Source organism: Musca vetustissima, unplaced genomic scaffold, assembly GCF_032173495.1.
Source record: "Musca vetustissima isolate MV318-11 ecotype Yass unplaced genomic scaffold, APGP_CSIRO_Mvet_v1 utg25787, whole genome shotgun sequence".
Classification (NCBI taxonomy): domain Eukaryota; kingdom Metazoa; phylum Arthropoda; class Insecta; order Diptera; family Muscidae; genus Musca; species Musca vetustissima.
In genome coordinates, this window is record NW_026873112.1 from 1 (window position 1) to 71,909 (window position 71,909).

General features: G+C 34.9%; 7 protein-coding genes across 7 annotated transcripts; 3 read left to right on the forward strand and 4 right to left on the reverse strand.

The window, feature by feature from the left end:
* Nucleotides 1–3,626: 3,626 nt before the first annotated feature.
* On the reverse strand, nt 3,627–19,586 carry LOC133322929 (nucleoplasmin-like protein). Its single transcript, XM_061531883.1, has 3 exons — nt 19,507–19,586; nt 19,169–19,311; nt 3,627–3,951 (listed from the first exon to the last, which is right to left on the reverse strand). Exons 1-3 carry the CDS (start codon nt 19,526–19,528, stop codon nt 3,643–3,645), a joined length of 474 nt encoding a protein of 157 aa, XP_061387867.1. The 5' UTR covers nt 19,529–19,586; the 3' UTR covers nt 3,627–3,642.
* LOC133322950 (sodium-independent sulfate anion transporter) lies at nt 10,121–18,514 on the forward strand. Its single transcript, XM_061531905.1, has 10 exons — nt 10,121–10,139; nt 12,404–12,703; nt 12,767–12,991; nt 13,054–13,169; nt 13,454–13,757; nt 13,964–14,266; nt 14,329–14,648; nt 14,713–14,919; nt 17,935–17,982; nt 18,494–18,514. The coding sequence occupies exons 1-10, from the start codon at nt 10,121–10,123 to the stop codon at nt 18,512–18,514; spliced, it is 1,863 nt and encodes a 620-aa protein (XP_061387889.1).
* A 1,811-nt stretch (nt 19,587–21,397) lies between the features above and the next one.
* Nucleotides 21,398–22,245, forward strand: LOC133322940 (nucleoplasmin-like protein). The gene is made up of 3 exons (XM_061531894.1): nt 21,398–21,460; nt 21,717–21,853; nt 21,950–22,245. The coding sequence occupies exons 1-3, from the start codon at nt 21,439–21,441 to the stop codon at nt 22,232–22,234; spliced, it is 444 nt and encodes a 147-aa protein (XP_061387878.1). The 5' UTR covers nt 21,398–21,438; the 3' UTR covers nt 22,235–22,245.
* Nucleotides 22,246–23,432: 1,187 nt separating this feature from the next.
* Nucleotides 23,433–27,557, reverse strand: LOC133322876 (ADAM 17-like protease). The gene is made up of 14 exons (XM_061531833.1): nt 27,545–27,557; nt 27,235–27,474; nt 27,043–27,164; nt 26,638–26,782; nt 26,153–26,370; nt 25,889–26,083; nt 25,651–25,789; nt 24,890–25,125; nt 24,343–24,742; nt 24,202–24,268; nt 23,948–24,044; nt 23,781–23,886; nt 23,554–23,713; nt 23,433–23,490 (listed from the first exon to the last, which is right to left on the reverse strand). Exons 1-14 carry the CDS (start codon nt 27,555–27,557, stop codon nt 23,454–23,456), a joined length of 2,175 nt encoding a protein of 724 aa, XP_061387817.1. The 3' UTR covers nt 23,433–23,453.
* A 2,493-nt stretch (nt 27,558–30,050) lies between these two features.
* LOC133322887 (ubiquitin carboxyl-terminal hydrolase puf) lies at nt 30,051–56,983 on the forward strand. Its single transcript, XM_061531844.1, has 27 exons — nt 30,051–30,101; nt 32,851–34,056; nt 34,130–34,841; nt 34,906–35,845; nt 36,215–36,654; nt 36,720–37,181; nt 37,246–37,518; nt 37,579–37,738; nt 37,867–38,431; nt 38,501–40,750; nt 40,812–40,881; nt 40,944–41,127; nt 42,592–43,130; nt 43,185–43,308; nt 43,374–43,561; nt 46,531–46,801; nt 48,757–48,939; nt 48,996–49,395; nt 49,470–49,578; nt 49,646–49,817; nt 49,898–50,088; nt 50,176–50,528; nt 50,721–51,720; nt 51,787–51,910; nt 52,589–52,802; nt 52,872–53,884; nt 56,909–56,983. Exons 1-27 carry the CDS (start codon nt 30,059–30,061, stop codon nt 56,981–56,983), a joined length of 12,261 nt encoding a protein of 4,086 aa, XP_061387828.1. The 5' UTR covers nt 30,051–30,058.
* Nucleotides 56,984–60,275: 3,292 nt separating this feature from the next.
* Nucleotides 60,276–61,082, reverse strand: LOC133322898 (merozoite surface protein 2-like). The gene is made up of 2 exons (XM_061531855.1): nt 60,526–61,082; nt 60,276–60,306 (listed from the first exon to the last, which is right to left on the reverse strand). The coding sequence occupies exons 1-2, from the start codon at nt 61,080–61,082 to the stop codon at nt 60,276–60,278; spliced, it is 588 nt and encodes a 195-aa protein (XP_061387839.1).
* On the reverse strand, nt 60,947–64,501 carry LOC133322960 (atlastin). The gene is made up of 5 exons (XM_061531915.1): nt 64,306–64,501; nt 63,311–64,243; nt 62,623–62,903; nt 61,306–61,372; nt 60,947–61,226 (listed from the first exon to the last, which is right to left on the reverse strand). Exons 1-5 carry the CDS (start codon nt 64,498–64,500, stop codon nt 61,101–61,103), a joined length of 1,602 nt encoding a protein of 533 aa, XP_061387899.1. The 5' UTR covers nt 64,501; the 3' UTR covers nt 60,947–61,100.
* Between the last annotated feature and the right edge of the window lie 7,408 nt (nt 64,502–71,909).

Here is a 71,909-nt window from a genome sequence, read left to right on the forward strand (position 1 = left end):
GGAAGACATCACTCTAGGCTTAATTCAGTACGATATGCCAAATTTCGTGCAAATCGAAAGATATATAGGGACTTTGGGGCACCATTTACATCAAATCGGAGGAAACTATATATGGCAGGTATATATAAATCTGAACCGATTTTCTCAAAACTCGGCAGACATCACTCTAGGAACAATTCAGTACGTTATGCAAAATTTCGTGCAAATCGAAAGATATATAGGTACATTGGGGCACCATTTACATGAAATCGGACGAAACTATATATGGGAGGTATATCTAAATCTGAACCGATTTTCTTAAAACTTGGCAGACATAATTCTAGGCTCAATTCAGTACGTTATGCCAAAATTGGTGCAAATCGAAAGATATATAGGGACTTTGGTGCACCATTTACATGAAATCGGACGAAACTATATATGGGAGCTATATCTAAATCTGAACCGATTTTCACGAAACTTGGCAGACATAATTCTAGGCTCAATTCAGTACGTTATGCCAAATTTCGTGCAAATCGAAAGATATATAGGAACTTTGGGGCACCATTTACATGAAATCGGACGAACATCAGACAGACAGAGAGACATCACTCTAGGCTCAATTCAGTACGTTATGCCAAATTTCGTGCAAATCGAAAGATATATAGGGACTTTGGGGCACCATTTACATGAAATCGGACGAAACTATATATGGGAGCTATATCTAAATCAGGACCGATTTTCACGAAACTTGGAAGACATCACTCTAGGCTTAATTCAGTACGATATGCCAAATTTCGTGCAAATCGAAAGATATATAGGGACTTTGGGGCACCATTTACATCAAATCGGAGGAAACTATATATGGCAGGTATATATAAATCTGAACCGATTTTCTCAAAACTCGGCAGACATCACTCTAGGAACAATTCAGTACGTTATGCTAAATTTCGTGCAAATCGAAAGATATATAGGTACATTGGGGCACCATTTACATGAAATCGGACGAAACTATATATGGGAGGTATATCTAAATCTGAACCGATTTTCTTAAAACTTGGCAGACATAATTCTAGGCTCAATTCAGTACGTTATGCCAAAATTGGTGCAAATCGAAAGATATATAGGGACTTTGGTGCACCATTTACATGAAATCGGACGAAACTATATATGGGAGCTATATCTAAATCTGAACCGATTTTCACGAAACTTGGCAGACATAATTCTAGGCTCAATTCAGTACGTTATGCCAAATTTCGTGCAAATCGAAAGATATATAGGAACTTTGGGGCACCATTTACATGAAATCGGACGAACATCAGACAGACAGAGAGACATCACTCTAGGCTCAATTCAGTACGTTATGCCAAATTTCGTGCAAATCGAAAGATATATAGGGACTTTGGGGCACCATTTACATGAAATCGGACGAAACTATATATGGGAGCTATATCTAAATCAGGACCGATTTTCACGAAACTTGGCAGACATCACTCTAGGCTTAATTCAGTACGATATGTCAAATTTCGTGCAAATCGAAAGATATATAGGGACTTTGGGGCACCATTTACATCAAATCGGAGGAAACTATATATGGCAGGTATATATAAATCTGAACCGATTTTCTCAAAACTCGGCAGACATCACTCTAGGAACAATTCAGTACGTTAAGCCAAATTTCGTACAAATCGAAAGATATATAGGTACTTTGGGGCACCATTTACATGAAATCGGACGAAACTATATATGGGAGGTATATCTAAATCTGAACCGATTTTCTTAAAACTTGGCAGACATAATTCTAGGCTTAATTCAGTACGTTATGCCAAAATTGGTGCAAATCGAAAGATATATAGGGATTTTGGTGCACCATTTACATGAAATCGGACGAAACTATATATGGGAGCTATATCTAAATCTGAACCGATTTTCACGAAACTTGGCAGACATAATTCTAGGCTCAATTCAGTACGTTATGCCAAAATTGGTGCAAATCGAAAGATATATAGGGACTTTGGTGCACCATTTACTTGAAATCGGACGAAACTATATATGGGAGCTATATCTAAATCAGGACCGATTTTCACGAAACATGGCAGACATAATTCTAGGCTCAATTCAGTACGTTATGCCAAAATTGGTGCAAATCGAAAGATATATAGGGACTTTTGATGCACCATTTACATGAAATCGGACGAAACTATATATGCGAGCTATATCTAAATCTGAACCGATTTTCACGAAACTTGGCAGACATCATTCTAGACCTAAATGATTAGGCTGTACCAAATTTCGTGCAAATCGAAAGATATATGTGGACTTTGGTGCACCATTTACATGAAATCGGACGAAACTATATATGGGAGCTATATCTAAATCTGGACCGATTTTCATGAAACTTGGCAGACATCATTCTAGACCTAAATGATTAGGCTGTACCAAATTTCGTGCAAATCGAAAGACATATGTGGACTTTGGTGCACCATTTACATGAAATCGGACGAAACTATATATGGGAGCTATATCTAAATCTGGACCGATTTTCATGAAACTTGGCAGACATTATTCTAGACGTAAATGATTAGGCTGTACCAAATTTCGTGCAAATCGAAAGATATATAGGGACCGTTTACATTAAATCGGTTAAATATATATATGGGAGCTATATCTAAATCTGAACCGATTTTTCCCAATTTCAATAGGGTTCGTCCTTAGGCCGAATAAGTGACCTATGCCAAATTTCATCCAATTCGGATCATAAATGCGACCTGTACTTTGTTTACAATTTAACATGGACAGACAGACGGACAGACGGACAGACGGACAGACGGACGGACGGACGGACGGACATGCATAAATCGACTTAAAAAGTGGTTCTATGCATATCAAAAGGAACCATGTGTCTATCTCGTTTCCTTTTGCCTGTTACAAACATATGCACAAAGACATAATACCCTGTCTGAAGGGTATAAATATTCCTTAAAAAATCCACGCCTTGTATAGAGCAATTAAAAAATATATAGAGCCATTAAAAAATATTCCTTAAAAAATCCACGCCTTGTATAGAGCCATTAAAAAATATTCCTTAAAAAATCCACGCCTTGTATAGAGCCATTAAAAAATATTCCTTAAAAAATCCACGCCTTGTATAGAGCCATTAAAAAATATTCCTTAAAAAATCCACGCCTTGTATAGAGCCATTAAAAAATATTCCTTAAAAAATCCACGCCTTGTATAGAGCCATTAAAAAATAGAGTTTTTCTTTTAAAAACCAGGAACCAAGAAACTGGAATCCAAAAAAGTCAAACTTCACCACCCACCATGTTCACATGTTGAATTTTTAAATTTAATTTTAATGGTCTTTTGGGTTTTGATATGAAATCCATGAATAGTGGGGGGAACAAGTGGGTGGTCAGGTCAGTTTTGAGCTGGCTTTGGATCCACATTCTACTTAAAATTAGTGTTACTTAATTTGTGGTGTGTTACTAAAGGAGGGATAGGATATTGTCCCCACCCTCATTTTGTTTTCTGGGGAAGAGGAGTGTGTTGGTTCTATATATATATTTATCATCTTTTTTATATAAATCGGTTATCTATATGTTTGTTGTTACGTTATATATAAAAAAGAACAAAGTGGGAGGTAGTTTAGGGTATTCCAATCAGAATTTATTTCTTCTTGTTTTTGGCATTTTTGCCATCGGCATTATTCTCTACTTTTTGCTTCTTCTTTTGGGGTTGTGCCTCATCCTCTTCCTCCTCACCGTCATCTTCTTCGTCCGACTCATCGTCGTCCATGTCGACAACCTCCACCTCGTCTTTAATGTTTTGGCCATGAATGTAGACGGGACCGTTGCCCTTGATCAATGTGAAGGTGGCAGATGTTTCATAGAATTCAATATCCGGATTGACGGCACGAGTTTCACCAGCTTTCAAAACGGCAATGGGAATTTTCAAATTGTCTTTAACAGTGTGTACCTGTAATGGAATGGAAAAAGAAAATCAATATAACTAATAAAAAATTCAGCAATCGATCTCGAATACAAATTATTTATTAGTGGCAGATAACAATCAGCAAAAAAAGTACCGCATATAAATCAAAATGAATTGGATGCAATAAAAGAGCAAACAAATCCTCAGACAAAAATTATAAAACAATTTGCCATTTATTGGCTTTTCAAGTGAACAACCAGCAACCACCACCAACAAAAACAAAAATATATGGAACAGCAACATTTTTTTGTTTGTGTACTCCAGAGATAAGGTATCCACATAGGCGCTGTGTCGTCGTCGACATCAAGTGTTTTCTGCACTGTCACCCCAAAACACAATTTTTAGGGGGTGAGAAGACGACCGACTTCTCAGCTCGATGTATAATATACCCATTGGTTCGGGTGTGTGATAGTTTTTTTTCTTTTGATGTGTAAATAGTGTTTGGAAGGGGCTGTGTGTGGGGGGAGGGGTAATAACTAATCCAAACATTTTCATATGTCTCTGGAGGGGGTTTATGATGTTTTATGGTGGAAATCTCTTTTTAAAGTGGAAGAGTCCAATCACCTTAGACGTGTTTTATGGCCCAGTGATAAGCATAGAGAATACCCCCAATTTTGAAAAAAATGAAAGGAAAAAAATGTTTTGTTTTGAAGAAAACAAAAAATGTTATTAATTGTTTAGAAGGTGAGTTATAAGAAATAATTAGCATGACTAAGTGGATTTTTTTTAAGATTTCTGATTTGAGGGGTTATTCTGAAAAAAATATATATCTCTTATACGATATAAATTTATGATTATGGCTGGTAGGTGGGGCCCAAACAGCGATGTGTTTTGGAAAAACAATTTCGAAAACAAAAATGTTGACGTCGAATTCACAGGAGATTGCCCCATTTTATATATCTATATGACATTTTAGTCTTCTATGTAGGGAAACCTTTTGAAATTCTGTGAGAAGACCTTTGGGTATTCTGTATGACGAATTTTTTGTCTTTCATAAGAAATCCTTTTTTGTTTTATATAAAAAGCCACGCCTTGTATAGATCTGAAAAAATATTCTTAAAAAAATACCACGCCTTGTATAGGCCCTGAAAAATTATTCTTTTAAAAACCACGGCTTGTATAGGCCCTGAAAAAATATTCTTTAAAAAGCCACAACTTGTATAGACCCTGAAAAATATTCTTTAAAAAGCCACAACTTGTATAGACCCTGAAAAAATATTCTTTAAAAAAAACCACGCCTGAAAAAAAACATTCTTTAAAAAAACACGAATAAAAAAGAGAGTTTGAAAAAATCTAGGCTTTACTAGTCAATATAAAAATATTCTAATAAGATTTGGGGTAAACGTTCACGATTGCCTATAACAAATTATATTGCATACTTTTAGGAGTATGTAAGTATTGCTCATCAATGATTAAGTCATGCTTAAATTAAAACAAATATTATTTCTAAATGAAAAAAATCAATTCACGGCCAATTAAAATAAATATATAGGGGAAATGTTAAAGAAACATTAACATATAATTTTGGCAACAAATATCGATTAATCTTTATTATTTTCGAGGAATTCAAACACTACATAGAAATGTATCAATTTTCTTGGAGACAGTAAAAATGAATAAAATAATAAATTGAATTAGAAAAAAATCCAAAAAATATAATTCTTGGAAGTAAATATTGTTATATATCCCAACCCAACTCAGTTCCATGAATTTTGAGATATAAAAAATAAGAATATCTTAAAAAAAAAGAACACAAATTGTAAAATGTGATTTCAGAAATTAGCACAAATAAAAAATCGAACTTTGGTGATTTTTATTTTCTATTGCTTATAATTGCCAATCTATTGGTTGTTGTTTTTTTTATAATAAATAAAATCCCACCGTTTGGAAAAATTCCATTGCAAATCATTTTTAAGAAATCAGTACAATTCAAAATTCCACAATAAAATGAATTGAAAAAAAAATCTAGCTCTTTATATATGTATCACTAATAAAAAAAGCTGAAATAAATAAAAAAAAATCCCAAAAAATAATTCTTGGAACAAAAGAAAATATTTTTATATATTTAATTTTTCTACTGAATTTCAATTTTCAAATTTTCCATACAAGATTTTGAAGGTTATTTTTTAGTCCCTTTAAGCAATATTTTTTCTCCCATTTTATTCACTGATTTAAATAGAAATCCTTTGTGAATAATAATATTTACATCATTTAAATATCCAAAAAAATTCCATTCACCGAAATGGAAAATTTCCATTTCATCTGAAAATATTCGCCAAAAAATGGTAATTTTCCATTCCGTGAAATAACCGTTTTTTCGAGTTCTAAAACATTGATAATGACTTGTTGCTTTTGTTTGGTGGTTTATAGAACTTCAAAAAAAAAAAAAAAAACGACGACGGCAACGTCGTACATTGACAATTAAACAACAAATCCGTTTGTTTTATTCTTTTTTTTCATTCACCCCTATTGATGACATAAAAATATCTGGTATTCCAGTAACAACAAAAACCCCGAAAATATTTTATTATCATCAAAAAACAACATTTTAAACCAATTGAACAATGAACCACAAACGGCGGATGGTGTTGTGTTGTACGATGCCAAGAAATAGATAAGCCTTCCCCCCTTCACGTGTAGAAAAAAGTTAAACCTGTGATCGCTATTTGGGCTTTACGGGTATAAACTTCCCAAAAACAAAAAACATGTCACAGAAAATGGAACGCGGCGTAAATGCACATTCAATTCTTGTTGGCTTGAAGAATTGTGTACAGTGAAAGGTAAATAAGTAAAACTGGATGGGAAGCAAAGAAATGATAAAATGACAAATCTACAAATCCATAGATCCTGAAAATAGCTTCATTAGGAAACATATGTCTCCACAGACTCTGAAAAAAAGAATTGGATAATAATAATTGATAATATATTAAAAAAATGCATCTTGAAAATATAATCTTTTTGGAAAGGCCAAAAGTTGGGCCACAGAAGAATGACTTTTATTTTACCATTTATTGCGTCTTGAAATAGTATTTAATAAAAAGAGGGTTGATATATTTTCAAAAACTCCAAGCTTTGAGACCCAAAAAACAAAATTCTTTTAGAAAATCCAGGATTTGTGGTGGTATTGAAAGAAAATATTTGTTGAGCGTCTGAAATATTATTCATTAAAAAATATTTGTTGAACGTCTGAAATATTATTCACTCTTGGAACCTTACAAATTTCATGCTTTTTGGACTTTAACAAGCAAAAAAGTGTCAGTCGGTGTTGTCGACAGATATGACTCTTTGTGGGCGAGGTATTAGGAGGAGTGGACCGATTGGTCCCATGTTCCAATATTATATATACATGGTTAAAATATTGGCTTGTACAAAGTTTAGTTCAAATCAAAAAATTCGCGTTCATATGATATAAATAAATTTACAAGCAAAATATTGACCATTTAGTGGAGGAGGTATAAGAAGGAGCTTGAAGAGTACTTAAGTTTTTAAGAAATATTACGATGTGCAATGTTTGAAAGAAGAAATCGCTTATACTCTTCTAGAGTTATTGGGCGCACAATCCGGCCAGACAGTCGGAGAGTTTGGAAAGCGTGTACTCATGTGTACGGAAGGTACTATATTTGGTACAAATTTGATTTAAAGGTACAAATCGAGCTGGAATCCTCAAAATTGAAAATAACATTACCATCGAATTGGGATATGCACGTAGTTTTGAAGCATTTTTACTTATGTGTACGAAAAGTACTAAATCGTACTATAATTGGTACAATTTGGATTTGGGTGAACCGATAGAGCTGGAACAATGAAATTTAGAGTTAGAATCGTTGTAGGAATATAGGATTAGAGTCGGGATTCAGTTTAACAAATTAATACTTTTGGGTACTACTAAATGGTACTAAATTTGGTACAATTTGAATTTTAGGCGAACCAATATAGCTAGAATTAAAATTGGAGTCAGGATCACTGCGGAGGTATAAGATTGAAATATGTAGGAAGTTTCAGAATTTGGTACAATTTAAATTTTGGGTAAAGCGATAGAGTTGAAATCATGAAATGTTGATTTAGGATCACTGTGGATGTGTAGAATTGAGGTATGTATGAAGTTTTGGAAATTCGTACTACTGTGTACTAAATTTGGTACAATTTGAATTGTGGGTGAGCCGATAGTGTTGGAATCCTCAAACTTGGATTAAGGATCACAGTGGGGGTGTAGGATTGAGGTAGGAAGGAGGTTTTAGAAATAAGTACTACTGTGTACTAAATTTGGTACAATTTGAATTGTGGGTGAACCGATAGAGTTAGAATCCTGAAACTAGGGTGGTGTAGGATTGGGGTATATAGGAAGTTTTGTAATTGGTACTACTGTGTACAAGATTTGGTACAATTTGAATTGTGGGTGAACCTATGGAGTTAGAATCCTAAAACTTGAATTTAGAATCACTATCGGGGTGTAGGATTGGGGTATGTAGAACATTTTGAAAAGTCGTTCTACTGTGTACTAAATTTGGTACAATTTAATTTGTGGGTGAACCAATAGAGTTGGAATCTTGAAATTTGAATTTGGAATCATTGTGGGGGTGTAGGATCGGGATATGCATTAAGTTTTGTTGGATAGTTGAAGAGGGTACCTTAGGGAAATAATATATGCTAAATGGAAAATTTGGATTTGGGTGAACCTTTAGAGCTCGAATCATGACATTTGGTACTAAATGGTACTCAAATTTAATTTGATTTTTCTGACATATGCAGTTTGCTGTGAAAATAAAATAATATGTTAATACATGTTTAATTATTTCCTACATTCGCTAACGAAGTTGCAGGCATATGCTAGTATTCTATAAAAATCCACACGTTAGGGCCTTGGCAAAATTAAAATATTAAAAAAAAACTTTAAAAAATATGAAAAACAAATCTTTAGTAAATATTGTTTAAGAAAACATGTTCATTGTTCTTTAAATAAATATTTTTAAAAATCTTATAAATTTATAAAAAAAATATTTAAAAAATACACTTAAAAAAATTATTTAAAAAAATATTAAAAAAAACTTAAAAAAAATTGAAATAAAAACCTTTAAAAAATATTGTTTAGCAAAACATGTTTTTTACGAGGACTGACAGAGTCTTTAACAACTCAAGCTATATAGTAGGCCTTGAAAAATCGACTCTGTAATAGTTTATCTAAATATCATTAAAACATCCTTCCAAAATATATCCTTAAAAAATACCCTATTTGAAAGTCCTTCCAAATTCTGTAACACAATCGACGCTCTAAGTTCCTAATAAAAATATTCCTAAAAAATCGAGAAATCGATATTTATAACCTCAAAAAATTAAAGAAATCTTCGCATCATTCAAAAACATTTTTTGCCTTCAAAAATATCATTTATAAATCCACGATCTCTTGGTGCTTATTTATATCATAAATTATTTTATTTTTCCCACGAGGATAGATTTTGGTCTTTCAAAAATTTTCCACTTGCCGAAATTCACTTAACACAGACCTGCCTGTTGGCGCCGACTAATCATCATATAAACTGTGAATATAAAAATTCGTACCAATAATCAATTCTTATCATTCATTACTAAGAAACAAAAAAAATAAGACAGCAATTATTGATCAATTGCAGAAGTCAAAAAATTATAACACCACAACAATAATAACAAACAAATGTTGCTATCAAAAAAAAATAAAGTGACGTTTCCTACAGAGCTTGATGAACATTGTGATAATGGAGGATCGAGAGAGCCAAGACTATATAGGTGATTTGACGACTTGTGGGCTTGTCGAAAAGATATCAGTGATTGCTCTTAAGAAAATGAATTGTTTTGTTGTGTTGTGTTGTGGTAATCTATATATTCTCCAGCTAGGCCAGGCAGGCAATCAAATGTCCGGTGGCACACGTTAACTCTAAACACAAAAAAAGTAACAACATAAGCAGCAACATTACTTCCCCCAACCAATCAACCAGTCACAGAGATAGCCACCAGACCGAAAGTGACAACGGATCACCAGAAAATTTATTCATTCATTCGTTTTTTTAAAGCGTTACAGAACGCAACGCAGAAGTTTACGGTCGGTCTGGACTGCTCTGAGAGTTTTCACACAGTTTTCAAACTGGACGAAAAAGATTGTTTTCTATATCAAAATAATAAAATGGCAGATGATATTGAAGGTGTGCAAAAAAATTAAATAATTTTTAATAAGTTGTTATATTTAAAATTAAAAAAAAAATAATTGTGTTTTAATTTCGCGTACAAATTAAATCTAAATCTTTTTGTAATAATCATGTGAAATATTAAAACAAACCCACACAACAACAAGTGGTTGGAGCTTACATAGAGGGGTCGGCGGCATAAAAATGCGATTTGAATTGTAAATAGTGTGCTGCATGTTAGTTTTAATTATTGAAATAATTTGTAAAATATTTTCAAATAGTAGTTCTCAGGGCCACAATGTCATGCCGCCTTTTAATGGATAGCCGGAAGGAAGACTAATCATGAATTTAATAAAAAAAATATTTGTGTGATTTTAATTTTGTTTTGATTTCAAAGTGATAACCTTTGACAGACCGCAAGTGAGAAGAAATTTCGTTGTTAGCATTTTTGTTTTCCATATTCCAAGTGAAATGTAAAAAAAAATTAAAACTGAAACCTGTTGTCAACTCTGACGACAACATCGCATCAGCACAATCAGCACTCTTTTTTGAATAAGAAATGCCACAAGTCTGCCGGTAGTGATAATAAGCGTAACGTGTGCGTGTATTATTTTGAGTGCATCTCATTATTTGACAAAACAATTAACGCGCTTTACAACAACAACAATGTGACAAAACCAAATTTAAAAGCTTAAAATAAGAAAAGTAAAACAAAAATACACTTCAGGAGAAAAATTTAAATTTAATTGAAAATTATTTAAATGGATAAAAATTTAAAAAATCTATTAAAAATCTACCCTTTTGGTAGACACCTAGAAAAAATATTTCTTAAACAAATCTACACTCGATAAACCTAGAAGAAATAATTTAAAAAAAATTAATTTTAATGATCGATTTTAGTCCACTTTTTAGGAAAGCCCCCATATAAAGGTACCTCCTGAATTTCGTAATTTTGCGAAGGACAGGAACTTTTTTAACCACATTTTGGGTTCTCGGTGGTTAGTAAATTTTTCTACCAAAAATAATCGATATTGGTTCACTTTTTATGGTAATCCCCATATAAAGGTACTTCCCGAATTTCGTTATTTCGGGGAGGACAGACACTTTTTTCAACCAAATTGGTTATAATTTGGTATTTTCGGTTCTGATTGCATAGGAAATCTTCATACCAAAATTCATCGATATTGGTTAATTTTTTAGAGTAGTCCCCATATAAAGTTGCATTCCGAATTTCGTTATTTTGGGGAGGATGACACGGGTTTCAACCGAATTTTCTCTAATTTGGTATTCTGAGTTCTCGTTATTTAGTAAATCTTCCTACCAAATTTTATCACAAAATTGGTTCACTTTTTAGGGGTACCTTCCGAATTTCGTTATTTCGGGGAGTTTGGCAACGATTATTAATCGAATTGCCTATAATTTGGTATTTTGTACTCTCGTTGGTTAGTAAATCTTTCTACCCAATATTATCAAAATTGGTCCACTTTTTAGGATAGTCTCCATATAAGAATACCTTCCGAATTTCGTTATTTTGGGGAGGACGGGCATGTTTTTTACCAAATTGGTTGGTACTTAAAATATCATCAAAATGACCCGCTTTCCATAACTGACTGTTTCTTTTAAAATATCCCACTGCCCCTTATCTATCACAAAAATAAAAGATGTAATACCTCACTCCTAAAACCCAAATCATCAAGTATTTAATATGCCATAGCTACTTCCTATTATTAGTTTATAACAAATATTTACCAAAAACAGTATGTATGTATTTTGTATTATCAAAAACAAACAAAACAAGAAGTGAGGTTATGCGGTCATACACATGTTGTAGCAGGGGAAAAACTCAATGAACCTTCTGTTATATATGGGAATTTGTGGGGTGAAGAAAAAAACAGCGCAATATACAAATATGTATGAATATGTAAAAAAGGGGACAATGACTTGAACCAAAAAATAATAAGAATAAGAGGTTAAAAATAAAGAAAAACTAAATTTCTAAAAACCTACACCAAAGAATGGAGTTATTTGAAATTAAGGCAGCTTACATTATATGGTGATAAGAAAATTCAGATCAATCATCGTTGCGGGGATATGTAAATATTTATTTTTAATCATCGTCATTTGATAGGCAAAAAAAAATGAAATAAAATAATTATTAATAAAAAAAAAACAAAAATATTCAACTCATGTGTAAATTCTATAATTAATTTTTAATTAATACCCTAATTTTTCCTATTATTAATAATCTTATTTCGTTTGTATTCATTCATTCACACTCGCAGCAAAACTATATCATGAAAACCTTCCAAACATTGGACGTATTGCAAAAAATCGCAGCAAACAATGTTGCTCAACAGCGACGGTGAAAAAGTTCCTACCAATTTTAGATTGGTTGCCAAAATATACATTTAATTTTTTGATAGCGGATTTTGTGGCGGGTTTGACCGTGGGTCTTACAACCATACCACAGGCGATAGCTTATGCCTCGGTGGCGGGATTACCAACACAATATGGTTTATATTCGGCATTTATGGGATGTTTTGTTTATATTGTCTTTGGTACCTGTAAGGATATTACAGTGGGTGAGTAGAAAAAAAAATCTATTAAAAAAACAAATATTTAAGAATAAAAAATGCTTCCCACAGGCCCCACAGCCATTATGGCCTTGATGGTGCAAACCCATGTCACCGGCAGTGCTGATTATGCTGTCCTGCTTTGCTTCATTTCTGGTTGTATTATTTTACTATTGGGTATTTTAAATCTTGGTGTTTTGGTGAGATTTATTTCGGTACCGGTTACGACGGGTTTTACAACAGCAGCTGCCATTACGATAGCCAGTGGTCAAATTAATAATTTATTTGGCATTAAAAGTAAGTCAAGCGATATTTTTTTAATTAATTTAAAATTTATTTGTTACGGAAAAAATTTGCAGGTCCCTCAAATGAATTTTTGGAATCATGGGAAAATTTCTTTACCCACATTGGTGAGGCAAAACTAAATGATTCTCTATTGGGTGTGATTACTTTGGTGGTGCTGTTGCTGATGAGGGTAAGTGTGTGTGTGAAATATTATCAAAAATTATCAATATTGGTCCAATGTTTGGGATAGTGCCCACCCGCCAAATTTGGGAATTTGGCGGTTGGGGGAACCTTTTCTGTCTACCAAAAATTATCGATCTTGGAGCACTTTTAAGGGTAGCCCCAAAATATAATGGTACCTCCGGAATTTCGTATTTTGGGGGGTTTCGCAACGATTATCAACCGATAATTAATTGATAATTTTTTATTAAATGATAAATATTATTTATTTATAATTTGTTACCCTCCTTCCAGAAAGTCAAAGATCTGCCATGTTCCATGAAAACCCTCTCAAAATATATTTCTCTATCGCGTAACGCCTTCGCTGTCATTATTGGCATTGTGCTGTGTTTTTGTTTAAAAAAAGATGGTAAACTGCCATTTGCGGCCAGTGGTGAGATAACCCAAGGTATTCCCGAATTTAAATTACCCCCCTTCAGTGTGACAACGAATGGTACAACAGTGGGATTTGGTGAAATGATTGGCGAGTTGGGTGCATCATTGGCATCGATACCACTGATATCGATATTGGAAAGTATCGCCATTGCCAAGGCGTTTTGTAAGTATAAATATAAAGAGAAATTATTAAATTATGTAAGAACTAGAACTGAAATAGACTTACGAAATATAAACTAATGTCAAGGGAGTTTGGTAGTTAGACCCCCGAATTAGTACGATTCGAAGGACATTTTCCTTATCATCGGCGGACTGGAACTTTCTATGTCTAAACTTCAACTATTTCTTTCTTTAAATTTTTTCTTACAGCCAAAGGAAAAATTGTTGATGCCTCCCAGGAAATGATTGCCTTGGGCCTGTCTAATATTTTGAGTAGCTTCTTTTCATCTATGCCCATTACGGGTTCCTTCACCCGTACTTCCATCAATCATTCAAGTGGTGTAAAGACCACAATGGGTGGTGCCTTCACCGGTGCCTTGGTCCTATTGGCTTTGGCCTTTTTGACAACAACATTTTCATATATTCCCAAGGCCACACTATCTGCCATTATTATATCGGCCATGATATTTATGGTGGAATATGAACGCATTATTGAGATTTGGAAATCTAAAAGTAAGAAGCTTGAAGAAAAGAAATATTTAAAAATGAAAATTAACATATCATTTTTATTCTAGAAATCGATGTAATCCCACTGGCGGTTACCTCCGCTGTATGTCTCTTCTGGAGTTTGGAATATGGTATGGTTTGTGGTATTGCTGTCAATGCCGTGTTTATTTTGTACAAAAGTGCAAGGCCACAAATTCAAATTGATTTGGAGAAGATCAATGGTTTGGCAGTGGGCATTGTACAGGTTAAGGAAAATCTATGCTATTCATCGGCCGAATATTTGAAATCGAAATTGATTAAATTTGTTGCCACACAAGGAGATGGTGTTGTTAAAATGGTTATTGTCAAGGGTGATGAAATTACTAATATTGATTCCACAGTGGCCATGGTAAGTCATAGACATCATGATGCATTAATTATTTAAATTTTATCCTCTCTTTCCCTCTTCCTAGAACATTATCTCTCTCAAAGAAGATCTGGGAATGTTGGGCTGCCAGTTAATTTGCTGGAATTGGAATTATGAGGCTGCCGGTGTGGTTTGCCGTCTACACCCGAAAGAACGTACAATGTTTAAATTTAGTAAATCACTAGAGGATGTTGTGGCGGACGTTAAGCAACAAGAAGAACAACAAACAACGATGTTACAATTGGAAAATAATGCCAATGAAGATTTATAAATTTAAATTTTATAAATTTAAGTGTATTGTTGTAGTTGTTGACCAACTAGCACACACACATTGTTACAGTTTTGTTTTTCCTCCTACCCCATTTTCTTCTATCCTTTTTTTAGTTTTCATGTAATGTTAATATGTTGTATTTTGTGTATATATATTTATGTATGTAAGTAGCACACATTGTTTAAAATGTTCCTTCAATCATGTTGTTATTGTTATGTAAAAAAAACGACAAAAAGAAAAAGACTGTTAACAACAAAGTATGTTATAATAACAAATAAATAAATTAAAAATAAAACGATTTTAAATTATTAAATATTTTTATAAGTTTCATTAATTAAAAAAAAAATAAATGTAATTAAGAGGACCTTAAAATAATAAAAAGTTTTATTAATTGAAATAAAAATTAAGTGTAATGGAGGACCTTCAAAAATATAAAATACACGTGTGTAGACAGACCTTGAAAATATATGTTATGAAAAAAATGAAGGGATAATGAAAGGAATATTTAAACATAAACTATAACAAATATCAAAAAACTCGTTGGAAAAACCTGCCCAAAGTATAGAATATAATAACGTCACAGTTTCAATACCAATCATCCTAGGAGAAGTAGCAATGTATGTGAACATTTCCAAAGCTCTATACCTCTACGCTCTATGAGCTACCATTCAAGAACCATAAAAATATATATTTTTTAATTCCGCGCTCATAGATAGGTTTCAAAATTCCAATACTCTAGAAAAATGCTTTTAAAATATATATAGATAGACCGAGAAATTTTTCTCATACCATAATCAAATCAGCATGAAAAACAAATTGCCTGTAAACAAGGATTTTTATAATCGTTAAAAACACAATAGAATAATTTAACTAAAAAACTAATGAACATTTAAAATAAACTTTTATTAGAAAATTCAAGGTAGTGAGATAAAGAAGCTTTTAAAATATATATTATTTTTTTTAATAAATTATATTAATAAAACCAGAATTATTTTAATTAAAATATAAATATAATATAAAAACAATATTAAGCAACAACGACAATAAATTTAAATTGAAAAATAACAAGACATAATTTAAATAATACAAATTATAAAAAATGAACCAATAAAATAAAAAATATGATTTTGTATATTGTTTATAAATATCTAATCTTTAAATATATATCATCAACAAACTATAGAACATTATTTATCACAGCCACTTGTCAATTAAAAGTGTAATATGTGTGTTTTTTGTTCGATTTCCATTATGATTTGTAATCACATAGACAATTGTTTTAATGTTTTTAGATAGTCCTTTATTTGTTGTTATTCTTAATTTATTTGGTTACAAAAAAATCACAGCTGTCATGACGTAATAACGCCACATTTTTGAGAAACATGTGACAACAAGTAGTAATGTTCAAATTTAATGATGTACTTCAAAACACACGTTAGTGGCAATGACAACAAAAATGTACTTTTCTGATTATCTTCACAATTGCCTATTATCAAGTACAAAAATTAGTTTAAATAGAAACGTCTATTTTTGCAATTGATAGACAGTATTTGAAACACACACAAAAAAACAGTAAACAATATTTTTCGTGGAAATTGATACCTATGTTTCAGTAATTTGGCGCCACCATTATTTTAACTGTATATTAATAAAGCTAGTAAAAACGTCGTCAAGTTAGGCCGAACTTATTATACCCTTCACCGTTAGACAGGTAACAATTCAATACACCACAAATCTTTTGGGACATCTATAAGGTGGCTATGTCATGGTTAATTGCTGACAGGAGAAAAGACAATACCAAACTACATTCAGGCTGGAATATAGATCTTTACAGAAATTTCTTTCCTTAAACATGAGCCAATATATAAAAAATATAGGGATTTCTACCCAATGATTACAGTCAATTTAGTTGAAAAATGTTCACTCTCGATACGAATTGAGAACATTGTTGTAATCGATAAGTAGTTGACGTTCGAAGGAATGACGTCTTGGATACCATCACGATAGCGCCTTTAGTCCTGATGGATGTGTCGCGGAGGTGAATCTGCCATCGCTGTGTAATGGTTGGGATGACACGGCAGATAACATGCTAGCGGGAACTATCTAGTCAACAACACATGTTACTTGACTGACAGCATCATGGTCTCCTCATGTAGGTGAACGACGCTCATCATCTGGACACAGTCGGTTGCAATTCGCAGTGCATTATTTTGTGTTGTTTGCAAGGATCTCCATTGTGTGTGCCGCTAAGAAAAGAAGTCCAGACTGGGGCAGCATAATTAAAGATGGAACAACCTATGGTCTAACAAGTTTTTACCAACGTTTTTTTATCTTTTCCCCCGGAAGGTGTCAGCCAAAGCTTTCAGAACTTTATTTATATTTTTCACCTTCTGATTGATGTAGGTAGAATGGGAGAATTGAAGGAGGTTATCGAAGACCACCTCAAGTATTTTCCGATTATGGAAGGTGGGGATGCGCCTACCTTCAATGGAAATGTCAAGCTATAAAGTGACTTCTCGCGTCCAGAAAGTGAAAAGACACACGGTATACTTGGCAGTGCATAATTTTACATTGCGCTCCAGAAGAAGTTGGTGATAGTGGCAAAATAGTTGAAAATTTTACACTTACGTCGTCAATGTTAACGCCGGACAAAATAATCGTACAGTCAACGGCGTACGACACCACTGAAACTTCTGGAGGAGAAATGAGGAGTTTCGCAAGATACATGTTGAACAAAATGGGAGATTGGACACCGCCTTGCAGTACTTCCATTTTGATTTTGCGATATTTGGATTTTTGGCCACGGAAATCAACGAAGGCTTGCCGCCCACTTAAAAAAACACGAAAAACACATTGACACATTCCACCTATTCGTCGACTATAAAGCCGCATTCGACAGCCCTATCCGTTCAGAGGCGTTTAAAGCCATGCCTGCGTTTGGCATTCCTGCAAAATTAAGGATAACTTTAACGGGTACAATGTCAGCAGTTAAAGTTGGAAAGGACCTCTCGGAGCCCTTCAATATCGAACGAGGATTCTGACAAGGTGACAGTTTGTCGTGTGACCTGTTCAACACCCTGCTGGAAAAGGTCATACGAGATGCAAATGTGAACAGAAATGGCACTCTGTACACCAAACAGCATATGTTACTCGCCTACGCCGACGACATCGACATAATGGGTCGAACATTGAGAGCTGTAACAGCCACCTTTGAACAAATTGGGAAGGAGTCTGCCAAAGTGGGTCTGGCAGTAAACGGCGTACAAGACGTCCAATATACTGGGACCAACTGTGGAACTTGAGAACTTGAGGTAGTCAAAGATTTTATATATCTTGGTACTGCCATAAATAAAACTAATGACATCAGTTTTTAAATTCGGAGAAGGTTAGTGTTGGCCAACGAATAAGATGGAAAAATCAAGTGGAAGACAACATTGCCGAATATGGTCTTTCAAATTGCGAAAAAGTCCGACGCGCCTGAAAATCTAAGTCTATAGCTATAAATTGTTTTACTTTCATTCTTTATTTTGCTTTCCCTATTGTCCTTAAATCCAAGAACATAGCGGATGGCTCTTGAGAATTAAAATTCGTTTAATTAGGTTATGGGAATGCTGCGGTGGTTCGTTGACATGTAAATCAGTCATATCACGTAATAATTTGTATACAAATAATTTTTAAACACTGTAATCTAAGCGGCGACCTTGAACTATGCACATGTATAATTGATGGACCCCTCCAATCATTGTTATATATATATATATATATATATATGAATAAACTATATTGTGATTTTTAATCCTATATATATATTACTAATATTCCTAATTTTTATTTTATGTATCATTTCCCCGGTTTACCTTCTTCCTGCCGGAAAACCGACCGGCAACAAACCTCAAATGGGTAGTAGTGGTGGTGTTGGTGGTGGTAGTAAAGTGATATAGAGAAGACATATTAATGACGCTTTTTCTGTCGTCGACATTGTTGTTGCTATTGCTGCCCTACAGTACATTTGTACAGGCATGTGTTTTAAATAATGATGGTACACACACACAGAATATATACAGAAGAAAATGCAATCGAAAAAATTACCAACTCTTAACATGTAAGGTAAACCTAACCATGTTTTTTGGGGGGATTCTTTGCAAAGCAAACGAAAAATCTAGTCAAGGTTGGTCCGGGAACATTGTCCCGTTTCGCCGAAAATGTAACTAAGTCTAGCTTGCTTGCTTACCTCGACAACATTGAATTCACCCTCTTTGGCTTCAGCACCTAAAAGAATTTGTCTGATGATTAATTTTTGACCGCGGGGGAAATCTTCATCGTTGGACAAAACTTCCCATTCAACTTTGCTGCCTTCACCGCTCAAAGTGACACCTATAAAAAAGGGGGGATTTTAATTATTCTTAATCACATAATATTGAAAAACATATATAACAAGTTTTGGAAATTGATGGAAAAATCTCGAGATGACCGCCATTTTTTGCATGCTTTATAACATGGAAAATTCGCCATCAATTTTACCAATACTTATACCATTTTATTGGCCAAAATCTATTTTCAAATATTTACCATAGAATGATTCATCAGACATTGTGATTTTGTGGATTCTTTTGGATTAATTTTAGTTAAGGTTGGCTGGTATTCACGCGTCTTCACTCGTGTATTTGCACAGAAAATCGGCAATTTCTTTTTTTGTGTTTAAACGAGAAGCAAGAAACAAGCCGGCGCCGGGTTAGGGATACTTAGATCGACTTTTACCTCAAACGATAAATTGTCTTCGAAGTACAGCAAAACTAGTTAAGGTGGATTTAAGGACGGCATTTACATGAGGAAATAATTGTTGCATGGATATGTGAAAGCGTACAATTTGGTCTATTATTTTGAAGGTTATGTTTGCAGAAATTACCTATTCCTGAACATGAAAAAATTTGTACTAATTATAAATGTTTTAATGTACTTTTTCAAATTTGAATGAAAAAAATCAGAATAAATTTCTATTAAAGAATATTATTTTTTGCTCTGGAACAAAGCCTTTGCTGTAAGGGTATACATTTACGTGGCTCAAGAAATATTGGTCAATGCGATCATCTTTTCATAAAGACTGTTTTATTTATATTCAACAAAAATATGGACACATTTCTCCGGAATGAGATTTCTGAAGAAGGACCTCAAAATATCGAAATGGTACTCATATTTATTCAATTTTAAAATTAAAAATCATTGAGTGGCGCACAGGATCGACGCGCCTGGAAATCTTTTTTGAACTCGGCTTATGGAACAAATCTTCTGGCTCGAGCCAGCTAAGTCCCAATTTAGATTAGGGGAGTTTACTTGAGGCAAATCTTTGTTTGCTGGAGAGAGGGGCAAGGGGAATAGAAATTGAAAAAAATTGCTCGTACCGGCAATTTTGTGCAATTCGTTTTGTGCATTTTGTTTGTAGTGTCAGTAATTTGAAATACCAATCCAGAACATTGTCACAAAATGCCAAAAAAAAATATATATTTTTGAAACCGATTTGGCTTGTATAGACGCATGAAGCAAGTACAAAAGAGAACGATAAGAATTGCCGCAAGTAAACTCGTCTAATCTAAATCAGGACTAAGGGGCTATAATTTGGCATTTTCTCATTGTATAGCACATTTCCTTACCAAAATGTATTAATATTCATCTAAGATTCTGAGTATCCCCAATTTAACGATACCCCCAATATTCGGCTTTTTGGCAATTTTATACACATTTTTCAACCAAATTGACTGTAATTTAGTAGTTTGGGTTCTCATTTGGAGTCAAATCTCACTATCAAAAATTATTAATAGTGATTCATGTTTCAGGGTTGCCCCCATATAAGGGTACTTCCGTTTTCGTTATTTTGGGGTATTTTGCCAAATCTCATTATGAATAACGATCCCCTTTTTCCGTTGTCCATTATAACGTTAGCCCACTATTCGGTATTTTGAGAATTTAAATCATCTTTATCCCTCCTCTTTTTGTTGCATTTTCAAGGTCCTATCATAACATGAGTTTTTCCTACTGTAATTTATTTTGAATGTCATCCTCATGGTGAGGAGGTATAAAAAGTTCGGCCCCGCAGAATTTTTATTTATCAAAAATTTTAATTTATTTCATTGCAATTTTTAATAAAATTTTCTATTTACGAGAGATGCCCAACAGTTCGACTTATTGAAAGAAAAAATTCCAAGTGTGAAAAGGGAATCTATCCGCCGATATGCCAATTTCCGATTACAGTCACTCAGAAGAGTGCCTGACGCATTTCATTTAGGTTGCTTCACATTTGTTTTTTTCGAAATTTTCCATCGATACGGCTACTCTGCCCTAGCTGGATTGTTGAAGAGAGGCACAACTCATTCGAGGCGGCACGTGTAGAGTGACAAACACCGTTTTGTAAAATTAAAAATAAAGAAGACGATTTTCGCCGAAAACTACACGAAATAAAAAATACTTTTTAATATTTCCAAAACCCCAAATTAAATAGACAATAAAATGGAAACAGAATCTTTCTTCGGTAAGTAATCGGAATCTGAAAAAAATGAAAATATCATTGTATTGATTTTTGCAAAATTGGCTGGCTGGATTGTCGGTTGATTGGTATGGTACAGTTGTCGTTAAAACTCTAATCAAACATGTCGGAGTCGTGGACGACGGCAACGACCGACCGATTGATTTAAAGCCGGCATGCCTGCTGCTGATGTTGTGTGAATTGATACAGAAAAAATAACCTTGTAGATTAATAATTTTATTTTCTTCTTCTTATCCATTAGGTGTTGAATTAAGCGAAAAAGACCCTTTGGCCCAATTCGAAGTGGCCGAAACCGACAAAGTTCTACAAGATCAAAAATTGATTATTAAACAAATCAGTCTCGGTGCCGAAGCCAAGGATGAATTCAATGTTGTACAGGTAAGTGAGCAAGCACGAGACAAAACATGTTGTGCTGCCTCACACATTTATGGCGGGTTTTTCAAAACAAATGTTCGTTTGTTTCGCTTTTTTCAGGCTGAAGTCAAAATCGCTGACAAAGAAACCCTCAAAATTCCCATTGCTGTTCTCAAGGCTGGTGAAACTCGTGTCCTTAAGCCCAATCTAGAATTCCCCAGTGAATCGGTCACTTTCAAATTGACACAGGGCACAGGTCCCGTTTATATTTGTGGGCAACACTTGGTCCATGACCTTGTCGATGAATGGGGCAATGCCGAGGAGGAAGATCTTGACGAAGAAGAAGAGGATGAAGATGATGCTCCACCACCACAACAGAATGGCAAAAATAGCAAAAAGAAGTAGAAATGTTAAGGAAACGAGACACAAAAAATATTATATTAGAGGACAAGAAAAAACAAAATACACATCAAAGAGAATTCCTTTATACATTTCTTGGAAGCAGCACATATTTTTTTTTATTAAAATACCCCCTTTTCATTTGTTAGTTTTATGTGTAGAAAAACTAACGAAATATCCAATTTTCTGCTCTTTTTTTTAAACACACAAACACTGTATGTACACTCTTACTATATAAGTTTATAAGTAAATGTAATTAAAATACAACAACAACAAACAAAAATATAAATTACTTAAAAATGGTAAATATAAAATATTAAAGAACATCATTTTGAAACCTAAAGAACCGAAAATTTAAATTAGGGGGAATTTTTAAAGATTTTTTTTCAACATCGTAGATTTTTTAAAGAATAATTTTTTAAGACGTAGAAATTTTAAAGAATATTTTTTCATAGCGTGAACTTTTTAAAGAATAATTTTTCAAGAATCAAGGTCTGTTCGAGGCGAGGATTTTTTAAAGACCCAGCCAAGACGTGGATTTTTTAAAAAAAATTTTATTTTTTTTATTATAATAATTTGGCTTGATGTCAGAGAAAAAAAACAAATATTTTTAATTTTACTGATTTTTATTTCTCCAATATTTCGATCATATTTCATGATAATCATCAGGAAGTTGAACTGAATTTCCACAAATTGTTTTACTCTTCTGTGAGTTTGAAACTGAACTCACGGAAGAGTAAAACAATTTGTGGAAAATTAGTTCAACTCCTTGATGGTGATCATAGAAAATGATGGAAATATTTTAGAAATAAAAATCAGTAAAATTAAAAACATTTGTTTTTATTTTCCTCTGACCTCAAGACATCCTCTGAAATAAAGAAAATAAAAGCCCAAAGGTTAACTTATATCAATTACAATAAAACATATTTTTTAAGACCCAAACAAGTCGTAGATTTTTTAAAGAATTTACTTTCAATGGTCAAACAAGGCATGGATTTTTTAATAATATTTGTTCAAAGCCTATCCAAGCCTTGGATTCTTTATGAATATTTTTCAAAAAATAAATAAAATAAAATTCCTTTATTGACTAAAATTATGTTATTTATTTTATTTGTATATGTATGTATTTTTCTTATTAATACAAATGCATAATTTCATTTATTTTTCAAGTATGTATATTTATTCTTAAAATTAAAATACATATTTCTAATTTCTGCTACAACATTTACATGCGTGCCATTGACATCTTCTGACGCGGCACCCTGTATCAAAATGATTCATATGTCAACATTTCGATAATGTTAAACAAAATTACTGACTTTTACCTTATATGTATGACACGGCGTCTATCGCCCGGATGTATAAGATCATTTTTTTGACTCCATTCAATTTGTTTCAGCTCATGTCGTAACTTTTTACGATCAAAGTATGAGATAACACAGCTGGCTGGTATCCAAAAAATGGAGGTGAAGACAACCACGGCCACTACAACGGAATCAAGGGATATTATAACAAAATGGCATTTAATTTACTTTTAGAATTCAATACTTACACACAATGTTATCTTTTAAAAATCTCAACACCCGATTGATATTGATTTCTTCTATAATATCCCAGAAACGTTCAACAACATCTTGTATGGTTTTTTCGCAAACACCCTATAGAGAGAGTTAATTTAATTATTTAGAGTCCAGAAAGTTATATATAACCGGAACATACCTTATTACAAAAACCTTGAATGCATGGAGTACCATCTGGTAAAACGTCTGGTGGTTCAACGGGAAAACATGTCTCGTTAATACTCATACGACAGCATCTGCAAATAATATAATAAAAAAATTAGTATTTTGGAAGGTCAAACAGAGGCGTGAATTTTTATGGAATATTTGTTCAAGACTTCAACAAGATGTAGATTTTTTTAGGATATTTTTTAAGACCTCAATGATTCACATCGTATTTTTATTCCATCTCACCTTTTGCAGGCATCTTGTATTATATCGCACATACAACTCTGCAGCCCCTGGGTTTCACAATATGGAACTAAGGACGAAAAGGAAACAATATTTTGTTTTATTCAAATGACAAAAATAAATTCTTTCACTTCAACTACTTACTGCATTTACCACTACGACACTGGCCACGTTCCTGACACATTGTCCCGTCATCCATGGCCGGCGATTTCGGACACTCAGCATGTGTACCCGTACAACGGGCCTCCCGCTCACATGTAGCATAGACTTGATCGCGACATTTCACCCCAGCCGGCATAAATTGACAATTCTGACAGCATGGTGAATTTTTATCACTGCAAACGGCACCCTGATTGCGACGCAATTTACAATTTTTATCACAGCAAGCATCATTATCTTCTGTACCCAAGAGGCCAGCATCACACTGTTCATCGCCTTCCACGCGTAAATTGCCACAGAATGATTCCTCGGGTTCGGAGAAACAGCGTCCCGATTTGGCTTGGAGGACTTTGCGTATCGAACGTAACGAACATGGTGAGAATTTCTAAAAAATAGAATAACAAAAGTGATGAATCTTTATTCCCAAATTTAAAGAACAGATTTAGAAATAAACCACTAATCTTCCTTGTAATTAGATACTTTATTTTGAGACTCAAAATATATATCCCAATTCCGTTCTTTCTCTTCTTACCTTATTATTGACATCATAACCACTAACGGAATATGTGTACATTAGAAAACTACCACCCTGTGAGGCACTTGGCGAACATTCTGGTATATCGGGATCATGTTCAGAGCCCCAATTGTGTCCAAATTCATGGGCTGTTACCAAATCAGCTTCACGGGTAATAACACGCTGACCATAGTGGTTGCGGGAACTGCTCAGGCCGGAATTTAAATATAAGGTATAGCCATTTTTGAAGTACTCTATGGGTGACAAAAAAGGAACATTAAAAAAAATAATATAAAAAACAAAGCAAAATAATAAAGATTGCAAAAAATAATAATTATATGATGGATATAAAAATGGAAATCAGATAAAGAACGTTTCAGAAGAGTAGCGGATTTTTTAAAAAATATTTTTTATGGCCTACCCAAGGCGTAGATTTTGTGAAGAATTCTTTTTCAAGCTCTATCTAAGGCGATTGTTTAAAGAATACTTTTTCTAGCCTAAAAGAAACTGATGATTTTAGTAGTCTATTAGGAGTCTAAAGTATTTTCTTTAATCTGCAGTTCATTAACTTATATTGGATTTTATTTCACATGAAACATTCCGTGTCTGACCGGGCGGCTGAAAACATAAAATAAAGAATTTGAAAATAAACAATAAATATACCTTTTACTACTCAACAAAAAAGGTTTGGAATGGTTCCTTTCAAACTAAAAAAAATAATAAAATAAAATTTACAAAATTAAAAAATAAATATAAACTTAATATGTTTTCATTTTAACCTGGTGTACAAATGCCTCCCACCGAATTACGTCTGGGCGAGCCAACATATGCCAAACCCAAAATGCCGCCTTCAAATTTCAAATCCGTAAATAGATGTGCTAGACAAAAATCCTTGTGGCTATACTCTCGAGAAAAGACCTAACATAGATATTGGAAATACATAGATTATGGAAGAAGAAACGTTTCAAATATAATATAAATTTAAAATATCGCAATAAAATCCAGTAAAGAACTTACCTCCAATAGATTACGAACATCCCATTTTTCTCGTATCATATTATAATGGGCCTCACCACCCCTTAAACGTGTCGGTTCCGAGTGAACAACAATTTTCTTAATAACAAAACCCATACCCTTGAAACCTTCCTGATCAGAACGATCTTGCCAAACGGTATCATTGTAGATTTTATGAACACGATCGATGAGACTTATCTGGAAAAGTACACAGAAGGAATTGAATTAAATTAAATATTAACCTAATAAAATATATTTTCAAATTACCAAATAATTAATTGTAGTTTTTGTATTACCACCACCCATTTCTTGGAAAAATCTATAATCGGCCACCAGCAGTAACGGACATCGGGTCTTGGTGGGTGTATATTCATATTGATCAGCTTGGCGTTTTGATCTCTTGTGTGGTTCATTGTGTACCGATGATACGAGCTGTGATTGGGGTTGGTGATCATGATGGTCCGTAGCATGCTGATTGTCGGGATCTTCATCATCGTCGTCTTCTTCTAGTTCTGTAAGGGAAATTACATTTTTAGAATGATTTTTCAATAAATATCTAAGATCTGGTTTTTTACACAATAAATATAGATTTTTTCAAGAAAAAATTTTCAAGCCATATCCAAGACGTGGATTTTTTAAGAATAATTTTTCAAGGCCTATTTATGCCGTGGATTTTCGCGGCCGGCCTTAAAACTGACTTAAGCCGAAGCCACGTACTTGGCACAACTTCGATGGAATCTGGAAATACTTACCCAAACCTTCCTTGACATAACCGCAGGTTAGTGGAGCACCACCCATATCTCCTTTTTGTGGATGTTGAAAATTCATTTTTATATCCGAGGTACGATATGCAACCATGGTATTATCTTTGGCAGTGGGTAGGTGACGCCAAGAAGGCTATAAATACGCAGACACAAACAAACATTTAATTACGATAGAAGAACAATTTTAGAGATTGTTTTGATTTGATTTGGAACATCTGAAAAGGTGGTCCTAATGACCTATTTAACATACGTGTGGAGCAAGTAGAACTTGGGGGCCCATAAATGAAGAAATTACAAGCAGAGTCCTTACCACGGTAAGCAAGGACTTTCCTGTAAGCCAAACCCAACATAAGCCGTAACTTTTTCTATTATTAATAAAAATATATACCTTACCTCAACATGATATGCTTCATCGGGTAAATTAATGGACATAGTCATTAAGCCATCTTCTATGTGAGCCCTAACGGATGAATCAACCTCACCAAATACTCTTCCGGAATAGAAATTATCATGATCTAAAAGACAACCAACAACAGATGCAATAATCCAACAAATGAAGGGGGTGGGTGGGTGATTGCTACTTACCCAAATGTACCACCGTTTCATTGCCATCACCATCCACAGTATAGGCCTTAAATTTACTATGCAACACCTCTCGATGTGGATGCAGTATTAGGCGGAAATTTTTACCCAATGTCTTGAATTCCACCTCCTTGATGACATTAAATGGATTCGAACTATGTTTGACACCTCTTTTCACAATACGATGCTGGACCTCGTCCTTGTGAAAAACTTCGAAATGTTTAAGGGTACGATGAAGGGAATCTGTAAGAGAAAAAGGAGAAAAAATCGACAAGTTTTTAATACCCCATGATGTGTTGTTAAATTTTCAAACAACTTACCAACATTTTGTATATAAAATAAACTAAATATTACAAATAAAAAATATTTTTTTGCAAATATTATCCTTTGCATTCTTGTTCTCCCTATTGTTGTAGTGAAGGATATTTTGTGAGTGAGTACCCATAAAAATATTCGATTCGTAAGGGATGGAAACTGGATGTAAACAAACCCCTCTTTTGGAAGAAGGCAATCTCAGCGGCGAATTGATATTGTCTGTTTTGATAACATTGATGTCATAACAGGCGAATTCGATTTGCCGGTAAGGGATAGGAGAATATATAGTATTTATTTTTATATATAAATTTATAAAACTCTAATCAGAAAAAAACAATAAAGGCAATAATATATAATAAATAAATATTATATAATAATAAAATTATTTTAAAATGTATGTTTACATTTTAATGCGGCGAATTGTAATAAAATTTTTATATTTATCGACCATGACCTGCTTTATCGACATATCGCTGTGTTATCGTTGATAGGGGTATCATGTAAACAAATCATTAGGGATCTATAAGGCGAAATTTGTACGTTTTTACTCAAAATCCTCTGGCTGTGTGAATTTTTTTTAACGAATATTTTTGAATAGCCAATAAACAATTTAAATAAAATTAAATCGTTGATTAAAAAAAAACCGTGACTTAAATAAAAAAATAAAGCGTGATTTTTACAAAATCAGAGGCGAGGATTTAAAAAAAATCTAAGGCGTGGATTAAAAAAGTCGGACACGTTGAAAAAAATCTAAGGAATGACGGATTAAAAAAACGGAGACGTAGACTAAAAAATCTAAAGTGTGGAAAAAATAGAAGCGATAATATAAAAAAATCAAAAGCGGGACCTAAATAATAAAGAGACGTACATTTTTAAAACAATCGGAGGCGTGGGTAAAAAACGTAGGTCGTAGATTGAAAAAATCTGTTTTTAGATAATATCAGATAAATAAATTAAAAAAATCGACGGCGTAAATTAAAAAAACACAGATGTGGATATGAAAAATAAATTCAGTGGACTGGAAAAAAATCAGGGGCTTGGATTTCCTAAAATCAGAGGCGTAAATTAAACAAATGTTCAGGGAAAGTTTTGAAGGAATGATTTAACAACATCAAAGGCTTAGATTTAACTAAAAAACTAGTATCATTAAACAAGTAGTAGTTCTTCTATATTTGGGACCATACGTGGTACAATAATACAAGGTGAATAACAAAAAAGCAACTACGTTTGTAGTGGCTTCTTCTGTCAAATATATGTTTTCACCAAATAACTGTCAGATATAAAAAATATACGCAACAAGTAAACGTATTTATTTAACATGATTTCACCACATACTAAAAACGGGGAAATGAATGAAAGGTCATGATTTCTTCCCCAAATCTCGTAGGGAATGTCATGAAATGTTTGTTTCATCTACAACAATGTAATTACTTCCAAAAGAAGCGGTTACAAATCATTTTCATTTAATACATTTCAATTTATTTGACATGGTATTCAAAACAATACACACACTCATACAAAAAATAAGTACATATTTTGATTTGAAAGAAAAAGTCACCTTGGGAACAAATTGTAATCAGGAGGTCCTACCTTGCTATTCTTACAGTACGACAACAAACCACTTGTGATAATTATACCATGGGTCCATGGTTTGCAAATTTGCTAATTGTGGCCAATAAATAATTGTCTTGTGTAAACTTGAGATAACATTGTAAACAAAACGATAGAGTTCTCTAAATCGATAGGGGTCACTTGATATACATTTAAACGGAAATTATTGCTCCATATCTAAGTATTTTAATATGCAGTTTAGATTTGAGCTTTACTTTTGTTTTTTTAATAATATTAGTTTTATAATAATTCAAAGATTTTAATTTCTTAAAAATAATTTATATTTTTACATACAGGAATTGTAGCAACCTTCCTTTGGAACCACAACCCCCCATTATCCACAAAGGAGTCAAAACAAAACAAGAAAATATCCGCAATTAAAATTCGATAAATATTGTAACAAAGAACGATAAACGATTTTTGCACTAATCTAATCGATTCGATTGTGCAAATGATGGGTTTACAGGTCCCTATCCCTATACAGGCAGATTTTAGATTTTTATTTGCAAGGAAAAGGAAATAAGTGAATGAATTCGTTGTAAAATTTCTAAAATCCCAGCGCAATTTTAATATTGAAATAAACAAAAACTACTGAATTTGCAAAAACATAAAATGGGGATTGCACGAAACCACTAAAAACGCGAATGCAAATCGTGCCAAACCCGGAAAAACTCAAACATCTCCCCAAAAAATCAGGCAACCGACAGAGAGTAGCAGAAGAAAAAAACAACGACGACGACGGCTAGAAAAAGGAGGAAAATTCTACGCCGAAAACGACGGCAGATTGAAGACAACTGAAAGAAGTGGCTCACAATAGCTTCTGGAGACTGACTTTTTTGCTGTTGTTGTTGGAGGGAAAACAATTGGGTTTTCCAAACTGCCAAATGAAATGAGTGGAAATATGTGTGATATTTGTTCAGATTTTCAACAGCTATTGGAGTCGTGTAAGTAAAAAAAAAGAAAATCCCCCTCACCCCACCTCCAAAAAGAAAGGATGTTTGTTGCCGATTGTGGGTTAGCTATTTGGCTGGCCTAGCAGAGACAGACAGACGATATGCGAATTCATGTTGTTGTTTTTGTTGGTATGCATGTCGAAGGTGTTATTTTACACAAAGTGAATGTTGTTGTTGTAAAATGCCGGTAATATTAACGAATTGTGTATTTCAGTGATAAAGTTCTGGGGGAGATTTTTGAAATACAGAGCTGTAAAATGTGCCCAAAATAGGTCTTCAGTTTTGTAAAATAATAGAAAAATCGAGATATAGACTTTAAAAATTCCACTTGGACTCTTACCTATATAGATTTTCTTACTTAGTTTAATGTTCGGATTTTCAAGTCGTCTGCGAAGACAAAGAAACCTTGTTGACATCTTAAAAAACAATAGGCCGGTCCATGGTGAGCTATGCGGTACCAGTGTGGTTTGCAAATGTAAGTGGAAGGATTTTCAGACCTGCCAGAATGGCGCCCTGAGAACTGCAACCGGGTGTCTCCTCATTACTCCAGTGGACCATCTTGAAGAGGAGACGAATATCTTACCCGTCTATCGATACAACTATATGTTGTCGATGCAGCACATTATTTTTTAAAAAATATTTTTTTTTTATCAAATCTTCGCCTTGTGCAGGATTTGAAAAATATATTTTTTTAAATGCACGTCTTGTGCAGGATTTGAAATTTATTTTTTAATGGGCTCGATAGCCTTGGATTTCATGTGAAATAAATGCGGCTTTATAGTCGACGATGTGTGTCGATGTGTTTTTCGTGGATCTTTTCCAGGATTTGACGCAGAGTGAAAATCTGGTCAATGGTGGATTTGCCAGGTCTGAAGCCGCATTGGTATGGTCCAATAATGTCATTGACATTGGATAACACTTTATATGCAATGGGAAGAAGACTAATTGCTCTATAGTTTGCACATATAGTCTTGTCTCCTTTTTGTGCACAGACACAGGATGCTGAGGTTCCAATCATTGGGCATGCATTCCTCTTGCCAGAATGTACTAATTAGCTGGTGCATGCTCCTGACCAGCATCTGACCACAAGTTCTGAATAGTTCGGCTGGTAACCCATCGGCTCCTGGTTTCTATTTTTATCTATACAGGAGGATGTGCCAAAGCCTCCGGTTTGGTGTTTTACTCGTTGGTAAAATTTCCGGACTTCATTCTAACTCCTGTATACCTCCAATTGTTCACTTTTTTCTTGTTCTTTCTTCTTTTTCTGAAATTGTGATTGTCCTCTTTCATAGAGTAACTTCGGGTAATGTGGACCACCATTTTCTTTTTTTGATATTGTGGGCGTAACAACGGTAAAAAATAAAAACAAATTGTTTTCACAGCATGGTAGATTTGTTGGCTAATTATATTCCAGGTCAAAAATTATATATATTTGTCCATAAAAATGTTATTGCATTATATTTCAAAAAACTCTAAACTGCATATAAAAATAACTTGGCGGGTAATGTGGACCAGTATGTGTGGGTAATGAGGATCAGTAAGTTAAAAGTAGGTTGTGGATTAATTGTGATAAATTTCAATTTATTGCACTCTTGGGTAACAATGAATGCAAAAATATATGCCATGTTTTGGAATTGCCCCCATTTAAGGGTACCACCCCATTTGCGGTATTTTGAAGGTCCTTGCTTCATTATCCAACAGGCACCTATAATTTCGGATATCGAGTTTTCAGAGGATTGAATACCTCCTCGCATATTAAATGCGCCCTTGTTTCGAACTCGTCCTCATGAAAATGTCCCACTTTTTTATAGTGGTCCACATTACCCGACATTGTATATTTTTATTTAAAAATAATTATCGGCTTCAAAAATGAATAAAAATTTAAAAATAACCGAAAATAATTACAGATAAACGTGTATTTTTGTTAAAGAAAACAAGAAAACCACATAACCTCTTTATATTCGAGAAAAACAAAATGTTCGACTATTTTACAAAATCGTTCGACTATTGTGCTAAAAAATTTTCAAATCACAGTTTTGCAATCAGAGCTACATTTTCACCTACTAAATTTTCAACATTGCAATTATTTATTAAAAACCAAGTTTGATGTTTGTTTTCACTAATTTTTATCAAGGCGGCATTGGCATATTTCAAGCATTTTTTTATCTGGTCCAAATTGTGATGGTCCACATTACCAGAAGTTACTCATATTTTCTCGATAATTCTCCATCGCATTACGTGCTGCTACTGTTTGCAAGGTTGCCCTATACACTGCGTTTTTCACATCAGTAGCATTACGGCACTCCTGATCGTACCATGGGTTTCTTTATGGTGGTTTTTGGTACCCAAGTGTTGCTTCTGCTGCAGTTTGTAGTTTGTGCAGTTTGTTTGCCATTGTGCTTCTATATTATAATCGGGACAAGAAGTGCTTTCGTCAAGCAGGTGGGTAAGTGGAGTGGAGTAGGCTTCTGGTATCTGTTGTGTTTGTAGCTTTTCAACGTCTGCAGCTTTAAACTTGAAGTCTTAGCACAGCTTCATAGAATTTGAAATTATTCTCGAAAGAACCATAAATTGAATAAAAAGGGATTACAGAATAATCGATTTCTTAAAAAAAATACAGAATTTTGGAATTTTAAAAATTGGAAAGAATTGTATGCCTTCTAAAAGATCTTTTTTTATATAAAAAATTCTTAATATTCTCATGGTAATTAAATCTACTTTTTCATGTTTTTCATTTCAGACGAGGCAAGAATTACCAGTAATGATGCCAAACATTCAATAATTTATAAAAGTGAAATAGAAACAGCCTTTGGTTACATACAGGCATGGCCACAACGGCAATGTATGTGTCTATATCGGGACACGAAAAATTTCGAACGTTTCAATTTACTCATACAATCGATGATCTGTCTGGCTGTACATCATCTGAAACACATTAAACGTTTAATTGAGGATTATAAGAAAATAACCGCGCATGCAGCAGTAGCAACTCAAGCATCATCATCGTCGGCACACAGTCAACAATCACCCAGCGCAACATCAAGTTCCGATGGCCAATCTAAAGAGGATGAAAAACACAACACAAGTGCAAGTCAAAAGAAGCAGGAGGAACAGGAAGGAGACCCAAAGGATTCGAGTAGTGGCAGCACACAGAAGCAATTAAATATCGAATCAACAGAATCAAGTGACAAGAAAGTAGAGGGAAATTCCAATGAAAAATCAGACGATAGCTCAAATGTGGATGAAAAGAAGCCTCAGGCCGGAAAAACATCCAGTGATTCGGCGGCACAACAGGGTGGAACAGGCGATAAAACCCACACCACCACTCCACAATCATCGTCCTCATTATCCCCCTCATCATCCGTCGCCGCATCAACAGTATCACAGCACACCGAAGAACCTTGGATATTACCCGAAGTGGAAAAATTACTACTTCTCGTATCGAAAATCTTCTTGCTCAACTTTCCTTTATATATAGCCTATAAGCATAGTACCCATGCCCGGCTGGATGATATATCCGCGGAGGAGGCCCAACATTTGGCCATATTTTGTGATCTACATGATAATGAAATACCCGTACATTTGCTACGCAACACAACACTGTTTTGTAACTCAAATGGGTTTGCAGCAATGAAGCTATGCTTCGATCAACCCGACTTGCCCGTGACCACAGCACATGCCATTACCGCCACTGTCTCGAATATAAAACTTTGGTTACATTACGGTTGCATCGTTCAGCTGTATGTACCGCTAAGGAGTAAAATTCTACAATATATGTGCAAGCTGTCCGATCAAAATTTACGAACAGCTGCCACCAGGGCAATGGCTGATTTTGTGTGGTCAGCTGTTAGAGATCCCTTGGATGCTTCGGTTAGTTTTGATGTTGAAGGTCTGGCATTGGCCTTTAAATATTTCACCTCAACCACATTGACAATGAGATTGGCGGGTGAGTGCGAGTTTCTTTCGGATAAGCCTAATCTTTTTGGGTGTTAATCTCATTGTTATTCTTCTTGTTCTAGGTATTACCCAAATCAATGCCCACATAAATATATTTGGTGAAATCGAAACGGTTGGAGAATTTGAGGTTGTGGCCCAAAAGATTGCCAATTGGTTAACCGAAAATCAAATCATTCAACATTTATTTGGCCCCAATTTGCATGTGGAAGTGCTAAAACAGGCCCACATTGTTTTGAATTTCCTGGCGGTGGAAAATCAAATCACCGAGGAGCACATTAAGCTAATATGGCAGGCCACACAACAACTTAAACATTGTTCAAAGGCAATTTTCGATATCCTGCCATCGTTGGTAAAGAATTTGGCACCAAAACCCGCCATGTATTTGTATACGCTTTTGTGTCGCATGGATCCCAAAGAACACACTGAACAAAGTATTTATATTGCATCGGCCTTGACGAAGTTAATATGGTCGCGTGATAGTGCCCAGTTGAGTTTGGAGGAGGAGCTAATGGCGGCCAATGCCACTGCCACCAGTTCGGATAGTGGCAGCATGGACGGCAGTAATTCGGATGAGGGTAATGGTGATGACAGCAGTTTGGCTAGTGCTCGAAAAAGTCCCATTGATATTGAGAATGTATGCTCATCGGATACGGGTGTTACCCCCTGTAAACAGGCCAGACGCAGGCGTCAAATGCCAATAATACCATTGGGAAAAATTGGCAAGGATATTACCGAGGACGATATTAAAGTTATCAAATCGAAAACTGATATGAAGTAAGTATGCAAAGAATAATTTATTCTTAATAACTGATAATTAAAACATTGTTTCCCTTTGCAGAATGAAAAATCATCGCATTGTAAATATCATTGATAATTCCAGCAGTGAAGATGACATGACACAGGGATCTCTGAACATAACCTTACATCGCAAAAAATCTCGCAAACGAACACGCAAAAACAATAGCAATATGCCACTGACCCGTTTGGCATATGAAATTGTCGAAGCCATTTGTGATGGTGGCGAAGATGATGCCTCCAGTGATGATGGCGATGAAGGTGATGATCCCGAGGCTGAATTACTTAATGACAGCGATGATTGCAGTGACAATGGCCAAGTGCCGGGCGCCGTTTTAAGCCATTTACATGGTGGCGGCCCCTATATACGAGCCATTGCCGATTCTCAACTGTGTGAATTGGTTAGTGGCCCAGAAAATTCCCAACTTTGTGAATTGGTTAGTGGACCCGAAAATGAAGGTAGCTATTCATCGCCGATGAGCAATAAATCCGAAAAAAATCTAGCTGATTTCGATGATGAAGATGTTTCGCCATGCGAAGAGGAGATAGCTCAATTGGTGAGTTCTCATGCCCAGAGGGTTTCACATAATTGTATGCCACCAGCATTGGCTGCGGCAGCCGCGGCAATGGCTGCCGCTCACACAGCAATGTCTATGCAAAAGAATGATGCAAATGTAGCTGCCGCAGCAGCGGCTGTGGCCGTGGCAGCAGTTGCAACGGGTAATGCGCAGCAATCATTGTTGGCGATGCAACAACAGGCAAATGCTGCAGCAATGGCAAAGGCAGTGACGGCTGGTCTCAATACAAATGCAGCAGCAGCCAATAAACACAGTAATAATGATGGGGACATGGATATGTCGAAGGAGTGTAATAAAATAGCCTTATCCTCGTCCATATCACCACAACAGCCAACATTTAAAATCAATGATGTTTGCCAGCCGGGTAATACTTTACTGTGGGATTTATTGCAGGATGATAAAATTGTAAGTATTAGAATTTGTCGGAATTTAATTTTTGCTTTAAAAAGCTTGATTTTTTTAAGGATATTTGTCAAAAATTGTCAGTCTAATAGGTGGGGATTTTTAAGCAATATTTTGCCAAGAATATCAGGGCAATTGACGTGGATTTTTAAAGAATATTTTGCCAAGAATTATCAGGGCAATAGGCGTTGATTTTTAAGCAATATTTTGCCAAGAATATCAGGGCAATTGAAGGGCAATCAGCGAAATACGCGCGGATTTTTATAGAATATTTTGCCAAGAATTATCAGGGAAAATAGGCGTGGAATTTTAACACCTTATATCGTTATATTACTTTCACTTATGTATTTTCTTTCCTATTTTTTGCGACAGGGTCAACTTGGTGAATCATTAGCCCTGGAGGCTGAAAAGGCATTAGCCACTCTGTTGTGTTTCAGCAATGATCGTCATTTGCGTACCAAGTTCATTGAGGGTTGTCTACAAAATCTTGCAAATAATCGTAGTGTGATTGTTTCGCTGCGATTGCTACCCAAGCTATTTGCATCATTTCAACAATTTCGTCCATCCGATACACATCAGGTGACAATGTGGGCAGAACGGCAACATCGTATGATGTATCATTTCTTCAATAACATCAAATATTATGCCAAGCGGCATATGGAATATTTGGTGGCCAAAGCCACGGGCAACGAGCCAGCAGCAGCCGCCGCTTCAAATGAATTGTCATTGTATTCGCACAAGACACAGGTGTCGGTGCGACTACAGTTTTTATCATCGATATTTTCATCAATGGGTTCACCAAAGACTTTTCGGTGAGTTTTTCATTCGAATGTTTGGAAATATTTGTTTTTTAATTTCCTTCTTTTTTATTTAACAGTTTAAGTCTCGAACAAGTGGATGCCCTGTGGGAGTGGTTAGCTCATGATGCCGATTGTTCGGATTGCTATTTCTCTTGGCTGCAGAGTCAAGCCAAGGGTGGCGATCAACATGCCTTGGGTTTGGATGCCCTGCAGCATTTATATCTAAAGAAATTACCCGAACTGAGACCCGAAGATTTTTCCATGGTCGCCTTGGGATTGTTTCAACAACTGTGTAGTTTGGCACGAATGGCAATAGCCCACTATGAAAAACAAATGGATGCCATATCAACAAATTCCTCAAATATTGTGGGTATGTTTCATCTCTGGAAGATTGCCTTGAGGGCCCACACATCGGAGGTGTCATTGGCGGCCATCCAATACATAAATATGTATTATATGGGTCAACAGCTTAGACTGGAAAAGGAATTTGTATCACAGTGCATGGAACATTTGACACAGGCTGCCAATGCATTGGAATGGTATATATAATTCATATTTGATCAATGATTTTTTATTTCAAAAAAATTCCTCCTCCCCGTTTAGCAACAATGAAGATGAAAATGCCTTGATGTGCGTCCAGCGTGGTCTAATGCTGCTCAATACCCATTTGGATACATTTCGTCGTCGTTATGCTTTCCATTTAAGACGTTGGGCCATTGAGGGACAAGGTATTGGCTCACATAGTAATTTAAAAAATGAAGGTTCCGGTCCAGCCATACGTATAATATTGCAACCAGCTGGTCTGTCGGAAAAATCTATATTACACATGCATGCTTGTGATTTAATAGCCGATCTGAAAGCCGAAATATCCAAATGGTAATTTTATATTTGCAAAAATAAGTAACGTTTTGATGTTAATATTATATTTTTCAATAGGTGGGAAAATCTACAAGGTACTTCGAATTCGGGAGTATCTGCACCGGTATTGGGACTCTTACTAAGTGAAGGACCCTTGCGGATAATAACCCAAGGCCAGGAGTTATCATCGGAGTATGATGAAAGGACATTGGGTGATGCTGGTTTTAAAGATAATCAGGTAAGATATATTTTGCTAAATACTAGCAGGACAGGGGAATAGCAACGCGTAGATTTTTTAAATATTTTTTTTTGAGGGACCTGACCTCTACATTTTTTAATTATTAATTACTCTTCGTTTTTTTCCAGATTGTGTTCGTATCCTTGGGAGGTCGTGGTGCACGCCGCAAAGAGACAAATATCGATCACCCCTCAATGCAACCACCACCGCCCAAAGAATGTTTACCCACAGTATTATTGTTACAGCCAAAATATTTCGAGAAACTTTTCTCATTGATGCAAACATTGGGCGATATGAAACCACAACCGAATAATTTACAGTTACATACCAAGGCCCAGATACTATCACGTCGCGTCTGGGATATTTTAGCCATACTGCCAACAAATCCAACAATATTGGATGCATTCAAGGGGTTGGCTAGTGACCTAACGGAATGTGATCAATACGACAGCGGTCAGGAAGCGGAGAAGAAGGAAAACAAACACAAAGAAATTAAACAGAAACTGTGTGATTTATTGGATCCCAGTAATTTACAGAAATTTATGTATTCGCTACATATCGTGGAGAGTTTGGCACTGCATAGCGTATTCCAACAACGTGGTGGTGCGCCGTGTTGTGGCGGGGTAAATGGTAATATTATAAGCGTCGAATCAAGTCGAGGTGGTGTCTCAAAATCAAAGAAGACCAGCAGCTGTGCCGGTACATGTTCCGGTTCTGGTAGCGGAAGTGGTAGTTGTGCCGGTAGCAGCATTTCATCGGGAGCCAGAAGACGTAACAGTATTGAAAGTCCTCACAGTAATACAAATAACAAAGATCAAGATGGCGATTCACCCAAAGCCATGAGTAGTGATGAACGAGATAATTCAGATATGGCTGCGACGGCGGTACAAAAAGAAGCAGGTGGTGGAGGAAATTCATCAATGATTTCATCAATGAACACCCCTGAAAGTGAACATCACACATCGTCGGGTAATCATGTAACGACAAGTGATAAAGAACCTAGTAGTCCGATAAAACATATGTCGAAAAAGGCTAAGAAAACGGAATGTACTGCCGCCTCCTCCACCGCATCATCGTCATCTGCTGGTGGACTAATGGAAACTTCCGATAATAAATGGAGTGAAATATTTATACGAAGTGGTGGTCTAAAACATCTCTATGATATCTTTATATCGGGTCAATTACAACAAAGCTCTTATCCCAAAGAGCTATTAAATGAATGGCGCCATGACTGTTTGGCTAGTCTTTTGCGCATATTGTGGTTGCTGGGCTTTGAAGAGGATTACCATGAGGATATGTTGGTCTCCATATCGAAACCCAAAGAATTTATGCTCGAAATGATGTCGGTGGATTCATGTTTGCGACGCCTTTCCTCAATTCTGAATGATGAGGCGTATAGCAATTATTTGGCTACCACATCCAGTTATCAATATCACCATTTGAGAACCGGATTCTGGGGCCGGGCACAAGTTGTACAATTTGCTATGAATATTATGGTCAGTTTTGTCCACGCCTCCGCTGAGGCGCGAAAATCGTTATGGACCCATGCCGAATACTGTAACTGGGTTCAAAAATTCATACTCGAGGATCCTGAGCCAGCGGTGAGGCGTGAAATATGCGCCGGCCTTTATCGTATTTGTTTGGGTAATTCCCAAAGCTATCAACTGCTATTGGCTCCGTTGCTAAGGAAATTGATATCCTTTTTGCCGGTGGCAGAGAAGATGACTTCCTACAATCATCACAATCCCTATATGCTGACCGACGATGGCAAGGAACCTTATGGACCGGCATGTCGTGATTATTTTTGGCTATTGGCCCGTCTGGTGGATACCCTATCACCTGAGATGGTTAAATCCTCTTTGGAGTCATCTTCATTCAACGGAGATGCCATTGATGTTGAAAAATTATGCCAGTCCGTGGCCCAGAGTATTCTGACACGTGAATTCTATGAAACACGTTATGGAATGCAGGATGATGGCCTGGTTGGTCTCATCAATCTCATGTCGAATTTAGTAAAATATGATCCCACCTTTAAGTTTAGTCCTCAAGCTGTACAATTCATAGAGAAAATATTTGAATTTCTTTTCGATATGCCATCGCCGAATAATCGTCAGAAACCGAAGTGTAAATCGGCCACTTCTCGGGCAGCGGCATATGATCTGTTGGTAGAGCTGTGTAAGAATTGCCCCAAAAACTATACCTTCCTGCATCAGAAACTGCTGGCTCAACATACACCGGGACCAAAACCCCCTTATCCATGGGATTATTGGCCCCGTGATGAAGGCCGATCCGAGTGTGGTTATGTGGGTCTAACGAATTTGGGTGCCACCTGTTATATGGCTTCATGTATACAACATCTCTACATGATGCCTCAGGCTAGAGCAGCTGTGCTGCGTGTACCACCTGGCAAGGCCCAAAAACATGCCCCCACCCTGCTCGAGTTGCAACGTATGTTTGCCTATCTCTTGGAATCCGAACGCAAAGCCTATAATCCACGTTCATTTTGTCGTGTCTATCAAATGGACCATCAACCGCTGAACACCGGCGAACAAAAAGATATGGCAGAATTCTTTATTGATCTTGTCTCGAAACTGGAGGAGATGACTCCCGATCTTAAGGATTTAGTTAAGCGACTATTTTGTGGTACTTTAAGTAATAATGTCGTTTCATTGGACTGTGATCATGTCTCAAGGACAGCTGAAGAGTTTTATACGGTACGTTGTCAGGTTGCCGATATGCGTAATCTGCAAGAATCTTTAGATGAGGTAACGGTCAAAGACACGCTCGAGGGTGATAATATGTACACATGTTCGCAATGCGGCAAAAAGGTTAGGGCCGAGAAGAGGGCATGTTTTAAGAAATTGCCACAGATTTTGTGTTTCAACACGATGCGTTACACCTTCAATATGGTGACAATGTTAAAGGAGAAAGTCAATACGCATTTTTCGTTTCCCATGCGTTTGAATATGTCGGACTATGTGGAAAAAACTCTAATGCCACATCAGTATAAAGGTGGGTGTGTGCTGTCTCGAAGAAATGATTTATTTTTTATAATTTTAAACCATTTTTTCAGAGGATCGTGAAAAAAGGAAAGCCGAAGGAAACTCCAACGATTTGGAAGATGATTTAGAGGAATGTTTAGAGTAAGTCTTTCAATTTGAATATTGTTGCTCTATCTGTCTTCTTATTAATTATATTTTTTTAGATATGAACTTGTTGGTGTTACCGTTCACACCGGTACAGCTGATGGTGGTCATTATTATAGCTTCATTAAGGAACGCAACAAATCGGCAATGCAACATGATCGTTGGTTCCTTTTCAATGATGCTGAAGTGAAGCCGTTTGATCCATCACAGATTGCTGCGGAATGTTTTGGTGGAGAAATGACGGTAAAAAAACATTTTATTTTTCATAGAATGTGAAGAAGAGGGGGTCGTACTATGTGGTGGATTGATACTGAATGAGTTTTTTACCCGAAATCTTTGATCCCGGTTATATTGATCCGAACCCGTATTGAGGCAAATCCCGGACATTGGTTCTGCTGCGTCGAATGGACCACGAGCTATACCATCATCATAGTAAGATGCATCGAGCTGCAGCGACTGTGGTGACTAGGTCATGTTGTGCGAATAGATGAGGATGCCCCAGCTCAAAATGCATATAAAGTTGAGGTTATTGATGGTTCTCGCAGAAGAGGAAAGCAAAGATTTTTTGGAAAGATTAAGTGGAAGATAATATATCGTCTTTCAAATTGGAAAATTTACGCACAAAATCGACGCAACGAGAAATTGGGCGGTAGGATTCCCCATTAGTAGTGAATTTATCTGGTTTTCTTCGAATTAGAATAATCCAGGAGCTTTTCAAATATTAGGAATTACCAACGGTGAAATTGATAATTCGAGGATTTTGGTCGGATAAACCAGCTCTATGGCACCAAGCTTCTTTAACATGAACATATAGAAATGCCGTCTGGACAAAGGGCCTCGCTGGAGGCTATTGATGGTTTTCGCAGAAGGGGAAAGACAAGAATTTTTTGGAAGGATTAAGTGGAAGATATATCGAAACACAGTCTTTCAAATTGGAAAATTTGCGCACAAAATCGACGCAACGAGAAATTGGACGGTAGGATTACCCATTAGTAGTGAATTTATCTGGTTTTCGAATTAGAATAATCCGGTAGCTTTCCAAATATCTGGAATTACCAACGGTGAAATCGATTCGAGGATTTTGGTCAACATGAGCTTTGAATGGCTTGAATTTGCACATAATTGCCACTACCTCGCTGGATTTGAATAATAGGAACTGCAAGTCTCGATTAAGATTATTGCATCTCCGTATAACTGCTCGCTTGATCCTGCTTTGCGAAGATGAATGCTAAATGAATTGGCCGGTTGTTGTTGAAGGAAATAACATGGAGATTTTTAGGGGTTAAGGGCTAGTATCATCAGGTAAAGGTATCCATAATGGGTTCTGTAAACATCATAGAGATCGTTACGTATGCATCGGATCCGTTGAAGGTCGATCGCCTATCTCATCAATCTTGTAATTTTTGCAGTTCGATGGACATATAACTAACTACACCACAATTCTCGTGGTCATATTCCATAACGTGTTTAAATAGTCTGTGTAAGCCAAATCTAACTGCTATAAGGAGTTTGCGGGTTTTGGGACAGTCACTTCGACAGATGCTGATTTGGCATCCTCAGTCAAGAGCTCCACAGTTAAGACCACCACCAAATGTATCCATGAAGCATCCGACCAAAAGCAGTCACGTGATATAATTCTTACTGTTTTTCTAAAAATTACTGGTACAATAACGATGTTTAAAAATACCTTTCTTCTTTCTTTTACAGAGCAAAACATACGATTCGGTGACAGAAAAATATTTAGATTTTAGTTTTGAGAAAACTAATTCAGCCTATATGTTATTCTATGAGCGAAGATTGCCGGATCACTTGAAAGAGAAGCATGCTCATCTATTGGCTTCACCGCCAACTATAACAAGTCCCACAAAGAAACACGAAAACACAGGCGATGTAGCCGTTAACGAAGAAAAGGGAAATAAAACACCAATTGATGGAAAACAAAATGAAGAAGATTCTTCGAAAATGGAAGTTTTGCCCGATACTGGTACTAAGGCTGCAGATAAAAATAAATGTGATAGTAGTAATACAACGGAAGAAAAGGAAACGGAGACACCATCCACATCATCAGCATCCTCATCGTCAGTTGCAGTATCATCGTGCACATCAAGCTCATTGCTGCCACCAAACAGTAAAGCAAATGATCATTTTATAAGACCACAACTGAGCAAAGAATTAGAAGACTGGATATGGCAAGATAATAGACAATTTCTACAAGATCGCAATATATTCGAACATACATATTTTAAGTGAGTAGAAAATTAACACATCGATGTATCCCGATTTAACTATTTTATTTTTAGTTTCATGTGGCAAATTTGTGGTCACATACCACAAACATTGATAGCCCAGCAGGATGTCACTTGTATGGCTGCCAAATTATCTGTATCATTTTTCATTGAAACATTTATACATGCCAAAGAAAAGGTAATATTTGTTATCGTTTTTTAAAATTGTAATTATATTCAATTTTTCTTTGTAAATTTTCTCAGCCAACAATGGTACCTTGGGTGGAACTGTTGACAAAACAATTTAATGCCAGCCAAGAGGCTTGTGAATGGTTTTTGACGCACATGTCAATGGAACCATGGTGGCCAGTACAAGTATTAATTCAATGTCCCAATCAAATGGTCCGACAAATGTTTCAACGTTTGGTTATACATGTTATTCAAAGACTGCGGTAAGTAATAAGTATTGTTATAATGTTAGTATTATCGATCTGAAATATGCGTTTTGACAAATTGAGTTGGATGAAAATAAAATATTTAATCTCGCAACGGGAGAAATAGATGGAACAAAAGTTGATGCTACTGTAGATTCAATCTTAAATATAAGGATCGGTTTGAAATATGCTTTTTGGCAAATTGAACTGGATGAAAGTATTAAATCTTGCACGGGAGCACATTTTGAATAAGGGAACCAAAAGACATGCGTCTATAGTACCAATATCAAATATAATTATTTTGGCATGTTGATGTGTGGAACTTGAATAAACTAACTTATCCAAGTTCCGATGCAGACGTACAGAGTTGTAGGAGATCCAAATCAAAAGAGTAGTTTAAGAGCTTTACTTTTTGGAGTTCCTATTGCTTCCATTTCTGAAACATAATTTCGTTCTTGCTATCAGAAACGGCTATACTTCCAATTTGCGAATGGATTCAATCAGTGACGGACCATTGTGGCAGCCTTAGACTTGTCCAAGGAGTTCGATACTGTCGGTCATTACGAGCTGATATTCGACATACCGAATTCCACCCTTCCAAGTGATAATAATCGTTGGCTTGCCACCAATTACCATAACGGTCGGCAATTTTTCTACCGTAAAGAGGTGTCCTATCTCCCATTTTGTTCAATATGTATCTTGAGAAACTTTCCGCCAGGTGTTTCAGTGGCTTCGTACGACGATAACTATACTGTCATTTCGTTCGGCGTTAACATAGATGATATAATTGCAAAAATGTCCAACTATTTTTTAACCATTACGAACTTCTACCCGCGAAAGGTCAATTTGGAAATTCCATCGAAGGTAGGCGTATCCCCACCGTCCATTATGTTAAAATAATAATAAACCGGAGGGGTGGCCTTCGATAACCTCCTTTATTTTTCCTCCCATATCAATCAGAAATTTAATGCTAAGATAAAAGTTCTGAACGCTTTAGTTTGAACCTCCTGGGGCAATGATGCACAATGGAGATCCATGTAATGTTTTGGGAACATGATGAATGAAGGGGATAGTTGTCTTGAACTGGAAATTTATTGTGTGCAAGCTATGCGGATTGTGCATGTCTGGAATGAAGGTGGCAACCGAGAAGACTGCTACTGAAAATTGGGGTGACACACGGCCGTCCTCCCTTCATTCGAGCTGGTGAACGTGGTATAAGGTATTCGAATACAGTTTGTAACTCGGAATAACGGTGTTCGAGCTGTTGAATTTCCTTCCTCACTTCGAGCTGTTAAAGTAAAAGCTGACAACGGTCGTTGGGACCCTCAAACGTGTTTTGCGGAGTGATTTGGGCTTGAGTAGGCGTGCTGTGCGTGTCATATATGGTGCTTTATTTGTTGCCTGTGCAACTTTATTAGGGAGATCCATGTAACCTACTGAAAAATGAACGCCGAATTACAACCGGTTGTGTCCAGATGACGAGACCAAATAAAGTCCAGGATGCTGTCAGTCAAGAAATTTAATGTGTTGTTGACTGGAGGTTATCCGTACCCCGGGTGTCACGCGTGCCCCTAAATCTGTCGATCCAGCCTGACAGTTGGTGTGGTCCCCTGAACAATTGTGGTTCAGGGGACTGGAAGAGTGTGCCTTTTGTATGCTCTCCAAATAAGAACAACACTTCGGTACTGATGGGCGTAATTTCGCCTGTGGCTCAGCCACTGTGGAAGGCCAAATGGCAGGCACCCACATTAACTTCTCCAGATACTGTGTCAAACGCTTTCGAAATGTCTAACTCAGGATAAAATATAACACATAGAATGGAATTTGGTATGAGGATCACTGTTGGTTCTCTGACAATGTTGTTGATACAACGAGAGACCTCGATGCCAATGACTTCGAAAGACTTTATTACTTGATTTTATTTCCTAAATATAATAGTTTTTTTACATAAAATAATTTTTAGAATCTATCACATAATAATCATCCCATAATAGGTGGTGTTGTGGTTTCTATAACAGATGAACCCATTGTGGGAACTGCCGTTGTTGTTGACAATGGTGGTGGGGTGGATGTCGTAGTTGTTGAAGTCGTTGATGTAGTGGTGGTGCTCTGTTTAGTTGTAGTAGTTATAGGTTTTATAGTTGTTGTTGTGGTCGTCTTTGGTTGTTCATCGATATTCAATGAGAATATATCCAAAAGATTCTAGAATTTTGAAATTTTAAATGTGAACTTCTTAAATGTGAATAAAGTCATCTTACCTTTGTCATGTTATCCAAAAGTTTGTAGAAATTTTGTTTGGCATTTGTTAAACTATTTTCGATATCATTGAACATATTTATGGCTTTTTCTTGTTTAGTAACTTTCCCATTTTCTATGTCCTGCCACAGCTTGTCCATAGAGTTCAAGGGTAAAAATGCTGAAATTTGTGATGAAAATATCACAAGTATAAGGAATGCCAGAAGTAGTTTCATTTTTCCGAATTAAAGTTATTCAACTCTTCGTTGTTATAAACTAAATTAAAAATTTGAAAATCTTGAATATTTAAATCAAATACTAAAGCATAGCGTTTGAAACTTTAGAAACCATTTGTGTAAATAAAATTATGTTTAGAAAATAAAAACCAAGAAGGTCACACAACTTATTGACATATGAGGTATTTTTAATACAAAAACTTTTAGAGACATTTTAACCCATTCAGTAACATATTAATAAGCAATATAAAAATGTCCATTATATTCGGCGTACAGTATCTGGAGAAATTATTGCGAGTTCCTGCCATTTGGTCTACCTCACAGAGGTTGTGCTGAAGTGCTGTTACAATTGAAGAGCATGCGCAATCGATTATAACGATGTTATCCAAAAGTCCAGATAAAAGTTCTCGCCTTTATTTGTCGCGTTTTGCGAGCAATTTCGACTGTATATTATTTATCTTTTAAATTATTTGTCTTAATAAATATTCCATTTCATTTTTGCTTGTTTATTTACAGTGCCTCTCATTGCCATTTATATTTAAAAACCGAATCGGATGTGGATGACAAAGAGGTTATTGGAACAGCTTCGTGTGTTACACGTTTCATCAGTTCATTGACCATACTCATGGAGCATGGTGCTAAAGCTCATTTACGTAATCTATCGGAGTTTTTCGGTTTGTTGTTTGAATTCTCGCGCATGGGTGATGAGGAAACATTGTTCCTGCTGCGAATTGGCGTTATAAAGAGCGTCGCCGATTTCTATTTGGGAAATAAGACTCATGATAATGTAAGTCGAAAACTTTGTTCATACTTTATGATTAGTGTTTTTGTAACCTACGAAAATGAAATGAAATATATCAATAGGATATGTTATAGGATGTACCGCTAGTAATAATTTACGGGTGGTTTCACTCATAGAACTTTGATTTATTGAGAGTGAGTGAGGATATAAAATGAAATTAGGAAAGATTTTTTGTTCGGTCCGTAGCAGCAACAGCAACACTAGCTGCAAAAAATGTTCTATTAAATAAAAAATATCGAGGAATTTAACGGTAGTTGTTGCCAGAGTATACAATACTACGGCAGCTGGTTCTATGTAGCGGATTGTCTCGAAGATGGACTCCGACCAGAGGTTGTTACATCAACAAATACATGTTCGAGTGCATTATTTTTGTCATGGGAGCGGCACATTTGAATGTGACAATGGAGATGATCCATGGGGTATAGTATACCGTGTGTGCCAGCATGGTGGGTTTAAGAGACAGGTTGACCTACAGGGGTTGCGTAGCAGCTCTACGACAACCACCCCAGGGTGGGGCGAGAGCGTACGGTTTTTGTTGGGAACCTTCTTCCCGAATTTGGAGACTCCATAATTTCCTCCGGACTTGGAGGTGTGCCCGAGTTGTGGTATTACTTAAGTCGCGGTTCTGAGCTGGTCAAATTCCAAATATGTCCTTGCCATATTTGTGGATTTTAAAGGTGCATTTCCCTTCCTTTTATGGGATAGGGTGCTCACAAGGTTGTCAGAGGTCGGATGTAGGGAGATTGCTCTTTGAGCAAGTTGTTTCCGAGATGGGAAGGAATGCTTGTGTCGTGTGCAGCGTGGTTGCCCACAGGGTTCCATTAGCGGTCCATGTATATGGAATCTAATGATGGATCCTCTGTTGCGGGAGCTAGCTGCCTCCTTCAAGGTTTATTTATAGACTACTTGCTCATAATGATTGAAAGGTATAGTCGCCATGAACTGGAAAATCATGGTGACCGAGTTGGAGTGGAGGTGGCAATCGAGAAGACGTTGCTGATGCTGCTGAAAGGTAGGTTGGCACGCAGCCGTCCTCTCTTCATCCGAGCGGATGAATTTCCTTCCGCATTTCGATCGGTTGAAGGAGAAGCTGACAACGGTTGTTGGGACTATCAAGCGTGTTTTGCGGACTGATTGGGGTTTGAGTAGGCGTTCTGTGCGTATCATATATGGTGGGTTATTTGTTGCCTGTGCAACTTATGGTGTACCTATGGTACCTATGGTACAGAACTGCCTCATCTGTCTTAGGGCAGAAGAAGCTCCTTTCGTGTCAGCGGGTCGTCATGTTTGCCAGTGTGTCGCACCGTTGTTGCAAGAGTTGATTGGCGCCGCGTCACTTGATCTTGAGGTGAGATGTAGGGCTATCATGAATAAGCTTAAGCGTGGCTTGCAGTTGGATGAGGATGATTGGCTCAGGCCTTCTGATCTGGTGGATGGGGATAGTAGGCGGTACAGCACTATCCTTCGGAAGTGTGTTGTTGATAGGTTGAGGACTAGGTGGACGAACAGTGACAATGGAAGGGTGACGTCTGGCACCGGCCAGACTTTCGCTTCGGCTTAAGTACTGACGGGGCATGATTCTCTCAATGCGTTTCTGCATAAAAGAGGCCTGACCCAAATGGATTTATGTGGGTGCGGGATAACTGAGGACTGGAAGCATTAGAGATTTAGCAAATATGGGTATATCGAATGGAGGGGCGGGGTGGGATTTCAGTAGGGCTCTTGAAATCGATCGGACCTTTAGATGTTGAAGTAGTTTTGCTATACTCTGAACTGCGACAAAACCGCCGGGACTTCTTTTTCATTGGTATCTCTGAATACCAATACGGGCAAGGACAACGTAACTCCCAAAAAATCGTTATCAAATATTCGGTTCCGTTAGACTTTGAAGTAATTGGTATTTCAAATGATTTACCTATTTATATGAATTTTTCTCGCAGCTTGAAGTTGGCTCCGATAATGACGATAATTCATCGGATGAAGCTTTATCGGTGGATAAAACAAGACCTGCATCGTTGGATAAAATGATTGCTTTGGTGGCCAGTTTAGTTGAACGATCAAGGGGACCAGATTTGCGTTTGAAATTATCACCGAAAGACTATAATGCCATTGCTGGTGGAAAGGTAAGAGGCAAAACCGACATTTTTGATTTTTTTTATAAAATTTTCTCATCCTCTAGGGTTTCCCATTTCTATATCAACAAATTAAGGATAACATAAATCCACATCAGACACGACATTTAATACATGCCCTTTGTCGTTGGGATGAACGTTTAGCCAATCAAATTATCACAATGCTATTTTCATCGGTTACCAAACATACCGAACTATGTGGCCCTTTCTTCAAACTGCTAACATTGCTAACAGAAACGCAGGGAGGACCTTCAGGACTACCATGCTTTTCACAATTGGTTTTGCAACGGGTCTGGGATGCAGCAGAATATTGTCCACAATCGGCATTGGATTGGTTGGCTTTTCAGGCGCCCAAAAATAAAATCGCCCATGCATGGATATTACAATCGGCCGACACATGGGTGGAACAATATCTCTTGGCCCATCACAATTCAAGAGTTCGTAATGGTGGGTTTATATATGTCTAGTATGCATATGGATTTGAATTATTTTATTGTGTGGATTTTTGTAATTTATTTTAGCTGCTGCTTATTTACTGGTCTCACTGGTACCATCACAACCATTTAGGGCTAATTTCCGTATACATTCATTGCACAAATTATCATCGTCTTCATCATCTCATATATATCGGTGAGTTTTCTCTCAGATTTCTCTATTCAAACCCCTTTAAATCGTGTATATTGTTTTTCCTTTGTAGCGAACTTAACAACGATGCTCAAATAATTCTACACAATATTATTAATTTGCTGTTGCGTCTATTGCGTCCAGCCAGGGCCTATGCCGATATTGGTGTACATGGTACAACAAAATTAACTTCTTACTTTAGCCTTTTGGCATATTGTATGGCATCGAAGACTGAGAAACTTATGGTAAATCCTAATCAAGAAGAATATTATATTTTTGTTTTTCCAAAAATATTTATTTGTATTATTTTTTGTTTGTTTTACAGATGGGTCCCTACATGCGTGCCCTGTGGGATCTATTTCATCCACGTTTATCAGAGCCAAGTGTACCAGCTCATCATAACAAACATGCTCTGTTAGCATTTTGGCATCACACCATTGTCGATTGTCCCGAAAATGCCCTGATTGTTGCCAATTGTCCAGAAATCACAAGAAATATAGCATTTAATTATATATTGTAAGTTTTGGGATGCCAGTGGAAATTCAAAATATGTTTCTATTACAATTAAATTTATTTGTTCTCCTCTGTCTCTCTCACACACAGAGCTGATCATGACGATTCGGAAATTGTGGCCTATAATCGTGCCATGCTGCCAGCCTATTATGGTCTATTGCGTTTGTGTTGTGAACAAAGTCGTAGTCTAACGCGTCAACTGGCGGCTCATCAAAATCTGCAATGGGCATTTAAAAATATTACACCGCATCCGACACAGTATGCCGCCGCTGTCGATGAGTTGTTTAAATTGATGACCCTATTTGCCACACGTCACATGGATGCCAGTGATCAGGAAAAACATGAAGTCACTACATTCCGTCGTACAACATTGTCAGCTTATTTGACGGGCCTGGATGCAAGGGTGTCATGGGGCACATTGATCAATGCTTTTCGAATATTGGGTAAGAGTGCGAAAAAAATCCATATCCTAGTACCTTATATCTTTTAGATTTTATCAACAATTTAAATGTCAAAATTGAGGGAACGACACAGGTTCTAATCTCCCTAAATGGAGAAAAATTGGCTTTGCCCACATTGAATATTTTTAACAAAATTGAATTTTCTAATTATGTTTTTCCATTCATTTTTCTCAGTTGACAATGAAGAAGATCGTCTCCTGGTCATATATAACGGCGGCTTGGAGATGTGCTTCGAAGCATTGCACACATTACATTCCATGCATCACGAGGCCACGGCTTGTCACGTTTCGGGCGATCTACAGGAATTGCTGAGTGAAATGGTTCTACTCTTGAGTACATTGCGTTTAAGTACACGTCTCGACAGCAATGCCAGCAAGAAGCAGCAACAACAGTTGGAACAACAGGTACAACAATTGCAGGCGCAACATCAGCAACTTTTGCAAAAACAACAGGAGCAATTAAAACAGCAGCAGCAGTCTCAACAACAATCGCAACAGTCGTCGCCACAACAATCGCAACAGCAGCAAAAAGAAAAACAATTACAACAACAGATGCAACAAATACAGCTACAACAAATGCAACAACAATTACAGCAGCAGCATTTCTTGCGACAACATCAACAACATACCGCTCTCTTAAAAGGTCTACCGGACGCCGTTAAACGTTTGGCTACATTCTTAAATACCTATAGCCCACCTGAATTGTGTTGCCTAGCATTGGATGTCCTTAAAGAGTTGGTGCGCAATCCCAATTTGGATGTTACCAGTATTTTGGCACCGATTTTACTCAATTGTCATATGTCGGCGGCCAGTGCGCCAAATGCCATTGGTCCCTTGGGACCATATTTTCCAAGAAGAGGCGGCGGCAAGACAACATGGCCCACAATGGCCAAGAATATGCCACGACCACCCAGACCAATGGTACAAATGTGTATTCCACATAGTGAGCTGTTACATCGTGGTGTCGATTTTGCATATGATGCCCAAGTGGAGGCATTCTATCGACCGTATCATGATTTTTTGGATGTTATGATGCGAATGGCTGTAAATACAAATCAATTGAATGACACATTGGTTAGGTTGAGTTGTTTGGCGGCGATTGAAGCAGCACCGTTGGGTTTTAATTATTTCCCGAAATTTTGGGTTGGCATTTATAATAATAAGAGTACGAATAAGTTAGTATCAGAAGAATTCTCCTTTAATGTTTTGCAATTTGAGTGAACATTTTAATTACATTTCAGATACGCGGAGCTATTGCTAAATACTCAATACTTAGTGGAATATATCCACATTATTTTACGCGATTGTCGTGTTTCATTAAGTGATCAATATATTCGAGGATTTTTGGAAATTTATTATCCAAAGGTAAGTAAGATTTTCGGAAAAAATAAAATATAAAAAATATTTCCCTAATGGGACTTGAAGAGTTTTTTTAATAATCAGCAAAAAAAAAAAAAATTGGTATAGAAAAGTTATTTTAAAAATCGCCAAAAATATGCCGAAAATAGGTTTTAAAATCATAGAAATAAGCCTTGAAAAAGAATTATGAAAATCATCAATTGATCCTTTTAAAAATACCTTATCATGACCTGATGATAAGGTATTTTTAAAAGGATCAAAAATAGTCTTTAAAAATATTCTTTAAAAACTCCACGCCTTGTATAGGACCTACAAACATATTCTTTAAAAACTCCTCGCCTTGTATAGGACCTACAAATATATTCTTTAAAAACTCCACGCCTTGTATAGGACCTACAAACATATTCTTTAAAAACTCCTCGCCTTGTATAGGACCTACAAACATATTCTTTAAAAACTCCTCGCCTTGTATAGGACCTACAAATATATTCTTTAAAAACTCCTCGCCTTGTATAGGTTTGAGAAAATTTTTCTTTAAAAACTTCACGCCTTGTATAGGACCTACAAAAATATTCTTTAAAAACTCCCCGCCTTGTATAGGTTTGAGAAAATTTTTCTTTAAAAAATCCACGCCTTGTATAGGTTTGAAAAAATATTCTTTAAAAATGTATGTTTCTTTTTCAGGTTTCTTCCCAGCTACCCATTGCCCGTCTCTTGTACTCAATTAGCTATTCCATGCATTCGAAAGAAGATCTGGACGATTTATGCGGCGATCTATTTGCCATAAGGGTATTTGCCCAATGCACGGGTATACCAGCATCGGTACGCAAACAGCTAAGAGGATCTTTAAAGGCTTTATTATATAAAAGCGCCCGTTATCAAGAAATGGCTGAAGATGGTAAGAACAAGAAGAATATCTACTTAAACATTAATTTCAAAAATTATTGAATTAAATCTTCCTTTTTAGAATTATTCCCAAATAAAAAGTTGAAATTAGACAACGACGATGATAAAGATAATAAAAAGGAATTGAATAAGACAACAACAACAAATGAACAGCAGTCGAGTAAAAAGCAATCATGTAATGACACCACAACGACGCATGACGAAGACAAACGAAGGCATACTGATGATGATGCTGATGCTGAAAAAACTGCCACAAAACCTAAAGAAGAAGTAGAAGATAGTTTTAAGATGACGAAAGAGGAAGAAGAAACGTTAAAGAGATGTTTAATCGGAGACAACGACAATGAAGAAGCTAAGAAGAAACCTAAAATATCTACAGACGAAACAGAAAAGGAAACCACCAACCCCACTATCACCACAACGGACACCAGTACTAATAAAACGGATATTAAAGAAAATGATAAACATAAGGAGGCTATTAAATCACCTGTTAAGGAAACTAAAGAATCAACAAAAACTTGTCTCTTGGAGACACCCTCAACATCAGCGGCCGCGGCGGCTGCTGCATTAAATTCCGCTACTTATGGCAACACAAAGAAAACTGCCGATGAACGTTTAATGGATGAACATGAGAAACGCATAAAACTATTGCTAACCATGGAGACTTATATTAAGAGTATACTGATTTTAATGCAAAAGGAGGAGAGTAATTCTCCAAATGCTACTGCGGCGGCGGCGGCTGGGAATCAAAGTATGCTCGATGAGACCATGGAAAGTGAACAGAATACAACACCCATACCGGAAAGCAGTGATGAAGGTGGCGGTGGCTGTAACAACAACAATTCCCAAGGCAGTGCCTTTAATTGTAATTCCACCACCAACAGCAGTAGTAATAACAACACAACCAATTCGCCGGAAAATCAAAAGGAATCGAAAACTCATGGTGATGATGATGAGGAGGAGGACATGCCCATGAAGGATGCTGATAATGACAAAAATAACAAAAAACAAGAGGAAAAGCCTGAACCAACTCAATCAAATGATAATGATACACAAATACAACAGCAACAACAAGCCAATGCTACCACCACAACAACAACGAGTACAGCAACACACACCCATAAAGCTTCTAGTGATGATATTATTAATGCTAACATGGCCTCAACGTCCACGGCTGCTAATTCGCCGCAAATTTAGTTATCGTTTAATGATTTGTTAAATATTTTATTTTTTGGCAAAATGCTAGATTAGCAGTGCTAAGCACTTTGACTAATTTAATTTACTTCATCCTTTTTTATATTTATATTTTAAGTTTGTTTATTTTTTGTTTTTTTTTTCTCCCTTTAATATTAGCTCACATTATCTCGCTTTCACCCTCTCTTTCTACCACACTTTTTTATATCTCTATATGCTGAAATGGTTTGTGCCACCATAAAACCTATCATGTTTATTTCTTTTTTTATTTAGATTTATCCTAGCTTTAAGCTAATTTCCGAACCACCAAACTATTTTCTTTTTATCCTAAGATTGTTATTAATATATATTTTCCTATTCTTCTATTCATCGTCGTTTTAGTTTATATTTTTTTAAGTTGATTTAATCATTATAATATCCCAAAGTCTTTACTCATTTCATTATTTCTCACTTCATTTCACCTTTCCATGATACAGGTGGACAAAAAATATGTATGTAAAGTTTAAGAAAAACAAGTTGTAAACAAAAATGTTTCCTTTCTAAAGGAGGTATTTATATTTAAAACATATTTTTTATATATAAAAAATTGTTGTGTTTAAGCAGAATTCAGATAAACAAATGCAAATTGCATCATCTTGATGTTAAATCCGTGTGGGTTTTTATTACTATATTAATTTATGCAATTTAAAGTATTTGCAAAACAAAAATGTCATTTATTAAAAAAAAATGTGAAAAATAAGAATTTCATAAATATGGAATAATAATTCTAAGACTATTTTTTTTTTCTTTTGCTGACAAAAAAATGTTTTCTTTAAAAGTGGTTAGTACATACATATATAGACGTTTCACACACCAATGATTCAAATTGATTTATGTGAAGTAAATTAAATCGTTTGGAATTGTTCTGCCTACTTTGGAAAACTGAATGTTTTATATAGTGAATTTTGAAAAGTTATTAAAAACCCACATTTCTGCTCCGCAGATACTTTTCACAAGCAGAAATAAATCCAAAAAATGGTCTGGTAATAATTAAAACAGCAACATTTATATTTTGAAAAAAGTAATTTAAAAAAATGAAAAGAAAATGTGAAATTTGGAATACCATATCGTTTTGGGTATATAATGACGTGTGTTGAGTTTCGTGAAAATCGGTTCAAATTTAGATATGGTTCGCATATATATATATATATTCGTCCGATTTGATTTAAATGTCCCTAAATTGAATATAGAATAATGTATGCTAAGTTTCGTTGAAATCCGTTCATCTTTACATATAGCTCCCATATATTTTCGTCCGATTTTATGTAGATGGAATACCGTACCGTATTAAGTGTATAATTGCGTGTATGGCGTATTATATGGAGTGTAGAATTATATCTGCTAAGTTTCGTTGAAATCGGTTCAGATTTAGGTAAATGGTCTACCAAACTCCCAATAGTTATTCGAATGCCACAAAATTTTGCGTAGCGTATTATATTAAGTCTAGAATGATATCTGCTAAGTTTCGTGGAAATCGGTTTTAGGTAAATGGTGCATTAAACTTCAAATGGTTGTTCGAATGAGACAAAATTTTGCATAGCGTACTGAATTGAGTCTAGAATGACGTGTGTAGAGTTTCGTTGAAATCGGTTAAGATTTACAAATATCTCTCATATATATTTTCGTCCGACATGATGTATATGCTACACTAAACTCCCCATTTTTACCCGATTATTTTTGAAAAATATTTTGAAAAAATATATTATTTTTTTAAATCCACTCCTATGTTGGTATAAGGAAACATATTTTTTTAAACCATGCCTTTATTGGTATTAGGAAATGTTATTTTTTTTTAATTAAAAAAAAATCTAAAAAATTTTGACTTTTGACATTTTTTTCTACAAACTTGTCCACCATAATTAAGTAATATCATTTTTTGTTATGCCAACCCTGGCTCCCTCTCTGCCCACCCACTATAACATTCTTAATTGTCTGTATTTTTCGAATTAATTTTATATATTTTTATTAACTAACTAAAAATTATATTTTATATTAGAATATAAGGTTGATTTTTCTTTTTACAAATTTCTTCCCAGGCCTGCTTTTCTTTTTTTTCTACATTTATTTTATATGTATTTTTTAAATTTAAAATATCCTATTTTCTTTAAGAATTTTTCATTTTTTTTAATTCATTTATAATTTCTTCCTATGTAAGTTAAAGAATTTCTGGCCTAAGGTCATGATTAACAAAAAAATGAAACACAAATATATGAATGAATATAACAAAAACGATGTTGAAAATATGATATATACAAAAATAGTAATTATATACTATGTTTCGGATAAAAAAATTACATTATAAATTGTAAATGTTAAAAAACAAAAGAAACAATTTTCATATTTATCTCTATATAAATATAAATTATAAAAAGGATAACCCAAGGTTGTTCTTTAAGTTAAAGGAAAAAAATAAACGAAAATACACACACAATATATTTAATAAAGATAATAATTAAAAAAAAAAAACAAAAAAAACTAAATTTTTGACATTTATGATTTAATTCTTTTTAATAATGAAAATTTAATTGAAAATAAATTTTATTTATTATGGATACTTAAAATATAAGATTTTATAATAAAACACAAAGATAAGAAATATATAAAATAATAGTAATAAAAATTCGCATGAGAAAAATATTTTTAATTATAGTAATTATAAAATTAAACAAAAAATAATAATGATGTGAAAATAAAATATTTTTAAACAACAAACGAAGAAATAAAAATACAAACAAGATATTATTACCCTAAAAAATAAGTGTAAAAATCGCAATCGTAAATCGTAACATTAACCGAAGCCAGTAACCCAACAAACAATTGGGGGACAAAACCATAAATCAGCATTTTTTTATTATCTTTATTCAGAGCCTTTATCAGACCCTGACACACACAAGCATAACATTGGAGAACAGCAAATACTATAAACCAAAATTACAGTAAATCATTTACACTACACCCTATAATACACCCTTGTATTAGTTAAATAAAATATTCATTTAAATACTAATATTGAAAAAAAATAAAAGAAATTTTAAAAAAAAAAAAAAAAAAAATCGTATCCGAAATGACTCTTAAAAATAAATGAAAAAAAAAAATTTTTTTTAAAAATCCACGCCTGAAAAAATATTTTTTTAAAAATCCACGCCTGAAAAAAATATTTTTTTTTTAAATCCACGCCTGAAAAAAATATTTTTTTAAAAATCCACTCCTGAAAAAATATTTTTTTAAAAATCCACGCCTGAAAAAATATTTTTTTTTTTAAATCCACGCCTGAAAAAAATATTTTTTTAAAAATCCACTCCTGAAAAAAATATTTTTTTTTTAAATCCGAAATTATTATTTTTAAAATCCACGACTGAAAAAATATTTTTTTAAAAATCCACTCCTGAAAAAAATATTTTTTTCAAAAATCCGAAATTATTATTTTTAAAATCCACGCCTGAAAAAAATATTAAATATCCAAAAAAATAAAAAATATCCAAAATTATTATTTTTAAAATCCACGACTGAAAAAATATTTTTTTAAAAATCCACTCCTGAAAAAAAATTTTTTTTCAAAAATCCGAAATTATTATTTTTAAAATCCACGCCTGAAAAAATATTAAATATCCAAAAAAATAAAAAATATCCAAAATTATTATTTTTAAAATCCACGCCTGAAAAAAATATTAAATATCCAAAAAAATAAAAAATATCCAAAATTATTATTTTTAAAATCCACGCCTAGAAAAAAAAATTATTCTTTAAAAAATCCACGCCTTGAAAAAAAATATTCTTTTAAAAATCCACGCCTTGAAAAAAATATTCTTTAAAAATCCACGCCTTGAAAAAATATATTCTTTTAAAAATCCACGCCTTAAAAAAATATTCTTTTAAAAATCCACACCTTGAAAAAAATATTCTTTTAAAAAGCCACGTCTTGAAAAAAATTATTCTTTTAAAAATCCACGCCTTGAAAAAAATATTCTCTTGAAAATTCACGTCTTGAAAAAATATTCTTTTAAAAATCCACGCCTTGAAAAAATATTCTTTAAAAAATCCACGCCTTGAAAAAAATATTATTTTAAAAATCCACGCCTTGTGTAGGCCCTGAAAAATATTCTTTAATAAATCCACGCCTTGTATGAGCCCTGAGAAAATATCCACGCCTTGTAAGGACCTGAAAATATATTCTTTTAAAAATCCACGCCTTGTATAGGCCCGAAAAAATATTTAAAAATCCACTCTTACCCTAATTAACGGATACTTATTTGTTTGTTTATTGCTCTTCGTTGTATTAGTAAAGCGCCAAGAAGTGTGCTTTGCTTTAGCCAACATTTACGGTACAATGCTAGACAAGCAATCTGGTAACATTTTGTTTTGTGTTTTAGCTATTTGAACAATTTTTAAAAATCGTTATTGGTGTAATTAATCAAATGGCTATATCTCTGGAACGGATGGAGCTATTCTCGTAATTTTTTACTCTTGGATTGGGGAAAATGTATAGTTTTCAAGGATCAAATTCAAAATAAATTTGTGCGAGGCTACTTGTGGATAGGAACCCGGTTTCATAATCAGAAAAGTTGTCACTAAACGAGTACGGATAATTTAACCTGTTGATTATTATATGTAACCGTTATTTAAACCCCACCCCCATAATTGTTATCGATAAACCTTTGAAAATATCGACATGCGCAATAGAAGAAGTATTTTTCAGGAAAAGTATAGAAGAAAAACTATTTACAAAGTGACAACAATTTTCTCTACAGTACTTTGAAGTAAAAATCGTATCAAGATGCCTTGCAAGGGATGTGAAAAAGGTAAATATATTCATTTTATTTTTTGTAAATATATTTTCAATAATTCAAATATTTTTTCTCCCATTTCAATATAGACTGTAAATGCACCACAGCAAAGTGCGATGAACGCTGTAAATGTGCCAAGGATAATAAATGTAATTGTATGAATGGTGATGGCAAGGAAGCCGCCACTACCACTGGAAAAACTTGCTGTAGTAAGCAGACCAAAAGTGACTAATTAATATGCGTATTGATTGCTGGAAAATATTATGAAGGTTTTTTTTCAAGTTTATAGAAAATCATGGAAAATAATAAAAATGAATAAAATGCGATTTTTTGAGAATATTTTAAAATACAAAGGGATTGGCAGAAGGGTGGAAGGTATATCATTTTAGGAAAGACTTTTAAAATAATTATTTAAACATCAATCAGACCTCGAGGCATGGATATTTTAAATATTTTTTAAAAATTTCCCGGACTTCTAGGCTTGAATTTTTAAAATGAAAACTATATTTTATTGTGAGTTTAAAGGGATTTATTTTTTATTTATATTTTTTAATGTTTTTGTTTTACTATTTTATCAATTTAAACATTGTTTTAAATTCATCCATTATTCAATTAATTAATTGTTGTGTGTGGGTGGTGTGTGTGACAACAGTTACTATTGTCCCTTCCACAACTATTTTTGTGTGGTTGCAGCTTTCTCCTGTTGTAGTGGGAATTCTTCTCTTCCTCCCGCACACACACACACATTTGCATGCAACCATTTAAACAAAAAATTAATGTTTTAGGATTTTTTCCAATATTTCATACCTTTTACCATGAGTGGATATGTATAAAATAATATTTTTGTTTTTTATATAAGTATGTATATAATAAGAGTATGTAATTAAATTAACACAAAAATTGATAATAAAAAAAAACAAATTAAAAAATTATTTATATATATAAAAAATTCTCAATGTTTAGAAAACAAAAAAAAGTACAAAAATATATATTCTTCTTATTTTCATTTCATTTTTTTTTATATTCTTAATGACACATTAAAAGAAAAAAGTATATAAATTAAAGCAACAACAGCAACAATAAACAAAAAACACATTTTATAAATGATTTTCTTTTGTTACGAAAACTTTGAAGTTATGAAAATAATGGACCACAATTAACGCCAGCGCTTTAGTTTTGAGTTTAGAAAAAATAATTAAATTAATAAAATTAGTTTCAAGTGTTTTTATTTTAATGTTGTGTTTTCTTTTTCTTCTTCTTGTTCTATAATTTTTAAGTTAAGCATAATTATATTAAACTAGATATATATTCTTAAGTTTTTTTTATTATAAATTTACGTGGCTAATTTGTTTTTGAAAAAAAAGGAAATAAGACAAAATAAGAAGGCAAAGGGGAGATTAAAAAGATAGTGGAATACAAATGGGATTTTTTTGTTTTTTTTTTTTTAATTAGGGATCAATATTTTTGGGTTTGAAATATCTGTTTAATTTTTAAGAAAAATAAAAAAGGAGAAGTGTAATTAAATTAACATTTCATATTTGTGTTTTTTTCTTCATGTATGTATTTTTTTGTAAAAAAGAGATAGAGTTTTTTTAATTAATTTTTGCAGCATTGGAAGTGTTGTTGTTGTTATTATGGTTGTTGCTATTTTTCTTGGATTTTCTTTTTTTACGATTTGAAACCGTAATATTTGTTGACCCATTGGTGCCGGTAGTGGCCGATGATGATGATGTGGAGGCGGCTGCTGTATGATTTTGTTGACTCTTTTGCCTTTGTAGGAGTTTTTGTTGTTTGGCTTCATTGCAGGTGGCTGAAAATTTACTCCAAATGGAGGCAAACATTGTGGGCGCATTCTGTGAGTCATTGGCGGCACTAAGATTTGGCGAGGCTAACATACAGTTATTTAGAGCAGCAGCGGCGGCGGATTGTTTTCCATTATCAATGTAATTGTTGTTCGTTGTTGTGAGTTGCTGTTGTTGCTTTAAATTATTACTACTATTAACTACCGTGGATGGTTGTGGCTGTTGTTGTTTGTTTTCAAAGTTTCTTGATGAAGTTGAAATTGATGATGCTGCTGAGGATGATGATAAGATATTTGTTGTTGTTGTTGCCGTTGCTGGTGGCCCTTTTTCATTATTTGCCTTGGGCTTAGCCCCTACTCCTCCACCTCCTCTTCCTTCACCACCACCACTACCACTATTAGAATTATTATTTTTATTTAGGTTTTTATTAGTTTCGCGGGCTTTTTTGGGCATGGCATTTTTGGCGTATTCTCATGAACTTTTGACCTTGCCATTCAGCGATGTAGTTCTACCGCCACCGACCACATGTTCAGCCGCATGTGTGGCCACATGTTGTATGCCCTTTTCCATGCAACCTTGATAGATGGGTTTCATAAACTGCAAAAGAAGAAGAAAAAAAAAACAAAAAAGGAATATTTAAATTTCATTTCGAAGGTTTGTGGATTTTTTCACTTACATTGACCCACAGTAACGTCGCAAAATCATCTAATTTAACACCAAAATCACTTAGTTCGCCGCTATATCTGTAATGATAACAAAAACAAAAAGTTTAAATAACAACTTTAGAAATTTATATTTCTAACGAAATTGGATTTTCTATTTAACAAATATAAGGTGACAAATATAATATGTCATTCCGCTTCCAAAACTTTGGAATATTTCTTTTTTTAAATTTTTATAAATCTATATTTAGGTGAGGATTTTTTATAATATTTATATGCGGAGATTTTTTTAAATATTTTTTGAGGGTCAATATTTAGAAGTGGATTTTTCTTTAATATTTTTTTGAGGGTCTATATTTAGGTGTAGATTTTTTTAAATATTTTATGCTATGCCAATTTTTCATGTCCGTCTGTTGAAATCAAGATAGAGTTTTGAAATTTCCCATATCGATTCACTTTTAATGACAGCTCCCATTCCCATATAATTGGTTGTAATTTGGTACCTTGAGTTCCCATTGGGTAGTAAATCTATCTACTGGGTCTGCTCTGGGTCTCGATTCGGGTATATAACCCGCAGGTATAAAGCGAGCGACTGCATCAGTGATGATATCCCAAAAATTTCTTTCTGTTAAAGGAACTTTAGAAGAATTGGGCAGCTCTCTGAAGCGATGATTGGTGAAATTTTTCAACTCTTGGCAATTTTCTTTCCCATGGTTTAGGATATGATAATAGGGGGGTGACCCCAAAGAAATCACAGATTGCCAAATCATTCATCAGACCTGGAGACGTGGTGGATATGTCCGATGAGCTTTGACACTATCCCCTTTTCCTGGTGGATATGCTCTCATTCACCGTGCAAAACTTTAAGCTATCTATTTCTTCGGCCAGCGCCATGACCCTCTGGCCATTACCTAGGACAAAATGCCATAATTCATGTTGTACATTGAAATTCCCTATCGCCAGGCCGTTATTGTCTCTCAAAAGATGACTAATGTCCGGCAAGTAACGCGGGGCACGGCATCTCGTCGATATGAACCTATTGTGGATGCGATTGTGACAAACTAAACAGAACCATGATCGGGGTTTGTCTCAATCCCTGCACGAATAAACGAATCTGGAGCAAACATTCCACGTAATGTTGCTCCCATGTTGAAAAAATACACGAACATGTAATTGTTGGGTTGACAGTCCTTGATCGAAGATGGGTTCAATCCGCCGTATGACATAGACCGCGATTAATGAAGGTCCCGAATGTTTATTTTTTTATAGAGGGTATAAAATTCGGTTCGACCGAACTTAACGATGGTTTTTACTTCATTTTGTTTGCTTACCTTATATATGCCCACAATGCCAATGTCAATAGAGCTATGCCCATAATTAAATTGCTGAAATTGGCAAATGTATACATGCCCACTAGACCAAAGATACCGCTTAGAATGTAAAAGATGACAGCCACAGCAAAATATACAGCCGGGGTACGGGCAGCTTTAAATATATTTTTACTCTCATTGTGCGATTTATAATTGATGTACATTTCCTCCAGATCGGCATCCAATTGTTGACGGAATTTTTCTGTGAAATCTTCACCGCCCATTTTGCGCTTCGCCAAGAACTGCAAAGGGGGAAAAATAAAAAAACAAATGGTTTGGGTTTTAATAATAAAATTATTAACTTTAATCTCCAAATATTATGAAAATTCTTCATAATTATAAACCAGGACGATTGAATAGTCATCAGCCAGACAAATGGATGACGTTACTATAATTTGTTTCAAGTACTTCCTCATCTATAGTATTCTGCAAATAAGGCCTCAAGTGACTCTTCTCAAATCTCAAAAGAATGTACGCTGACAACATATTACTTTTTTTACTTCGTTTGGTCAAAACACGGACCTATATTTGAAGGAAAGTATTTTACCCTTCAAGAAGGAATTTTACGTGGAATAAAAAAGGCACCTCCCAATTATGGGTCGTTGACATTTCAATTGCCGCATTTAGTATGCCCGTTGTAATAACTCACCTGAAATACCGCCTTATCTTTAACACGTAAATGTTCTGCCTCCAAATGTCCTGTGCTTAAGTACGGCCGGGTTCCACCACAAACATCTTCCATTAATTGATTGTACATTTCTTTGGCCGCAGCCATGGCTGTCAAGTGATTAGCCTCAGCGGTGGCCACCAACATACTCTTCGGCTCGGGCAGCTCATCACCCTTATAGATGGTCATGTACGATTGGAAATATTGTATGAGATCACGGGCACGAATACGTGTACCACCAATTTCCTTGTATACCAAATTATCGGGCGACAATAGCATTGGCACCAAACTGCGTAGACTTTGTTTAAATTCTGGGGTTATATCCTTGAGCCGGCCATCAAAATTGGGATTTGTGGCCACATTGAGGCCGGGATGTGGCATCAGGAAACAGGCAACCTCTTGGAAACACGATGAAATGTGACGACGCAGTGATTGCAGCTCGGGATGTTGTTTGTCGGATATTTCCAAACGTTTCTTTAAAATCTGTTCACCACCAACGGCACCATATTCAGCCTCATAGGGAAAACTCCAATCACGCACCAAAAATTGTAGACGTTGGAAGGGTTTTTTGCCCGAATCGGCCAATGCCAAGCGGCCGTACTCTGTGAATAGTTGCAGATGTTGCAAATCATCCTCCTGGATATTTTGTGACAAATTGTAAATTTGCACCGATGACAACATGGTGCTCAAGGCGAAAACTGTGGCACAATCACGCACTGTACTCTGGCTGTCAAAGGCTCCCTGGGTGTCCAGTAGGATAATAGCAATTTTATCACCATTTGGATAATCGTGTAGGAAAATATCCGACCACATTAGGATGCCGGTGGTGTCACGTTCTGAACCGCCACGCCAGGAGAAGCCGGTGAGGGGAGAGTTTTCATCGCCCAACCAATCGGTGACATCGTGGCGAACGTACTGTAAATAAATGGGGAGGGAAGTTTGATTTTTGTTGTTATTGTAGGAGGTGTTGAACTTACCTTCGAGTACATATATCTAAGGAAAAAATCCAATAGAAAACTTTTACCCTTGCGAAAGGCTCCGGCCACCGAGACCACACAAACATAGCGATCTTTGACCTCTTCACGCATCAGCACCTCACTCAGTTGATCTTCATTTAATAGAAATGTGTGCTCCTCCGATGTGGAGATAACTTGTACTGCCTGGCCAGGCATTGTGAGTATGGGGATTTTTATTTATTTTTTTGTTAAATGTCTATATTTTTTCCAATTATTGGAAACTTTATGATGAAAATTGGAGCAGAACGAACAGAGCGAGCTACTCCTTTTTTGCGGTGGTACGGACCAGATTTGAAAACAAAAACACAATTATTGCCAATGTCTTCTTCTGCAAAGAAATAGAGAAAAAAAACATGTTTTAATTATTTGTTACGGAAAACTTATAAAAATATTGATAATTTGTACATATAAAAATATTACAAATTATTATTACAAGCGTCCGGATAGCAAATTGTGTGCGTGCGAGTGTGATGCTGTTGCTCTGTAAATTTCTTAAATAATTGCGGTGTAATATTTTTGTATTTTATTTGATTCATCATCGTCATTTCAAATATTCTCACTCTGAAGAGGATGGATGCTTGAGGAATGACCAACAACATCATAATCATCAAATGTAGGCAACAACAAAAACAACAAAATATTATTTAAAAATAGTTTTTGGTTTTTCAACAAAAAATAATGTGTCAGTTGTCTTTTGGTAAAGAGCACTTGCAAAAGATGCCACCATATCCATCCATCCATGCCTGAATATTTCATGTACAAAAATTGTAGTAGTTAGAGGAGAGGAAAACCAAACAACCTACATACTTGGAGGTCTATTTTTGAAAAGGCAAATCTGAAAAGAGATAAAGAAATAAAACACAAAGGTGTTCTTCTATTTTTCCTCGATGTGTGGTACTTTCGAAAGTTGTCAAACAACAACTGAATATCGCAATTATGATTTAAGGTAGGTAAGAAGGGATTTATATGAGGATCTATGGTGGGGTAACCTAGGTCAGATGATGTACAGATGTCATATTAGCAGTCGTTTCGCTCGGATACCAGTGGTCACTTCTGTTCACGGATTTTTTTCTACAGAAAAATAAAACTTAGGAACTGAGGTCGGATTCTTTTTCTTTTTTGTAGAAAGAAACCCAATCATAGTTTCTGGATCTTTTTCTATAAAAAACCCCGACCTCGGTTCATGAGGTATTTCTTATAAAAAAAACCCAGGAACTTAGGTTTGTTGTTTTTTTTTATAGAAACAAATATCTCAGAACTGAAGTCGACTTTTTTTTCTAGAACAAAACCTCAAGATCTGAGGTCGTATTTTTTCTATAAAAAGTAACTCAGGAAGTCTGAGTTTCATCAATTGTTCTCAAAATATCCAACCACCACGTAATATCGACTGATTTCTTGCATCAAGGTACAATAACCCATTCTATTGTCTATTATATTTATATATTTAATTCTTCAATACAATGTCGATTTGTAAAATAATTCAAAACTATAAACGGTAATAAAATATAAAAAAATATTTCTAAATATTTAAAATGTGATTAATAAATATTTAATAGTTCCTAATTAAATTGTAAAAATATATTTCATAACATTTAACAAATTTTCGATATGTCATGTATGTGGCAACGATAGACATCCCGCGATCCTCATCAACTGTCAGAATTAATGAAAATAATGTGAAAATTTCAAACATTTGCGTTAATTGTTTACAATTGCATAGTATGTTAAAAAGTGATGTTTGAAAATTAGTGGACAACTCACGTCTTATAAAGGTCTTGGAAGAAATTATTTATAGACCGTCAATTGTTTTTTCCTAAATATAAATTTGATATGAATCTCATACTTTTCCTTTTCTTCTTCGTCGAAATCCTACATTTGATCATCGATAATTGTTTTGGCAGGTCAAACAAAAAAATGTGCTTTTGATGTTGTCATAAGGCTTAGGCCAATATCCTATATCAATAATTGTATTTGCCTCTTAAGAAAAATGTTTTTAAATACATTAAATTATTTACGTAGCAAATTTTACGGCATATACCGGTTATTCAAATAAACAATTTCACTAATACATATAATATTTACATAAATCTGTGTCCACATTGATATTTATTCGGCTTTGTATTTCAATACTTGGCAATTATTTTGTTTATTTTGAAATATGACTAATTTTAATTGTGCGGTGTGAGTGCGATTGCATTTGTGGTCATTCGGCATATTGCGGCATATTAGATCATGGGAGACGTTAATGAAATTAAAAATAATGAAAACAAGAGAAGATAATATAAAACATATTATTGCGAAAAATCTAGGTGGATCCTGAGATTTTTTAGTATTTTCAGGGTCTTAACTAGGCGTAGCCGTGGGGTTTTAAAGAATATTTTTGTAGGTCCTATACAAGGCGTGGATTTTTTAAAGTATATTTGTCAACAAGGTTTTGATTTATTTAAGAATATTTTTTCTATACCTCCACAAGATTTTGATTTTTTAAGGAATATTTTTTCAGCACCTCAACAAGTCTTGGATTTGTTATACCCTTCACCACACTGTGGTACAGGGTATTATGTCTTTGTGCATATTTTTGTAACAGGCAAAAGGAAACGAGATAGACACATGGTTCCTTTTGAGAATATGCATAGAATCACTTTCTGTTGATGTTAAATTGTAAACAAAGTACAGGTCGCATTTATAATCTGATTTTTATGAAAATTTGTACAGCTCCTTTCTTTGGCCCTAGGACGATTCAGTTATAATCGGTTCAGATTTAGATATAGCTCCCATATATATTTTTCGTTCGATTGTAGGTAAATGGTGCGACAAACTCCCTATATATCTTTCGATTTGCACGAAATTTGGCATAGCGTACTGAATTAAGTCTAGAATCAGTCAAATTTAAATATAGCTCAACTATATATTTTCGTCCGATTTTAGGTAAATGGTGCACCAAACTCCTAATGTTTGTCCGATTGACACGAAATTTTGCACATCAAATTGAGACTAGAATGACGTTATTGCGTTTTGTTGGAATTGGTGCAGATGTAGACATAGCTTCCGGCATACCGAATATCGCAGAAAGTCATGTGTATGGATTGATGTTTGTCGGTTCACTTATAGATAAAAATCATATATTTAAATTCGTTCAATTTCATAAAACTTGAAATTCGACATGAAATTCTTGGGATACATATGTAGAATATCCCCCAAGTAGTGAAGGGTATCATATAGTCGGCCCAACCCGACTTTACTACTTTCCTTACAAGACGTGGATTTTTTATTCTAATTTTTATGAACGTTCTATACAAGGCGGGGATTTGTTAATCAAATTTTTATATTTTTCAGGGCTCAACAAGTCTTTGATTTTTTAAATAATATTTTTTCAGTTAGATTTAAAATTAAATACCAGATATCCTCTGCTATTTAATTTCCCATGACTGTTTTAGTTTACAAACTCACACACACATATAACATTTTAAGATGATCAACACTGCCGCACAACAATACTGATGATGACACATAAACAATGAAATTATTTAACAGAAATAATATAAGAAAAATAATAAAAAACAATAACACCATATAAAATAAATTCGAAACACACACTCACACGCAGCTTACAATATGACTGTGAGAAAATAAATTATTAATGATCGCAAATTGACAAGATTTCTGCTGCGGCCACAAGATGTCACGCATATGTATGCATGTAAGTCCAAAAACGATATTAAATAATTAATACAATAATTAATTAAATTATTATTCGAATTGTTGTTTGGCATAGAGAATTAGAAAACCAAAAAATATGAAATAAGTTTAAATATTGAGTTTTGGTGTTAAAGCTGGCTGGCTGACTGTTGACGAAGACACATTTTGATCGACCTTTGATGACGTTGCCATTAAAATGTTGTGTATATATATATGTACACATGCAAGTGTGCACAAATGATTTTAATAATAAAAAAACAAAAGTGACTTTCATTCATTTCTTTTTGGGGGAAAATTGAAAGACATACAGCTGTCGTTGTCGAATTGAAACATTGATATTTGACCGATCATAAACACATGGCGTTTTTTTGGGTATCTCGTTCTCGTCCAACAATAATGATAAGATTAAATGGAAAATGTTGTTTTTGTTTATTGGAAACTTAAAGGCACACACACATACACTTTATTAGGGGATAGATTTATTTTTTTAAAATAAAGTTTAAGAGGTTTTTAGAAAACTCTTGAACAAAAGTTTTTTTCTGGAGGATTTTCAGTTATTTTATTTCTTTGTCTTTATTTCATGCCACATATTCTGAACACGATCACAATTTTTTGAAAATTCTTTACATTATTTTTTACATTCTTCAAAACTTGACTTGCATTTACGTTGAAAAATAAACCCACAAATCTAAACCACACACTCGATTTTGATTTATTAGTCAAAGTCCGTCCACCATTCTTCTTCTGCTTTTGTCCAGTGAACGAACAAAAGAATGTTTGTCTGGTCTACCTCTCTATATATGTGTAATGGAGGTGGAGTAGTAGTAGCTACGTATATTAATTTGTAACACAATTCAACACATACACAAACGGTTAAAAAACGAAGAAGTATGTAAAACAAATGTTACACAAATCTGGTCTTCAGGTCCGCGTTATTATGCACCCAAGGGTTTTAGGGTTTTATTTTCGAAAATAAATCTCAGTTAGCCAGATACACACATTCGTTCCGTTGCGAGAGAGATTCAATACTAAATAGTCGGTAAGCAATAAGTGTCGTATTTAGATTGAGATACACTTGTTCGATGCAACAGTTGGGTATGTGCCAGAGATGGGAATGTTCGATTCGTACAATAACAAAAAAATATAAAACAAAAAGGAATTTTGATAAGTCGGACGGGGCTGACTCTATGAAACCTTCACCAATTGGATGTTTACAAGAGATAAAATTCTGATTATTTCATAAAATCGGACGAAAATATATGAATATCTGAACCGATCTTCATGCAACTTAACACACATCAATATAGACTCAATACAGTATGGTATTCCCAATTTGCGTTTCAATCGGACAAGTAATAAGACTTTGGTGTACCATTTTCTTAATATCGAACGAAAATATATATGGAAGCTATATCCAAATCTGAACCGATTTTAACGATATTTAACACACGACGTTCTAGACTCAATTCAGTACGCTATGCAAAATGTTGTCTCAATCGAACTTATCTTGGGGCTTTAGTGCCCTTTTCCATAAAATCGGACGAAAATATATATGGGAGCTATATCCAAATCTGAACGGTTTTCAACAAAACTCTACATATGTCATTCTAGGCTCAAAACAATACGCTATGCTAAATTTTGTAAGGTTTCCATGGAAAATCTTAAATTCAGCCCAGCTGAATAAAGGTTTTGATATGAATTCTGCAATTCAATCAAGCTGAATTACGGGTTCCCTAGGAAATCTTTAATTCAGCCCGACTGAATTAAGGATTCCATAGGAAATCTTCAATTTAGCCCGGCTGAATTAAGTTTTCCATAGGAAATCTGCAATTCAGCCTAGCTGAATTAAGGTTTCCAGCCCAGCTGATTAAATTCAGCCCAGGGAAATCTACAATCCAGCCCAGCTGATTTGATGTTTCCATAGGAAATTTGCAATTCAGCCCGGCTGAAATAAGGTTTCCATAGGAAATCTTTTATTCAACTTTGCTAATATTTCTAACTTTAATCGATGATGATATTAACAAGAAATCAGTTTATTTCTTTCAAATTTCAGTTATTTGCTCAAGAGGTTATTTCACAAACAAAAATCGGAAGTAATTTAACATTCCCATCCCTGTACTGCCAGTCAGTGACAACACGTCAGCTATCGCTGGAATATTATAATTAAAACAATAACAAAAAACAGAAACAAACAAAACAAAAGTCAACGTGGTCGAAGTAGAGATCGTGGAGCATATATTACGATATTTGTATACGATCATTGTCTTTCTCAAATCTCAGTTGCAAGGCCGGTAGTAGTGGAATTGCAATGAGTAACAATAACTTGTTTTACCTTAATTAAAAAAATTGAGAATGTCAGAGAGTGGGAGAGAGCGATAGAGTGTAATGGAAACATTGTAAAGCAATTAATTATTTACTACAAAATGCAATCGATCGATCGATACTTGTTTATGACTCAGGATTTAACAATGAAAAAAATAAAAATTTGGGTGCAACTTCGTCCGTATATATAAGTAGATCTTTTAAAACTAGGATTAAGTAATTGAAGGTGTTATAAATTTTATTACCTTAAATCAGGCTTTATCTAAAAATTGAATTTGCAAGTGGGAATTTGTACGAAAAAAGTCATTCTAGAAAGTAGTTGACCTGTTATTAAAATGGTGTCAACAGATTGAATTGAGTTTTGGATATACGGCTGGTACTAAAATTTTAATATTAAAAAACAGCAAATAAGTCCAATAGTCGGACGGGGCCGAATATATGTTAACCTTGACCACTTTTGAAAATATATAGGATCTATATATAAATCTGTACCGAATTAAATGAAACTTAATATTCTTCATTGTTCATTTCGTCACAATCGGTCAAACCTTGGGAGATTGGTGCACCGTTTACATAAAATCGGACGAAAATGTAAATGGGAGCTATATAAAATCGTACGAAATTATATATGGAAGCTATATCTAAATCTGAACCGATTTCTATAAAATTTAACACACATAATTCTACACCCAATTCAATACCATATGCAAAATGTTGTCTCAATAGGAAAAACCTTGGAACTTTAGTAGACCATTTACATAATATCGGACCAAAATATAAATGGGAGATATATCTAAATTTTATCCGATTTTAATGAAACTTACGTTATATCAAATGTCTTCTCTATAGGACAAACCTTAACGTTTTATGTGGGAGCTATATCTAAATCTGAACATATTTTCAGAAATTTCAATAGGGTTCGTTCTTCAACACAATAAATGAGCTGTGCCAAATTAATAGCTAGATTATTTTTAGAGCAACTGAGATAGAGATTACGGTTCCCTCGTTTGAATTCTGGCAAATTATTTATCATGGTCCTTATTATACTCGGGTTCTCTTCAATTTCTTTATTATGGACTCAATCGGTAATGGTAGTTTGTCTCCTTTTTGAACCTGAAGTTAGAAGTAGAACCGGATTAGTAGAAAAGACACAGTGTGAAATGATATAACAATAATTTTTTGCTACTGCCACCTCTGTATACAAATTCCTACAGGTTGCAACCAGAAATGCCCCGAAGCCTTGTCCATCAGATTAAAAATGGCTCGGAAAAGGATGGCGTTTAGATGTTAAAAAATTTTGGTGTTTTATAATCGGAAACGATGGTGTTTCAATGATCGATCTGATACAAGAGAACTGTCGAGCTGCCAGCTAACGTCATTTGTCAGATTTTGTGCCACTATGATGCACAGTCTGTGAGTTGTGGTAATCTCCGATTATCCACGTGGGACAAATCTATCATTTTTCAGTCAGCTTTGTACCCCTCCAGTCATTACATAGGATGGATTGTCACACCAAAGTTCATATACCAATTGAATACAAGTAT

Coding starts and splice junctions, on each gene's coding strand:
- LOC133322950 (XM_061531905.1), top strand. Junction 12,992..13,053: donor TAATTTATTTGGCATTAAAA/GTAAGTCAAGCG, acceptor AAAAATTTGCAG/GTCCCTCAAATGAATTTTTG. Junction 14,920..17,934: donor TGTTACAATTGGAAAATAAT/GCCAATGAAGAT, acceptor CAGTTAAAGTTG/GAAAGGACCTCTCGGAGCCC.
- LOC133322929 (XM_061531883.1), bottom strand. CDS start 19,528: ATGTCTGATGAATCATTCTATG. Junction 19,312..19,506: donor GTCTGATGAATCATTCTATG/GTAAATATTTGA, acceptor CCTTTTTTATAG/GTGTCACTTTGAGCGGTGAA. Junction 3,952..19,168: donor GTGAATTCAATGTTGTCGAG/GTAAGCAAGCAA, acceptor ATTCCATTACAG/GTACACACTGTTAAAGACAA.
- LOC133322940 (XM_061531894.1), top strand. CDS start 21,439: ATGGAAACAGAATCTTTCTTCG. Junction 21,461..21,716: donor GGAAACAGAATCTTTCTTCG/GTAAGTAATCGG, acceptor CTTATCCATTAG/GTGTTGAATTAAGCGAAAAA. Junction 21,854..21,949: donor ATGAATTCAATGTTGTACAG/GTAAGTGAGCAA, acceptor CGCTTTTTTCAG/GCTGAAGTCAAAATCGCTGA.
- LOC133322876 (XM_061531833.1), bottom strand. Junction 25,126..25,650: donor GGGAGGCATTTGTACACCAG/GTTAAAATGAAA, acceptor TGTCACCCATAG/AGTACTTCAAAAATGGCTAT. Junction 23,491..23,553: donor CGCCGTGTCATACATATAAG/GTAAAAGTCAGT, acceptor ATTTTGATACAG/GGTGCCGCGTCAGAAGATGT.
- LOC133322887 (XM_061531844.1), top strand. CDS start 30,059: ATGTGTGATATTTGTTCAGATTTTCAACAGCTATTGGAGTCGT. Junction 48,940..48,995: donor ATGCCATTGCTGGTGGAAAG/GTAAGAGGCAAA, acceptor CTCATCCTCTAG/GGTTTCCCATTTCTATATCA. Junction 51,721..51,786: donor AATAATAAGAGTACGAATAA/GTTAGTATCAGA, acceptor ATTACATTTCAG/ATACGCGGAGCTATTGCTAA.
- LOC133322898 (XM_061531855.1), bottom strand. CDS start 61,082: ATGCCCAAAAAAGCCCGCGAAACTAATAAAAACCTAAATAAAAATAAT. Junction 60,307..60,525: donor GCCACTACCGGCACCAATGG/GTCAACAAATAT, acceptor AAAATTAAACAG/ATATTTCAAACCCAAAAATA.
- LOC133322960 (XM_061531915.1), bottom strand. CDS start 64,500: ATGCCTGGCCAGGCAGTACAAGTTATCTCCACATCGGAGGAGCACACA. Junction 61,373..62,622: donor GCATTGTGGGCATATATAAG/GTAAGCAAACAA, acceptor TTATCATTACAG/ATATAGCGGCGAACTAAGTG. Junction 61,227..61,305: donor CGACGTTACTGTGGGTCAAT/GTAAGTGAAAAA, acceptor CTTCTTTTGCAG/TTTATGAAACCCATCTATCA.